A 70742-nucleotide genomic window follows, 5' to 3' on the forward strand; every position below is an offset into this window, starting at 1 on the left:
TGGTCTGATCCATCAGGGCTCTTCTGATGTTCTTATGAAGGCCTCAGCTTCTGTGCCCTGTTGTAGGCCCTCCAGAGGAACTGGTTGGCCAATGTATGAGACAGGATGATGGACTAGATGGACCCTCACTGGTCTGACCCAGCAGGGCTCTTCTGATGTTCTTATGAAGGCCTCAGCCTCTTTGCCCTGCTGATGCCCCTCCAGAGGGACTGGCTGGCCACTGAGTGAGACAGGATGCTGGACTAGATGAACCCTCACTGGTCTGATCCAGCAGGGCTCTTCTGATGTTCTTATGAAGGCCCTGTTGCTAGACCTCCAGAGGAACTGGTTGGCCACTGTGTGAGACGGGATGCTGGACTAAATGGACCCTCACTGGTCTGATCCAGCGGGGCTCTTCGGATGTTCTTATGAAGGCCCCTCTGCCCTGTTGCTGGCCCTCCAGAGGAAGTGGCTGACCACTGTATGAGACAGGATGGAGGACTAGATAGACCCTCACTGGTCTGATCCAGCAGGGCTCTTTTGATGCTCTTAGGAGAGCCTCAGCCTCTCTGCCCTGTTGTTTGCCCTCCCGAAAGAACTGGTTGACCACTGGGTGATACAAGATGCTGGACCAGATGAACCGCCGTTGGACTCTTGTTATGTTCCTGTGCGTGGGCAGTCCAACCTTTCCCAAGTCAGCAATAATATAAACAGTGATCCAACCTATCATCCCAACCAATGAGTTGAAGGACACAGCTTCAAAAGCCTGGTGTCTGGAAGGGGTTCTATAGCTAACCCTCTTATTCTTTTAGCTAATGCAGGCATTCCCTAAGCCAGGGGTGTCGAACTCATTTCTTATGGGGGCTGGATCTGACATAAATGAGACCTTGTTGGGCCGGACCATGTAGGGTCGGGCTGGGCCATGTAGGGTCAGGCTGGGCCATGTGTGTACCTATTTAAGATTAGGTAGCAGGGATATAAACTTTATAAAGGACACAGACAAACACATTTAAATATTTTTGTTAAAAAAACCCCCTTAAAACATGCTTTGAAAGTTAGCACTTGTTGATTTTAAAAGTGCTTTCTTTGTATTTCTTCCATGGGATCCAGGGAACTGGGCAAAGGAAGCTCTGGCTCTTTCCTTCCTTCCCCGGGGAGAGAGGCTTGGCTCAGTAGCTCTGCTGTGCGATTGAGAGAGCCTGGCAAAGCAAGCTATCACTCCCCCGCTTCCTCCCCAAGGGAGAAGCCTCGGCCAATGGAGAAAATAAGAGGTTTTGCTCTGTAGCTCCTGTGCGATTGAGCACGCCTTGCAAAGCGAGCTGTGATGCAGAAGAGAGGGAGAAGGAAGCAGATGACCGCCAGTTGCTCAGGGGCCTGATACGAGCTTTCCAGGGGCCCGATTTGGCCCCCGGGCTGCATGTTTGACACCCCTGCCTTAAGCCACCGTCCGTATTTCAGGGGAGTATCAGCTGGGAAGAGAGGGAGCAGCTTTCGATAGCGCCCCGCCTACCCTTCTTCAAGGGATATCCGCATGTGCCGGAGCGCTCAGAAAAGAGAGCTATGGACCAATTTGCTTGGAGAGCCAAAGGACTCCATGGGTTGCTCTTTCTGCCTGCCGGCTCCCGGCTTTCTAAGATGAGTCACCGGCGGATGAGTCACAGCCGAACAGGGTTGTTTTCCCGGCTGTGCTTTATTTCCAGCAGGCCTTCGAATAATGCCATGAAAGCTTCAGCGCAAATTGGTAGCATCTGCGAAGTCACTGCCGTGTCTTTCTTCCCTCCCCCCCACCCCTCCCCTCTTGGAGACTGTCAACAGGCAGTCGTCACATGACGACGTTTCGGAGAAGGAAGCTGTCTGTTGAGTTTGGGGGGAATTGGAGCAGGGATTTGTTGTGGCGCTGATGCTTTGGGACCCTTCCACCGGGACGTTGTGAAATCAGGGAAGCGTCCTGCCACGGCAGGAGCTGGGCGGAGGGGCAAGGGGGGGTGTTGGTTTGCTGAATTCCAAACTCCTGCTAGCCAGCAAGTTGTTTATGACACATTCAAGTAGGCAGCCGTGTCGGCCTGAAGCAGCAAAACCAGGCCTCGTTTTGGGTGGAGCTCTCGAACCTCTAAATCAGGGGTGTCAAACACGCGGCCTGGGGGCCGAATTAGGCCCCCGGAGGGCTCCTATCAGGCCCCCGAGCAACTGCCTGTCATCTGCTTCCTTCTCGCTTTCTCTTGCATCTCAACTTGCTTTCCAAGGCTTGCTGAATTGCACAGGAGTTACAGGGCAAAACCTCAATTTTCTCCATTGGTTGAGGCTCCTTCCCCTCCTGGTCGCCTGGGGAGGGAGGGAAAGAGCCAGAGCTTCCTTTGACCAGTTCCCAGGATCCCATGGGAGAGATACAAAGGAAGCACCTTTAAGACCAACGAGTGCGAAATGTTTTAAGCATGTTTTATTTTAAGTTTTTTTTAAAAAAAATTCTTAATTGTGTTTATCTGTGTCCTTTAAAAAGTTTATATCTCCGCTACCTAATCTTAAATAGGTACACACATGGCCTGGCCCAACAAGGTCTCATTTATGTCAGATCCAGCCCTCATAACAAATAAGTTTGACACCCCTGCTAAATTTTATTGTGTTCTTTCTTTCTCCCGCCCAAAAAAACTATTTGCTTCTGGGCTCCTTTGTTCAAACCCCCTGTGAGAATTTTGCTGAACTCTTAAGATTTGACAAACTTTCTAATATCTCCCCTCCCCCCCCCCAAAAAAAATGGGGAAGTGACCAAAACCTATCAAGCAGACAGGTGGAGAGCCAGTTTGGTGTAGTGGTTAAGTGTGCGGACTCTTATCTGGGAGAACTGGGTTTGATTCCCCACTTCTCCACTTGCACCTGCTGGAATGGCCTTGGGTCAGCCATAGCTCTGGCAGAAGTTGTCCTTGAAAGGGCAGCTGCTGTGAGAGCCCTCTCAGCCCCACCCACCTCACAGGGTGTCTGTTTTGGGGGAGGAAGATAAAGGAGATTGTGAGCCGCTCTGAGACTCTTCAGAGTGGAGGGCGGGATATAAATCCAATATCTTACTCTACCTCACAGGGTGTCTGTTGTGGGGGAGGGAGGGAAAGGAGATTGTGAGCCGCTCTGAGACTCTTCAGAGTGGAGGGCGGGATATAAATCCAATATCTTCTTCATCTTCTTCTTCATCATGCCCCTGGGGCCACGTAGGAGAAAGTAATTTTAAAAGTATGATGGGAGTCAGGTTTGATGATGACCATTCTAATTCAAGAAGCCTTTTAAGGTAGATGCTGAGCTGATATAGTTTAGTCCGCCTTCCTGTGATGTCGGAGGGGTGTGGCATATGCCAATGAGTTTTGCCAATGAGCTCCAGCACCTCTTTTTTTTCTATGAAATGACCCCTGAGCAGAACGAAGTCAGAGTCTGGGGGGGCAACTTGAAGGCCAACCAAGTTTTATTCTGGGTATAAGCTTTTGTGTGCGGCAAGATTTGCCTAGTGCTGGATGAAAACCTGTGGAGGCCCCTAGCCAGTCAAAATCTTGGGGGGGGGGGGGGGGGCTTGCAAATTATCTCTGAGCCAGAGCGCCTGTCCCACCGCCTGCAGCCCACCCACCCCCCCACCCCGCAACCTGCAGGCAGCTTCTCCAAAGCCCCTTTGACAAAACTGCGGGGGAGAGGCAGAGAGAGGCAAACTTGGCAATGATGCCAGCAGCAGCCGCACCAGGCAAGTCAGGCAAAGAGTGACTCAGTGGCCAGCTGTGTTTGCAGGCTGGGAGGGCTGCAAGCGGGGGGGGAGCTGCCCGGGGCCCCTAAAGGTGTGGTGGCCCATAGGCCGGTGCCTCCTTGGCCTAATTGTTAATCCAGCCCTGGATTTGCCTTATAAGAATTTAAGGATATAAGAGAAGCCATGTTGGATCAGGCCAATGGTCCATCCACTCCAACACTCTGAGTCACACAGTGGCCAAAAAACCCAAGTGCCATCAGGAGGTCCACCAGTGGGGCCAGGACACTAGAAGCCCTCCCACTGTGCCCCCCCCCCCAAGTACCAAGAATACAGAGCATCATTTGCCCCAGACAGAAGAACATAAGAGAAGCCATGTTGGATCAAGCCAGTGGCCCATCCAGTCCAACACACTGTGCCACACAGTGGCCAAAACCCAGGGGCCAGAGCTCCAGAAGCCCCCCCCCCACTGTTGTCCCCCCAAGCACCAAGAAGACAGAGCATTACTGCCCCAGACAGAAGAGCATAAGAGAAGCCATGCTGGATCAGGCCAATGGCCCATCCAGTCCAACACTCTGTCACACAGTGGCCAATATATGTGTGTATATATACAAATATACACACACACACACACACATACACATACTGTGGCTAATAGCCACTGATGGACCTCTGCTCCATATGTTTATCCAGTCCCCTCTTGAAGCTGGCTATGCTTGTAGCCACCGCCGCCTCCTGTGGCAGTGAATTCCACATGTTAATGCCGGGGTGGGGGAGGGGGCCAGTTTGCTCTTTCTGCAGCACTTTCAGGGCTGCGTTTGCCTCTCCGTCTGCGTCTCTCAGTGCGAAGTGGGTGTCGCCTGATGGCTTTGGCACATACAGCGATTTGCTAGAGCGGATTACTCATTTCTCTCTGCCGTGACGGGGGATCCTTTTTGGAGACGGGAGGTCGTGCTGTGCTGCTCCGGCTGCTGTTTTCCGTAGGTTCCAGGAAGGTGGGAACCGTGCCTTGACGATCACACGCAGCCGTGCTGCAGTAAGCGCCGTCTTCTGATATAAACGGCGTCGCTTAGCTACAAGGCTCGATTGGGTTTGGCGTCGAGCAGCGGGAGTCACGCTCAGCGTTCAGAGTTTTGCCATGGAAACGAGCGCAACGAACGCGTGCAGAGTGCGTCTGCCTTCCTGTGCCACTCACCTGCGCTTACCTGTGGGGTTCTGGGGAGCTTGTGGGTTGCTCGATGCCTTATTGGGAGGTATCTCTTCTTTCTTTCTTTTTTGTTTTTTTTTTTGTGTGTGTGCAAGCACCTGCACCTGGATAGGGTTGCCAAGTCCAATTCAAGAAATATCTGGGGACTTTGGGGGTGGAGCCAGGAGACATTGGGGTGGAGCCAGGAGCAAGGGTGTGACAAGCATCATTGAACTCCAAAGGGAGTTCTGGCTATCACATTTCAAGGAACCACACACCTTTTAAATGCAACATTCAATCAATCAATCAATCAATCAACATTTTGTTTATATCCCGCCCTCCCCGCCGAAGCAGGCTCAGGGAGGCTAACAACATCAAATACAATAGGTTATACAATAAATATGTAAAATCAATATTTGGCTTTAAAACAGTCTAATTTAAAATTTAAAATTAACATTCTGGTGCCATTTCAATAAACATGATGGCGAAAATCACTTAGGCGAGTCCCTCTGTCATTTAATCGGCGAAGGCCATCCCAAAAAGGATGGTCTTGCAGGCTCTGCGGAACTGTTTAAGGTTCCGCAGGGCCCTCACTTCTTCCGGGAGCTGGTTCCATAGGTGTGGAGCTACGATAGAGAAGGCCCGCATACGAGTTCTCTGCAGTTTTGCCTCCTTCGGCCCGGGGATGGTCAGTTGGTTTTTCCCTGCTGACCTCAGTGCTCTCTGGGGTTCATATGGGGAAAGACGGTCCCTCAGGTAGGCAGGTTCTTGACCTTCCCTCCATTGGAAATAATGAAGGATAGGGCCACTTTTTTGGGGGGGGGGGTTCATAGAATTGGACCCCCTGCCCTGGTCCAATATTTTTGAAACTTTTGGGGGGGGGGGGTTGAGGAGAGGCACTAGATGCTGTGCTGAAAATTTGGTGCCTCTAATTCAAAAAACAGCCCCCCCCCCCCGGACCCACGGATCAATTCTCCATTATACCCCAAATTACATAGTAGCTCTCTTCCTTCTATTGTCTGAGGCTCTTCCCCCTCCTGGTCCCCCTGGGGAAGGAAGGAAAGAGCCAGAGCTTCCTTTGCCCAGTTCCCTGGATTGCATGGGAGAAATACAAAGAAAGCACTTTTAAGACCAATGAGTGCTGATGTTTTAGGCATATTTTATTTAAAACAAAATCTTTAATTGTGCTTGTCTGTGTCCTTTCTATCTCTGCTATCTGGCATTATATTTTATGACACAAATGGCACGGCCCCAAAAGGTCCCATTTATGTCAGATTTGGCCCTCGTAACAAATGATGTGAATAAATAGACAGCGACTAAATAGACAGTGCTTCCATGCATGAAGAAAAAATGGCTGGAAGGCTGATCCAAGAGCTCCTGTGGATTCAGTTCCCTTTCTTTTGATTCGTTCCAGCGGTGGTGAAAATGACGGAGATGACTTTGGCCACAGCTGGACGGCTCCCGACCAAGACCTGATCTTGAAGCTGGTGGCCCAGATCGAGTATTACTTCTCGGATGAAAACCTCGAGAAAGACGCCTTCCTTCTAAAGCACGTCCGGAGGAACAAGATGGGCTACGTCAGCATAAAGCTCCTGACATCGTTCAAAAAGGTTAGCTTGGCTTTGAGTAGATCTTAGAGTCCATATTTGCACAGAGCTCCACATTGTTGCCTACTGATTTGTTTTTATTTAGGGCAGGGGTGTCAAACATACGGCCCAGGGGCTGTCATCTGCTTCCTTCTCCCTCTCGTGGTGTCATGCTTAGAGCATCAGACTAGGATCTTGGAGAACCAGTTTTGAATCCCCACTCAACATGGGAGAGAGCCAGTGGTTAAGAGCAGTAGACTCAAAAATCTAAAGAACCGGGCTAGATTCCCCAGTCCTCCTCCACTTGAAGAAGGAGAAAAAGAAGACTGTAGATTTATACCCCGCCCTTCTCTCTGAATCAGAGACTCAGAGCGGCTCACAATCTCCTATGTCTTCTCCCCCCACAACAGACACCCTGTGAGGTGGGTGGGGTTGAGAAAGCTCTCCCAGAAGCTGCCCTTTCAAGGACAACTCCTACGAGAGCTCTGGCTGACTCAAGGCCATTCCAGCAGCTGCAAGTGGAGGAGTGGGGAATCAAACCCGGTTCTCCCAGATAAGAGTCCGCACACTTCACCACTACACCAAACTTAGTAAGGTTAATAAAATTAAATTTCTGCTGTTCTGAAAATGTCGCTGTTCCTTCTAGGTAAAGCACCTGACACGTGACTGGAGGACGACAGCGTATGCCCTGAAATTTTCGGAGGTCCTCGAGCTGAACGAAGACAACAGGAAAGTTCGAAGGAACACTCCCGTTCCAGAGTTTCCCAGCGAGAATCTCCCGAGCAAGATGTTGCTCATCTATGACATCCACCTGGCATCTGATCTTCATCCAGAGGCTGAAAAGCAGGCAAACGGATGTGTGCAGGAGAAGATGATGGAGAATCTTCTTAAAGCTTTTGTCCGATTCGGGGTTATCTCCTCGGTTCGCATTCTCAAACCCGGTCGGGATCTTCCGCCCGATATCAAGAGGTTCAGCAGCCGATACAGCCAAGTTGGGACAAAGGAATGTGCCATCGTGGAGTTCGAAGAGGTAGACGCCGCCATAAAAGCGCACGAGTCGATGTGCATTGTGGACAATGAAACCAACATGAAGGTTGTCCTCATTGGGATGAAGCCACCCAAGAAGAAAGTCCTGAAAGACAAGACTCGTGAGGAAGACCCTGGCAAGTGTCTCACCAAAACACGATCAATGAACAAGCGAGTGGAAGAACTTCAGTACGTCGGTGATGAATCTTCAGCCAACAGCTCCTCCGAGCCGGAGAGCGATCCGACATCGCCCATGTCGGGCCGCCGAAACAGTGCCTCGAATAAGCTGAGCCCCTCCTCGTACCAGAACAATCACCTCAGCCCAAATGTCTCACCAAGGTCCAGTCCTTGGAACAGCCCTTCTTCGTTGCGCAAAGTTCCCAGGATGTCCCCGCTGGCTGAAGACAGCCGGTTGAGCCTCAGCACCAGTCCCGAAATGCCAAGGAGGTGCGCCGATTATTCGTCAGACAGCAGCATCACCCCATCTAGTAGTCCATGGGTCCAAAGGCGCCGGCAAGCTCAGACGCTGACCCAAGAGAAAAGTCCCGTTGGTAGCCCTGTGCTGAGTTCCAAAATACAGAACGCAGGCGGGTTACCAGTTGGGGTCTTGCGTTTACCGCGAGGCCCAGATGGTACAAAGGGGTTCCACAATGGGCACGAGAGGAGTAAGCCCACCAAGAACGAATAGGTCTCGTGCAACACTTTTTAAAGAATTGCCATTTGGTAGATTGTTCCATGGTTGAACGTATTCAATGACTTGACCAAGGCAGTATTTCATTTTTTAAAAGAACTTTTTGTATCCATTAGGCTTTCTAATGTTTGTATTTGCCCATAATCAACCTTCTTTTTGTATTTTGGGGGTTTTTTTTACATTTTCCTTTAACGCAAGATGCATTTTTCTTTTTTTCTTGTCTTTTTATGTCAGGTAGACCAAACCATTTTCGGGAAAGCTCCTGTAGCAAAACACAAATAATTTTGTTGATGTATTACTCAGACTTGTATCTGTTGACCAAGCTGTATGTTGGAGTCCCTTTTGTTCATTTGTTTTCGTTACGTATTGGAAGGAATTCTGGAGTTCTGGAAGTTTCCTAGTGTCTTGCCTCTTGTTCCAAAGACTCTTCCTAGCATACGGTACAGCCAAAAAATATGGGGATTTTTTTTTTGGGGGGGGGGGAGGGTACTATGTGAATAAATACCGCAAAGATTTAAAACAGTCTCTGGTCACTGGTGCTTCATATTGTCCTGATGAGAATTAGATGGTGGGATATCAGTTTTTTGAGTTCTGTAGACTGAGTTTTTAAATTCTGTACAATTTCCATACATTTAAGGAACTTCTTCTACAATTATCTCTACTGAGGGAACTGTAAACATTTGTCCCAGAATCCTTTAATATGGCAGTGGATTGTAGGTAGAGCAACCTGGTGCCCCCTGACCTTTTCCTGGTACCCACCAACTTTTTTTAGAAAGTCGAGCTCTTTCCCACTGGGCTTCTGATTGGCTGTGCAGATGAAAATAATATGGTTTCAGTCATCACAAGGTGTTGGTTTTATTCTGTCGAACCTCTTTCTCTGTATAATTTTAAAATCATCCCTTTGGTTAAGTGTGCGGACTCTTACCTGGGAGAATCGGGTTTGATTCCCCACTCCTCCACTTGCAGCTGCTGGAATGGCCTTGGGTCAGCCATAGCTCTCATAGAAGATGTCCTTGAAAGGGCAGTTTCTGTCAGAGCTCTCTCAGACCCACCCATCTCACAGGGTGTCTGTTGTGAGGGGGGAAGATAAAGGAGATCGTGAACCACTCTGAGCTTCGGAGTGGAGGGCGGGATATAAATTCAATATCTTCTTCTTAAATATGGATACTTGGGTGAAATTTGCATATCCTTCAGTATTTGTTCCCACTTAAGATACAAAGGAAGTATGAATACGTAATATTCAGTGAACAAAAGCTAGTGCCCATTATGACTAGAATAACTTATACTTTGTAGTGGGCCTAAAATTAACAGCCTCAACCTTACCCTTCTGGTTATTCAGCTCCAGTTTATCGTATCCTGTCTACAATTTTACATGGGACTAAACAATATCGTGTCTACAATTTTACATGGGACTAAACTTTGGTTGCTGAGAACTTATTTCTAGCTGTTGCGTAGACTTTCAACATAATCCCTTAAAAACTAGACTGGAGCCCAGAAGTGCTTAAAAGACTAACACGATTTGGGGAGTATCACCTTTAAAGAGTCAAAAGCTTCCTTCGTCAGAAGCAAGTCTTAGCTGACTCATATCGTATTTAATCATTCTGAACATACAAAGATGCTTTATCAAGGTCAATATTGAGTACTCAGACTGGCAGCTGCTTTCCAGGGGCTCAGGCTAAAGGCTTCCCCATCTCCTGTTGCCTGATCTTGGAGATGCCGGGGATCGAACTGGGGACCTTCTGCCTGCCAAGTCCATGCTCTACCACTGAGCTAGATTCCCCTCCTCCCTGGCACCAGGTCTGCACACCATCATTGTGTCTGGGCCTTTGGAACCCTGAAGGCATGCAGATAACTTCCAAGGTGCCCCTTCAAAAGCCAATCTGTCCCAGAATTCAGTGCACGATCGTTTCTCTAGAATGCTCCAACTAGGACTCAGCAGTAAAGCATTAACCCAAAGAGTGCTGCTTTTCTGCAACCTCAGCATGAGCTGTGCACAATTTGTTTTTGTTTCAAACAATTTTTATTAGTAACATATGGCAATATATTCCATTTCTTATATCATTAATAACTACTTTTTTTTAATCCCATATATTACTTTCTACATACCCCTCCCCCCTTTACTTGACTCCCGCCGGTGTAGTAAATTCAAAACATCATTTTAAAAGGTACCCCTAATTAATAAGAACCAAAGTTCATATCTTCCCCCCACTTATACTTAATCATTATCAAAGATTGTGCAATGTCCTTTTATTTTCCATTCTTTTTCTACGTATCTTCTGAACTTCTTCCACTCCATCTTAAATACGTCTAAATCATAGTCTCTTAAAGTTCTTGTTAACTTATCCATTTCACTCCATGTCATAACTTTAACAATCCAATCCCATTTCTCTGGTATTTTTTCTTGCTTCCACAACTGCACATACAATGTCCTAGCAGCTGAGAGCAAGTACCAGATTAAAGTTCTGTCTTCTTTTGGAAATTTTTCCATTTGTAATCCTAACAGAAAAGTCTCTGCAACTTTGTTAAATTCATAAAGTCTCTGCAACTTTGTTAAATTCATATGAGCCACTCGTGGGAAGGGCGGGATATAAATTCTAAATAAATAAATAAATAAAAATATCCCAAGATGTTAGAAATCTCTTGCTGAATCATCTGCTAAAACATTTTAGCTCTTTCACAAGTCCACCACATATGGTAGAAAGAACCTTCATGCTTTTTACATTTCCAACATCTGTCTGGCATCTTGTTATTCATCTATGCCAATTTTTTAGGAGTTATATAACATCTGTACATCATCATCTTTGATATTCTGGCATGTTGAGAGTTTCATAGAGTTCTTCCACAAATATTCCCAAGTTTCCATCTGTATTTCTTTATTTACATTAATTGCCCATTTAATCATTTGAGATTTTACTACTTCATCTTCTTTAGACCATTGTAAAAGTAATTTATATACTTTTGAAATTAATTTATCATTGTCTCCAAGTAGAACTTTTTCCATTTGTTTGCTCCTTCCTTATTCCTTCAGTTTTAATATCATTCTCCACCAAGCTCTTTATTTGTTGCATTTGAAACCAATCATATTTATTATTCAACTCTTCAGCAGTTTTCAGTTCTATTTTGCCACTTTGTATTTTTAACAGTTGACTATATGACAACCACTTTTCTTCCCCTATCTCAGCTGTTATTTTTATTACTTCTGCCGGTACTATCCATAACAGTCTTCTCTCATCTCCATACTTCTTATATTTCATCCATGTACTTAACAAATTATTTCTTATATAATGGTGAGAGAAAAAACCATCCATCTTTTTTCCATAATACAAATATGCGTGCCAGCCAAATTTATTTCCGTGACCTTCCAACACTAAAAGTTTTCTGTTTAACAGCGTTATCCATTCTTTTATCCACACTAAGCAAACTGCTTCCTGATATAATCTTAAATTCGGTAGTTGAAATCCATCTCTCTCTTTTGCATCTGTCAAAATTTTCATTTTAATCTTTGGTTTCTTCCCAGCCCACACAAATTCTGAAATTTTTCTTCGCCATTTATCAAATTGTTTACTATCCTTCACAATAGGAATAGTTTGAAACAAATACATTATTCTTGGTAGAATATTCATTTTAATTGCAGCTATTCTACCCAACAATGACAAATTAAGCTTGTTCCATTTTAACATGTCTTCATCCATTTTACGCCATAACTTCTCATAATTATTTTTGAACAGATCAATATTCTTCATTGTTATCTCCATCCCCAGATATTTTACCTTGGAGGTGACTTCGCAGCCCGTTAGTTTCTGCAATTCTTGTTGTTTATTTATCTGCATATTTTTACACAGAATTTTTTATTTTTCTCTATTAATATTCCCCATATTCTTGTATTTTAGCTAACAACAAAGGTGTGACTTGTATGGGGTTTTCATTTATAAACATATCATCAGCAAAAGCTCTGTATAAGTAAATCCTTTTATTCTTAATCCTTCTATATCTTTTTCTTCTTGAATCTGCATCAATATTTCAAGAGTCATTATAAACAACAATGGTGAAAGTGGACAACCTTGTCTAGTACCTTTGCTGATTTTCATATCTTCGGTAAGATCTGCATTTATACATAACCTTGCGCTTTGTTCAGAATATATTGCTTTTATCATTCTTATAAAGCTTTCTCCAAGCTCCATTTTTCCCATTACTGCAAACATAAAGTCCCAGTTTAAATTGTCAAATGCTTTCTCTGCATCTGCAAATAATAATGCTACTTCTTTTTCTGGATGTCTTTCATAATATTCTACAATATTTACAACAGTTCTAATATTGTCTCTTATTTGCCTTTTGGGAAGAAAACCTGCTTGATCTTCCTTTATAAAATTTATCAAATGCTGTTTAAGCTGTTCTGCCAGGATTCTTGTATAAATTTTATAGTCATTATTTAATAGCGAAATTGGTCTATAATTTTTTACATTCGTGACATCTCTATCTTCCTTGGGTATCAACGAAATAATAGCTTCCTTCCATGCGTTTGGTGTTTTCTCTTTCATTCTTATCGTATTCATCAACTTCTGCAACTTTGGTATTAATTCCTCTTTGAAGATTTTAAAACATTTAGTTGTATATCCATCTGGCCCAGGTGCTTTTCCATTTTCCATTGCATTGATTGCTGCTTCAGTTTCTATTTTTTCAATTGGATCATTCAAAACTTTTTGCATATTTTCAGTTAAGGGCTAGCTGTGCACAATTTGTTTTTAACAAGTTCTAGCTCACAATGCATCTGTACATCACAAGGCAGATGACTCCATGCCCTGAACCAGCCAATGGCCTTCAAACCTGGTTCATTGTGAGATTGTTGCTAGTACTGCTGGAGTTAAAAACTCTCACAACAGTCAAATCTGGGGCCGGCCAAGACCTGGGATGACCACAACATGGCTTACTGCTACCGGTAAGCGTAAGAGATGCAATCCGCGACATTCATCATCAACATTCAATTCTTAGATTATCAGAGCCAATGAATTTATACCATAGACCTCCCTTCTAGCAGAATAGACACTCAGAAGCCTGAATGTATTATATCCGCTGAAACAAATGTACTGTTTTGGAGGGATAGCTTCCTATGGCATTTTTCCATAGCTGATGCTTTTCTCCCTTTCTCAGAATACAAGAACTTGTAGGCACTCCATGAAACTACTGAGCAGTCAGGTTAGAACAGATAAAAGGAAGTCCTCCTTCACCCCAAGGGTGATTAACACATGGAATTCACTGCCACAGGAGGTGGTGGCGGCTGCAAGCATAGCCAGCTTCAAGAGAGGATTGGAGAAACACACGGAGCAGAGGTCCATCAATGGGGCAGTGATGCTCTCTATTCTTGGTGGAGGGGGAGGGGAACAGTGGGCGGGCTTCTAGTGTCGTCGCCTCACTGATGGACCTCCTGATGCCACCTGGGAGTTTTGGCCACTGTATGACACAGAGTATTAGACTGGATGGGCCACTGGCCTGATCCAACATGGCTTCTCTTATGTCTTGGGCAAGTGATGTTCTCTATTCTTGGTGTTTGGGCGGGGGGGGGGGACATTGGGAGGGCTTCTAGTGTCCTGGCCCCACTGATGGACCTCTTGATGGTGCCTGGTTTCACACACACACACACACACACACACACACACACTGTGTGACACAGTGTTGGACTGGATGGGCCATTGGCCTGTTCCAACATGGCTTCTCTGATGTTCTTATGTGACACAGAGTTGGACTGGATGGGCCATTGGCCTGATCCACCAGGGCTTCTCTTATGTTCTTATGTGACACAGTGTTGGACTGGATGGGCCATTGGCCTGATCCAACATGGCTTCTCTGATGTTCTTATGTGACACAGAGTGTTGGACTGGATGGGCCATTGGCTGATCCAACATGGCTTCTCTTATGTTCTTATGTGTGACACAGAGTGTTGGACTAGATGGGCCACTGGCCTGATCCAACATGGCTTCTCTTATGTTCATTGGAAATGAGGGAACAGATGGTTTAAAGATGGTGCCCTCATTCCACGAGACCACCAAGGGAGTCCAGGGTTGCTATGCAGAGGCGTCTCCTGCCTTGAACATCTCCTGCCTTGAAAATCCTACACGATCTCCTTAAGTCAATTGCGACTTGACAACACTTCCCAGCACCATATTTGGATGGGGAACCCCCAACGAAGTCCAGGGTTGCTGCAAAGGGGCAGACAATGGGAAACCACCTGTTCATCTCTTGCCTTGTCCTAGATGGCCCAGGCTAGCCTGATCTCATCAAATCTCAGAAGTTAAGCAGGATCAGCCCTAGCTGATACTTGTATGGGAGAGTCCAAGGTTGTTCCACAGAAGCAGGCAACGGCAAATCACCTCTACACGTCTCTTGCCTTGACCTAGATCAGCTAAGCGAGTCTGATCTCAGAACTTGGAAGCTAAGCAGACTCAGTCCTAGGTAATACTTGGGTGGGAGACAGTTAAGGGGGTCCAGGGTTGCTACGCAGAGGATGGAAATGGCAAACCACCTCTGCTCATCTCTTACCTTGACCTGGATATCCCAGGCTAGCCCGATCGCTTCAGATTTTAGAAGCTAGCTGATACTTGGGTGGGAGACCACCAAGGGAATCCAGGGTTGCTACACAGAGGCAGGCAATGGCAAACCACGTCTTCATTTCTTACCTTGACCTGGATATCCCAGGCTAGCCCAATCTCATTGGACCTCAGAACCTAAGCAGAGTCAGCCCTAGTGCAGGGGTGGCCAATGGTAGCTCTCCAGATGTTTTTTGCTTACAACTCCCATCAGCCCCAGCCAGCATGGCCAATGGCTGGGGCTGATGGGAGTTGTAGGCAAAAAAACATCTGGAGAGCTACCGTTGGCCACCCCTGCCCTAGTGGGTACTTGGATGGGAGACCACCACAAAAGATGAGGGTTGCTTCATAGAGGCAGGCCATGGCAAACCACCTCTGAATGTCTCTTGCTTTGAAAACCCTACGGGGTCACCATAAGAATGTGTAGCATGGCCAATGGCTGGGGCTGATGGGAGTTGTAGGCAAAAAAACATCTGGAGAGCTACCGTTGGCCACCCCTGCCCTAGTGGGTACTTGGATGGGAGACCACCACAAAAGATGAGGGTTGCTTCATAGAGGCAGGCCATGGCAAACCACCTCTGAATGTCTCTTGCTTTGAAAACCCTACGGGGTCACCATAAGAATGGGGAAAAATAAGTCTTGCCTAGTCATGACACACCCCTGATTTATCACCCAGGCCTGCTCTTCCATGAGAGCCGAAAAAGAGCCCAGCTACTTGGCCAACCCAAAGAAGCTGTGCCAGATGGTTCCAGAGATGAACCCTCAGGTCCCTGTTAACCTTGCACAGGGCGCTAAGGTTCAACGCTTCAATTGCCCTGGCCTCCCTAAAGTTCTTGACTTTCGCCCGCCGCAACCAGTGGCTTCAGAGGCCTTTGTTCATCTTGTGTTGTCCACAGACCTGTTGTGCCTCCGTATGCCGTCTCCCCAGATTACAGCTGTAATAAACGTGCCAACCTGTACATTCCTAGCCCGGTAAGTACTGTTTTCTCCTTCTGCGGTATTATCGTTATGTCCTGTGTGCTGCTTTGGGGCTAGTAAGGGTTGCCAGCTCGGGGATGTGAAATTCCTGGAGATTTGGGGGAAGTGGATTTGAGAAGAGTGGAACTTTGGAGAAGAGAAGGGGGCTCAGTGGATTATAATACTAGTTTGCTGTCCTGAGCAGCCATTTTCTCTGTGGTCTGGAGTTGAAATTCCAGGTCTCCAGGCCACACCTGGAGATTGTGCAACCCACACAGAGGATCACGGCAAAATAGGCAGACTCCAAAGCATAAAGCTTTCCGTGAAAACCAGCCTCCATACACCAAAGACAAAACAGATAATTAATACAAAAGCATATATTCATTCAGAATAGACCCTACAAATTGGTCCTCTATCCAGGGGTGGCCATCGGTAGCTCTCCAGATGTTTTTTGCCTACAACTCCCATCAGCCCCAGCCATTGGCCACGCTGACTGGGGCTGATTAGAGCTGTAGGCAAAAAACATCTGGAGGGCTACCGTTGGCCACCCCTGCAAGGAACGTGTTCACCGGGAATCAGTCCAGTATTTGCAGCAAATCAATATTGAGTTCATCCACGAGAATCCGGGTGAAGTAATAATGAAATGGATCGTCTCTTAATCTATGCAGCCAGCAATCCAGAAAAGAACAAGTGCCTTCCAGTGTTGTAATAGAATGGCGTTCTTACCCAGGGTTTGAAAATGATGGGAAAAGCTCGAAGAAGCTTGTGCGAAACGAGGGCTCCAGTACGACCTTTTTCTTTTCTGGATTGCTGGCTGCATATATTAAAGAGACATTGATCAATTTCATAATGACTTCACCTGGATTCTCATGGATGAATTCAACATTGATTTGCTGCAAAGATTGGACTGATACAGGAACATGTCCCTTATTTGGTACAGGACCAAGGTACAGGAACATGTCCCTTATTTGTAGAGGACCAATTGTAAGGTCTATTGTGAATTAATATATGCTTTTGTGTCAAGCATTGTCTATTCTTTATCGATTATAGTTGCCAGAATATAGAAATGTTACTAACCATAAATCTAGCTTGGGCACATCAAAGTAGAAACCCCCCCCCCCTCCTTTCGCTTTTACTAACAAATGCAGGAATGCACTCTTTGAAGATAAAACCTCCTGGGACTAATTCCCATGCCAGCAAGGCTGGAACCCAGGAAGCACCGACCGTAGGGAGATAAGGAAGTTACAGTGAGAAAGTTCACATGTGAATAGAGATTTGTTTAGAGAATGTAGGATTGTTTATGGAACCTTTGATGTGCCATCCTTAAGTATGCATTTTACTGTTACTCTGTATCAGTTCCAATACCTAGCTCCTCTGAGCTACATGGATTATCAATACACCAAACTTTGTTTCATAATTCAAGGACTGGTTACTTAGAAATCTAATGCTTGACACTTTTGTATTAATTGTTTATCTGTTTTGTCTTTGGTGTATGGAGGCTGGTTTTCACAGAAAGCTTTATGCTTTGGATTCCCACACCCGGAGATTGACAACCCCTCTGGCTAGAGCAGGGGTCCTCAACCTACGGCCCGCGGGCCAGATGCGGCCCGCTGAGGACGTTTATGCGGCCCGCCGGGTTATGGCAAAATCAGACCGGAAGTGACATTCGACCTAAACTTGCGTTAGAAACGCACACTTCCGGCACTGGGCTGAGGCGGCGGAGACAGAGTGTGAGGTGATACCGAGGTGAGGTGAGTTCCCAGGCCAGGGTGTGTGGTGTGGGGAAGGGAGAGAGATGCAGAAGATGGAGAACTGACGGCCCGCGGCCTTGTACAGTAACGGCAGTCCGGCCCTCCAACAGTCTGAGGGACAGTGAACTGGCCCCCTATTTAAAAAGGTTGAGGACCCCTGGGCTAGAGTATTCTATTGTGTTCAGAGTAGCGCTGCATGAAAGCTAGATCTGGTAAGCTTTTGTGCTTGGGGTGGACATAATGAAACCATGCCAACAAGGTGCAGGGACTGTCCAATTGGAAATTTTGCAATCCTTTCTGTACGGCTGGGAGGGGGAAATGGTACATTTCCTATCTTGGCAAATGGGTAGTGTGCTGCTTATTTTGTGATGAGCAAGTTTCCGGATGCACAACTTTGTAAGCGGTGGCGATCGCGCTGTCCAGCCAGCCCCGGTGAGTTGCAGAGAGATGCTCTCGAGGGCTGCATCCAGAGGAAAGATGTTCTTGATGGGCCATCAAAACTTTCAGAAAAGCTGCTAGACCTCAAGATCTTTCCAAGCGGCCTCGGCTTCGGTGGCTAGGTGAAACTAGGGGAGTTTCAGAGTAGGTTTTGAAATTAGTTTTATTGGGTTATTTTTTAAAAAAAAAACAACAACAAAACTTTAGCAATCGATATTGCCCAGCCTGAGATTTTGGGATGAAAGGACAAAGATGCTTGGGAAATTCAAGTCACATGAAGGGGAGGGACGGTGGCTCAGTGGTAGAGCATCTGCTTGGTAAGCAGAAGGTCCCAGGTTCAATCCCTGGCATCTCCAAAAAAGGTTCCAGGCAAATAGGTGTGAAAAACCAGCTTGAGGCCCTGGAGAGCCGCTGCCAGTGCTGACTTCGATGGACCAAGGGTCTGATTCAGTATAAGGCAGCTTCATATGTTCATATGAAGGCATGAAGTTGCCCAATACTGAATCAGGCCCTTGGTCCATCAAAGTCAGTATTTGTCTTCTCAGACTGGCAGCCGCTCTCCGGGGTCTCAGGCAGAGGTCTTTCCCTTCATCTACCGCCTGGCTCTTTGTAATTGGGGATGCCGGGGATTGAACCTGGGACCTTCTGCTTGCCAAACTGATGCTCTGCCACTGAGCCACAGCCTTTCCCCATCCATTTCCCTATTACGGACTGGCAGTGGCTCTCCAGGGTCTCAGACTGAGATCTTTCACATCACCTACTGCCTGCTTCTTCTAACTGGAGATGTTGGGGATTGAACCTGGGACCTTTTGCTTGCCAAGCTGATGCTCTTCCACTGAGTCATAGCCCCTCCCCATCAAGTTCCATATCGTAGACTGGCAGCAGCTCTCCATCGTCTTGGACTGAGAGCTTTCACATCACTGACTGCCTGGGGCCTTTTAACTGGAGATGCCGGGGATTGAACCTGGGACCTTCTGCACGCCAAGTAGAGGCTCTACCACTGAGCCACGGCCCCTTCCTCTTTCAACCCTCCTGTCTCTGAATCTCTGTTCTTGCCTCACCTTCTGCTCTCTGGTGGTGCTAATTTTATTTTTGCGTTCTTAAAAGGTTGTGGACAACCGTGGCTTTATGAGAGAAAGTATTAAGCACCGCGGAGGCATGATTATCGATATGACCCACGCCTCAGGTAAGAGAAGTTTTTGAACTGAGCTTTCAAGATGTCAGCACTGGTCGACTGTCCTTCTGAGGATAAGATTAAAAACAACACAGATTTCGTATCTATAAGCCAGGGTGACCAAACGTGCTTAGCACAAGAGCGACGCAGAATGAACGTCAGAGTTTTGAGAGCCACAAGACATGAACATCAGATGTTTGAGAGCTGCAAGATGGATGGATGGATGGATGGGAGAGGTGAAAATAAAGCAACTTTAAATGCATTCTCCAAGCTGCCAACTGCCTTGGAGAAGTGATTTAAAGGGACAAATGCCTTCTCCAAGCCAGGCGGTGGGGGCTTTGAGAGCCACACAGTATGCGTGAAAGAGCCACATGTGGCTCCCAAGCCGCGGTTTGGCCACCCCCCCCTTTAGCCATTGCAAGAATATTTAGATCACAAAAATGGAGAAAAGCTAAGCAGGATCAGCTCCACTTAGCTGACGAGGTCAGGGGGCTTAACTTGCCTTGTTGTTTTGCAGCCTCTGGTCCCCTGTGGGAGGAGAAGTGGATCAACTATGTCAACGTGGTCAACTCCATCAAACCCTGGAGAACGGCAGGCAAGCCCTTTGGTCAGTGGCTGGCATTTCTCACGGTCATGTCCTTCTACCTGGTGCCCCCCCCCCTCTTCCTATCCTGCCCTTTTTTACATAACAAGATGTCACGAGGCTGTCTTATTCCTTGGTGGCCTCCCATCCAAGTACCCACCAGGGCTAACCTTGCTTAGATTTTGAGATCAGATGAGATCAGGCTAGCTTGGGCCATCCAGGTCAAGGCAAGAGCTGAAGAGAGGTGCTTTGCCATTGCTTGGCTGTGTAGCAACCCTGGGCTTCGTTGGGGGTTCTCCCATCCAAGGACTAACCAGGGCAGACCCCACTTAGCTTCTGAGATCTGATGAGGTCCAGCTAGCCTGGTTGGGGGGAAATGATAATTTGGGCCCTCCAAAAGAGGATGATTTCAAGCCTCTCCCTTCTCTGTCTTCTGCAGTGTGTGACCGACTCTGGCTCTGGACCAGCTAAAAAGCAAGAAACCAGGAGGAAGAAACGCGGGCCAAGAACGAAGGCATTCTGTGCTCCAATAAACCACTTACGCTAAACCACTCGAGAGCCCTCCTCCGGCTTCAGTTTATTCTAATGTGTCACTTCGTATAAACAAGCAAAAAAAAAGAATCAGCCAAACTGCAAAGCGAAACAGTGAAACAAGCTCTGAAAGTGTGGTTGTTAACAAACAGGGGGCCTGGGAGGGGACTGGAGAGCCAGAGTGGCATAGTGTCAGTCTAGGATCTGCGAGACCCGAGTTCAAACCCTGATGGAAGCTCGCTGGGTGACCTTGGGACACACGTACACTCTCAGCCTCCGCTCCTTCACAGTGGGGTTGTGAGGATGAAATGGAGGAGAGGAGAACCACAGAAGTCGCCCTGAGGAGAAAGGCAGGAAGACCTGAGTTCAAATGCCGAGTCTACTCTGACGGAAGCTGGCTGGGTGACCTGGGGCTGCTCAGCCGCAGCTACCTTGCGTTGTTGTGAGGATAGAACCGAGTACAGGAGAACCATGGAAGCCAGTCTGGACAGAAAGGGAGACTACAAATAAAATAAATAAGGATCACTTCCTGGGTCCCAAAACCAAACGATCGATCGCCAGCTTGCATCTGCGACTGAAAAGTCCTTCTGGATATAGAATTTGGTTTTTAATTATATATATATATATATATAGAATTTGGTTTTTAATTATATATATATATATATATATATATATATATAAATATATATATATATATATATATATATATATATATAAGAACCCTGTGGCACAGAGTGGTAAAGCTACAGTACTGCAGTCGGAGTCCTCTGCTCACAACCTGAGTTCAATTCCAGTGGAAGCTGGTTCAGGTAGCCGGCTCAGGGTTGACTCAGCCTTCCATCCTTCTGAGGTCGGTCAAATGAGTCCCCAGCTTGCTGGGGGGAAAGTGCAGACGACTGGGGAAGGCAATGGCAAACCGCCCCGTAAAAAGTCTCCCAAGAAAATGTCCTAACGCGACGTCACCCCAGAGTCGGGAACGACTGGTGCTTGCACACATACTCTGCCTTTCTCCCCTAATAGGGGACCCAAAATGCCTAACATCATTTGCATATCCTCCATTTTATCCTTGCAACAACCCTATGAGGTAGGTCAGGCAGAGAGCATGCAATTGTCCCCGGGTCACCCGGTGAGCTTCCATGACAGACCAGGGCGTGACTAATTTAAGATCAGTTTATCTCAGGGGTGGCCAAACTTGTTTAGCTTAAGAGCCACGGAGAATAAACATCAGAGGTTTGAGAGCCGCAAGATGTGTCAGACGTTTGAGAGAAGGAAGATGGGAAGAGGTGGAAAGACAGCAACTTTAAATGCATTTTCCAAGCCACCGACAAATGCCGTCCCCAAGCCCGCCAATGGGGAAGTGGGGGGTTTGAGAGCCACACAATATTTAAGAAATAACTGGTTTATCTATTCAGCATTAAAACATCAATTTTTTATTGGACTGTCCCTATTTTAGACAGCACCTCAGAGGAGGGGGCTTGCAATTTTGTTCTTACTGCTCAGCTATATTTTTTAAATTCCCTGCAATAAAAGAAAGGAGAGGAGGAGACTGGATTTATACCCCACCCTTCACTTCAGTCTCAGAGTGGCTTCCAATCTCCCTCCCTTTCTCTCCCCACAACAGACACCCTGTGAGGTAGGTGGGGCTGAGAGAGCTCTTTCAAGAACTGCTCTTGAGCAGAATGGTTCTGAGAGAGTTATGACTGACCCAAGGTCATACCAGCAGGTGCAGGTGGAGGAGTGGGAAATCAAACCTGGTTTTCTCAGATTAGAGTCCATGCACTTAACCACGACACCAAAGTGGCTCTCCAGAGAAACCTAGCGTCTCAAGGAAAAAGGGCTCCACTTAGCCTTCTCCCTTACAGGCTAGCTTTCTGCATGAAGAGATTGTGTGGGAGGAGTAAAGAAAAAAGACTATCTTAACAACTGATCACTCCAATTCAGGCTGATACGGTACAGCATGAAGCAGCCCATCTTCACAGCTTAATTCCACAGACTGTACAAACCTCAACAAGTGCTGTGTACATATGAACATATAAACATATGAAGCTGCCTTATACTGAATCAGACCCTCGGTCCATCAAAGTCAGTTTTATCTACTCAGACTGGCAGCAGCTCTCCAGGGTCTCAAGCTGAGGTTTTTCACGCCAACTTGCCTGGACCCTTTTTAGTTGGAGATGCCGGGGATTGAACCTGGGGCCTTCTGCTTACCAAGCAGGTGCTCTACCACTGAGCCACCGTCCCTCCCCAAAGTCAGTATTGTCTACTCAGACTGGCAGCAGCTCTCCAGGGTCTCAAGCTGAGGTTTTACTCACCTATTTGCCTGGACCCTTTTTAGTTGGAGATGCCGGGGATTGAACCTGGGGCCTTCTGCTTACCAAGCAGGTGCTCTACCACTGAGCCACTGTCCCTCCTCTAACACAAAACAAGTCCTGGGTTCACCAGTCCCTGACTTTCTGACTGAGCTACTTCAGCAGGGAGGGTTTCAGTTTGTCCCACTTTTCCTTTAGCTCGGCTTTGGTGCGGGCGCCGGCAAAAATGTAGTCGATGGCGTCGTAAGACAGGTCCCACATCTGCGCTTTGGACAGCTGAAAGGTATCCGCGATGAGCTGATACTCCTGAGAGAGGTCCGTCGCAAAAACACCTTTATCGTCGGTCTGTTTGGAAAAGGGAGGGGGAGAGAAAGAAGTGGCATCAAAAACTGCTTTCCAGAAGATGGACCTTCAGCAGCTTAGAGCTCTCTTGGGAGTTTGTCGAAGGGTGAGTTCAGCATAAATCTGTAGGCCAAACAGTACCTCAACCATGTATTCCAAGGAGCCTTTTCATGACACAGAGGATTCTGGGGCACATTGTACCTTGCTGCTTTGTTTGGATGGGATTGATCACACATGAACACATATAAAGCTGCCTTATACTGAGGGACGGTGGCTCAGTGGTAAGAGCATCTGCTTGGGAAGCAGAAGGTCCCAGGTTCAATCCCTGGCATCTCCAAAAAAGGGTCCAGGCAAATAGGTGTGAAAAACCTCAGCTTGAGACCCTGGAGAGCCGCTGCCAGTCTGAGAAGACAAGACTGACTTTGATGGACCCAGGGTCTGATTCAGTAGAAGGCAGCTTCATATGTTCATTCCCCTCACCCTGAGACCCTGGAGAGCCACTGCCAGTCTGAGAAGACAATACTGACTTTGATGGACCAAGGGTCTGATTCAGTAGAAGGCAGCTTCATATGTTCATATGTTTGGGGAGGGACGGTGGCTCAGTGGTAGAGCATCTGCTTGGGAAGCAAAAGGTCCCAGGTTCAATCCCTGGCATCTCCAAAAAAGGGTCCAGGCAAATAGGTGTGAAAAACCTCAGCCTGAGACCCTGGAGAGCTGCTGCCAGTCTGAGAAGACGATACTGACTTTGATGGACCAGGGGTCTGATTCAGTATAAGGCAGCTTCATATGTTCATTCCCCTCCTTCATATGTTCATTCCCCTCAGCCTGAGACCCTGGAGAGCCGCTGCCAGTCTGAGTAGAGAAGACTGACTTTGATGGACCGAGGGTCTGATTCAGTATAAGGCAGCTTCATATGTCCATGACCCTTGGCCCATCTAGGTCAGTATTGTCTGCTCAAACTGGCAGCAGCTCTCCAGGGTTTTAGGCAGAGAGGTCATTCACATTACCTACTGCCTGGTCTTGTCTTTTTTTTTTGGTAATTAATATTTTTTGGAGTTTTCCAATGCCAGAAAAAACCCAAGACTGCAAAGGAATAAGGACGTAAATAACACTGTTAATAACATTGCAGTGCAGGAAATAATATTGATTATAGCTAAGCAAAAAATATGTGTAAACAAGCTGTAAACCGTATTGGACAAGAACGTAACAGCCACATTATGTATAAAAAAGAAAATAAAAGATAGGAAACATAGCAAGTAGATTAACATCAAGTAACGTAAGATGCCACACTCAATTATGGAATTTAAAGAATATCAGTGTAGAGTAATGTATGCTATTACTATTATAAAGTGTACCTTTTGCAAAAGTAGTATGCATGCGCCTTGTGCAAGATGTAGACCACAACTAGCACATACAGAAGAGGAAAGAAGATATTTCAAAGGGAGAAAAAATTAGAGATAGAGTAAGTTGAGATATCTGGTCCTTTTAACTGGAGATGCCGGGGATTGAACCTGGGACCTTCTGCATGCCAAGCAGAGGTTCTGCCACTGAGCCAGAGTTTCAGGATGAGATTTTTTCTAACTACTACCACCAAGGGTGGGGGGGGGGGAGAGAAACTAATTCCTCAAACAGCTAACCTTCCTTGATTACTCTTTTACCTTCTCCTCCCTCAACCGTTGCCCATTTCTGACATGTTTCATCCTGACTCAAAGCCTTGATACGGAAGGAATCTGAGACAGAGGGCTGGCTCTCTGCGCTTTGGAGACTGCAGGCAACTTACGCAAAGCGCAACCGGATGCCCCGTGTGGTACCAGAATCCAAAATGGTGGCGGTCGCTTGAGGGCACAGTCTGTCCTTTGAGGTTGGAGGTCAGGCAGAGTTCTGAAGGGAAAAAAGCAAAACCTGTGTTAATACACGACAAGCCCGCAAGGAGTTTCTACCTCTCACACTTTAAGAGCAGTGAGATTTGAGTCCAAGAGCACTGGTAAGAGAGCAAGATTTTCAGAGTCTAAGCTTTTGAGATTCAAGGGCCCAGATATCTGACAAAGCGAGCTCTCACTCTTGGATTTCATACCCCAGAAATCCTGTTGGTTTCTAAGGCGCTGCTGGACTCGAATCCGGCTCTTCTACTGTAAACCGCCCTGAGCCTGCTTCGGCGGGGAGGGTGGGATATAAATAAAATTGATGATGATGATGATAAACCAACATGGCTGCCCTCAGAAACTATCTTTCATTTAAGAACAGGTAAAAGCTTGATGTAAGTGGGGAAAAGAGGCTAAGCAAATCACAGAGGGATAAAGCTAGGAAATTTACCCAGGAGAGGGAGACACCAAGGGCCAAAGGGGAAAGAGTAGACTGCCTAGCCCAGCTGTGAGGATTCTGCTCCGGGGGACGTAAAAAGATCTCTGCTATTTCTGAAGGACTGGTCTTTCTTTTGAGATAGCTCCATCTGGTGGAACACTGCAGATGTTTCTTCCCCTTCATTTTGTAACATCCGGCCTGATAAAGAATCCTAGAGATAGAAGGGACCTCCAGGATCATTTAGTCCAACCCCCTGAACAATGAAGGAAATTCACACTTCCCCCATCACCACTTAACACACACTCAGAGACCCCTGTTCCATGCCCAGATGATGGCAAAAACCTTATGGGATTCTTGGCCAAACTGGCCTGGAGAAAAAAGCTTCAATCCTGACCCCAAAGTGGCAATCAGCATTTCCCTGGGTGTGTAAGAAAGGGCCACGAGAACTAAGCACTGATGTAACCCTTCCTGCCCTCCTTCTCATGATTTGCTTAAGTTTACAGAATCTGCATTGCTGTCATATGGCCATCTAGCCTCTGTTTAAAATCCCCCAAAGAGGGAGAGCCCACCACCTCCCGAGGAAGCCTGTTCCACTGAGGAACCCCTCTAAAGATCAGGAAGTTCTTCAGGAAGAGAGCCAGTTTGGTGTAGTGGTTAAGTGAGTGGACTCTTATCCAGGAGAACCGGGTTTGATTCCCCACTCCTCCACTTGCAGCTGCTGGAATGGCCTTGGGTTAGCCAGAGCTCTTGCAGAATTGTCCTTGAAAGGGCAGCTTCTAGGAGAGCTCTCTCAGCCCCACCTACCTCACAGGGTGTCTGTTGTGGGGGGAGAAGATATAGGAGATCGTAAGCCGCTCTGAGCCTCTGAGTCAGAGAGAAGGGCGGGGTATAAATCTGCAATTCTTCTTCTTCTAATGTTTAGCTGAAAACACTTTTGATTTAATTTCAACCTGCTGATTCTGGTCCAACCTTCTGGAGGAACAGAAAACAGGCTTCCGCGCTGTTGTGACACTGTTCTTGGTTTTTAAAAGCAGAAAGCCCACACATCCCTAGACCTAAATCACATATTGCTCTGTAACCCTTGAATCACAGAAGTGCCTAGTCCTCAAACAAGGGCCATAGTATCCTGACGATCGGTCATGCAGGACGACACCCCCATCTCTGAAAGACGAGTCCTGTGCCACTTGGTAGAACCACAGAGTTCTAGCAGATTCCTAGAGTGTCCCACCACGATGAGGTCACTTCCAGGTTCCACCAGAAGTGACATCGTGACACGGCAGTGATGCCTATTTGCGTGTCCCCACCTGAAGTTCTCACCAGGTGCCAGTGCTAGAATGACAACCATTCTCTCTGGACTGGCAAGCATTCTCTCTGATCGGCCACAGGAAGTGGATAAGTATACTGAGTAGAGGTCCATTAGCCACAAAGTATAGATGCAGAGAGATGAGAAAGAGAGCTGTGTTTCTTGAAAGCTTATGCTACAATAAATTTGTCAGTCTTAAAGGTGCTACTGGGCTCTTTACTATTTTAACGTATAGATGGAACACTCTGTCTGGGGCAGGGGTGCTCCATCTTCTTGGTGCTTGGGGGGGAAAAGAGAGAGGGCTTCTGGAGTTCTGGCCCCACTGGTGGACCTCTTGATGGCCCCTAGGAGTGTTGGACTGGGTGGGTCATTGGCCTGATCCAACATGGCTTCTCTTATGTTCTTATGTGACACAGAGTGTTGGACTGGATGGGCCACTGGCCTGATGCAACATGGCTTCTCTTATGTTCTTATGTGACACAGAGTGTTGGACTGGATGGGCCATTGGCCTGATCCAACATGGCTTCTCTTAAGTTCTTATGTGACACAGAGTGTTGGACTGGATGGGCCATTGGCCTGATCCAACATGGCTTCTCTTATGTTCTTATGTGACACAGAGTGTTGGACTGGAGGGGCCACTGGCCTGATCCAACGTGGCTTCACTTATGTTCTTATGTGACACAGAGTGTTGGACTGGATGGGCCATTGGCCTGATCCAACAGGGCTTCTCTTATGTTAAGTGACAGAGAGTGTTGGACTGGAGGGGCCATTGGCCTGATCCAACAGGGGTTCTCTTATGTTCTTCTGTGACACAGAGTGTTGGGCTGGATGGGCCATTGGCCTGACCCAACATGGCTTCTCTTATGTTCTTATGTGACACAGAGTGTTGGACTGAATGGTCCACTGGCCTGATCCAACAGGGCTTCTCTTATGTTCTTATGTGACACAGAGTGTTGGACTGGGTGGGTCACTGGCCTGATCCAACATGGCTTCTCTTATGCTCTTAACTGACAAAGCATTTGATGTGGGAGCGTCACCTAAAAGTGCTTTCAGAATTGGTGCTTTGCGCCACCAGTGTTGTGACTGCACATACTCGTGAGGAAGGGAGATGGAGAAGGATGAACATAAACCCAGCAGAGACCACCTGCTTCTCTTCCCACCATGGTACCAAGAGCAGGCCTTCTCCTGGGCTGAGGCCTAGAAGCAGCAGTGCTGTTGCCATGGCAGCAAAGGCCGACAGTTCTGCTACCAGAGGTGGCTGCAAAGAAGAGCTCAAATCCTCACATCCTCAGGCCTTCTTTTCCTTGCCCTTTCTTACCGAGAGGGACCCGTTTGCTTCTGATAAGCTGCACGATATCCTCAGATGCTGCCGATGAAGAACGGAGAAAAGTGCCATGTCCAATTCGGTCAGGAGGAAGGCGAAGGAGGAGCTGGGTCTCTTCATCCTGGCCAGGGATCTGAAAGCAGAGTTGCCAACCTCCAGGTGAGGGCGGGAGGTCTCCGGAATTACAACTGCTCTCCAGGCTACAAAGATCCGTTCCCCCAGAGAAAAAGTCAGCAATTGAGGGCAGACTCTATGGCAGGGGTGGCCAAACTTGCTTAACTTAAGAGCCACACAGAATAAACATCAGATGTTTAAGAACTGCAAGACATCAACATCAGCTGATTGAGAGTGGGAGGGAGGGGTGGAAAGAAAGCTACTTTAAATGCATTTTCTAAGCCACTGACAAATGCCTTCCCCAAGCCAGCCAATGGGGAAGTGGGGGCTTTGAGAGCCACACAATATGTGTGAAAGACCCACATGTGGCTGCCAAGCCACAGTTTGGCCACCCCTGCTCTATGGCATACCATAAAGTATATTCTGTGGTACCGTGTACAATGTATTTAGACCATGGAGTCCATGAGAAGAAGAAGAAGATAAGATATTGGATTTATATCCCAACCTCCACTTCGAATCTCAGAGCGGCTCACAATCTCCTTTCCCTTCCTCCCCCACAACAGACACCCTGTGAGGGGTGAGGCTGAGAGAGCTCTCACAGCAGCTGCCATTTCAAGGACAGTCACAGAGCGGCCTACAATCTCCTTTCCCTTCCTCCCACACAACAGACACCCTGTGAGGTGGGTGGGGCTGGAGAGGGCTCTCACAGCAGCTGCCCTTTCAAGGACAACCTCTGCCAGAGCTATGGCTGACCCAAGGCCATTCCAGCAGCTGCGAGTGGAGGAGTGGGGAATCAAACCCGGTTCTCCCAGATAAGAGTCCGTGCACTTCACCACTACACCAAACTGGCTCTCAGAACCAATGCCTGCAAATCTCCAGGAATTTAGGATTCCAGAGCTGGCAGCTCATCTCACAACAACAACAACATCAACTCAACCCACACCCAAATCAGAACGTACGGGGCCTGCCCCATGGAGTTTGGGGAGGGGGAGTTTTAAAAGAATAGCCCACCCGCCCCTGGGGTTTCACTGACACCTAGCCCCGTTACTTCTATTACTACAAGCCCCTGGAAAGAAGTGTGTATCAGGGACTGAACCAAGTTCCAGGTGTTACCTCCGACAGGTGCACAGCTAACTTCAAGCCTGCATTTTTCGCAGCCAGGAGGGGTTCCAAGAAATCCTTGCCGTGTCCTGCCTGGAAGAGAAGAGGCAAGAGCACAACAAAAACGGCGTTCGAGTCGGGAAATAAGAAGAAGATGAAGAAGATATTGGATTTATATCCCGCCCTCTGCTCCGAAGAGGCTCAGAGTGGCTCACAATCTCCTTTCCCTTCCTCCCTCACAACAGACACTCTGTTAGGTAGATGAAGATATTGGATTTATATCCCGCCTTCCACTCCAAAGAGTCTCAGAGCGGCTCACAATCTCCTTTACCTTCCTCCCCCACAACAGACACCCTGTGAGGTAGATGAAGATATTGGATTTATATCCCGCCCTCCATTCCGAAGAGTCTGAGCGGCTCACAATCTCCTTCCCTTCCTCCCCCAGAACAGACACCCTGTGAGGTAGATGAAGATATTGGATTTATATCCCACCCTCCACTCCAGAGTCTCAGAGCGGCTCACAATCTCCTTTCCCTTCCTCCCCCACAACAGACACCCTGTGAGGTGGGTGGGGCTGGAGAGGGCTCTCCCAGCAGCTGCCCTTTCAAGGACAACCTCTGCCAGAGCTATGGCTGACCCAAGGCCATTCCAGCAGCTGCAAGTGGAGGAGTGGGGAATCAAACCCGGTTCTCCCAGATAAGAGTCCGCACATTTAACCACTACGCCAGACTTGCTCTCTGAATCTTAATCGAGGATACTTCCAGGCCGCCTCTTCAGAGCCTTGCTTGACTCCATGGGTTGCCAACTCCAGGCTGGGGGATTCCTGGAGATTTGGGGGAAGGGCAGAGTTCTGGGAGGGAGCTCAGCAGGGGTTTAATGAACAGAGTCCACTCTCTGAAGCTGCCGTCTTCTCCAAGGGAGTGACCTGTGCAGTCTGGAGAGGGAATTCCAGGAGACCACCAGGCTACGCCTAGAAGTTGCCAACTCTATGCCTGAGGAAACCAGGGACGGATCTAGAGGGGGCAGAGGGGGGGTGCTTGCCCTGGGCGCCGACAGAGGGGGCCCCCAAATTGGGTATGGAGTCCATTGTATTCTATGGGATCATAAGATAGAATGGCTCAGAAGGGGGCATCATTTTTTAATTTTGCCCCCCCTCAAAAAACATGTACATTCGGTTCTGGAGGAAACTTACCATTAAAATAATGCAACGACAAGACAGTATACCCAAACACTATAAAAAAAAACCCACACATGACAAGGAGCAGAGCAATTTTAAAAGCATGCAAGATAAAAATGCCAATTAAAAGAACAAATATGAAGAAAGGTTAAAACGCTTGGGGCTCTTTAGCTTGGAGAAACATCGACTGCGGGGTGACAAGATGATGCACGGGATGGAGAAGGTAGAGAAAGAAGTCCTTTTCTCCCTTTCTCACAATACAAGAACTCGATGAAATGGCTGAGCAGTCGGGTTAGAACGGATAAAAGGAAGTCCTTCTTCACCCAAAGGGTGATTAAGATGTGGAATTCACTGCCACAGGAGGTGGCAGCAGCTACAAGAGGGGGTTAGATAAAAATATGGAGCAGAGGTCCATCAGTGGCTATTAGCCACAGTGTGTGTGCATGCACACACACTTATATTGGCCACTGTGTGACACAGAGTGTTGGACTGGATGGGCCATTGGCCTGACCCAACATGGCTTCTCTTATGTTCTTATGCTGGACTCTCAACAGCAGTAGAAAAGAGTCAAAGTCCAGGAGCACCTTAAAGACAAACCACATTTGGGGCAGGGCAGGAGCTTACGGGAGTCACCGCTCACTTCTTCAGAATAAGGAATGACTATAACATTAGCATGCAACAGGGCTATTTTTTTTGTAGCAGGGACTCCTTTGCCTGTTAGGCCACACGCCCCTGCTGTAGCCAATCCTCCAAGAGCTTACAGTAGGCCCTGTACGAAGAGCCCTGTAAGCTCTTGGAGGATTGGCTACATCAGGGGGTGTGGCCTAATCAGGGATGGAATTCTAGCAGGAGCTCCTTTGCCTCTTTGGCCACACACCCCTGATGTAGCCAAACCTCTGAGAGCTTCCAGTAGGCCCTGTAAGAACAGCCCTCTAAGCTCTTGGAGGATTGGCTACATCACGGGGGTGTGGCTTAATATGCAAAGGAGCTCCTGCTACAAAAAAAAGCCTCGGCATGCAAAGATGTCCAGACCATGTGTCTCTAGCTCCGTGTTTTTGGCTCCATTCCCAGAAGTCTCTCAAAGGTCTCAGGAGAACGGCCTTCCCCCCTGCTTTCAACCTACGCTCTTTTTACTGAAGGTGTCTCAAATGGCATTCAGGGCTTTTTGAGAGCAACATGGGTTCTCCGCTACCAAGCTGCAGCCCCTCTCCAAACACCAGGAAGACGCATGATCATTTCAAACAAAGAAACTCACCGTTGGATTTCCGCTGAAGTCGAGCCCTACGACGAGGCCATCTGCGGAAAGCAGAAACTCCTCGGCCAGCTTCACGGTCTCTTTTGCAACTGCCGGTCCCCCTCTTCGATCCACTGAGATCAGAAACCTGGAGGCCAACATTCCCTAAGTTACTAGCAGCCAGGAATCTAGCAGCAGACAATGGGGGGGGGGGGGGCGGAAACCAGCGACGGGTCTGACCCAAAGCAAGCCAGTAATACATGCTGAGTTTGGGACTATTTCACCAATGAGTAAAGCACAAGATGACTACAACTCTGACCTTACCTGACATCTATATCCGGTTCTTCTTCTTTACATTGCCGTATACCTTCCAGTACAGTTTCTACATAGGCTCTTTTAGTCATTCCTAGGAAAAACATGACAAGGTAAGATCTGCATTCCTGTAAAGCATCGCTAAACATAAGTACACACCTGAGGATATTCCAGCATTTCATTTTTCAGTACAAGCTGCCTGCAGCTGTTCCCCAAATTTAGACACTGCTAAACAGGTGTGGAATTCTAGCAGGAGCTACTTTGCATATTAGGCCACCCCTCCCCGATGTAGCCAATCCTTCAAGAGCTTACAAAAAAGAGCCTTGTAAGAAGATGATGAAGAAGATATTGGATTTATATCCTGCCCTCCACTCCGAAGAGTCTCAAAACGGCTCACAACCTCCTTTACCTTCCTCCCCCACAACAAACACCCTGTGAGGTGGGTGGGGCTGGAGAGGGCTCTCACAGCAGCTGCCCTTTCAAGGACAACCTCTGCCAGAGCTATGGCTGACCCAAGGCCATGCTAGCAGGTGCAAGTGAAGGAGTGGGGAATCAAACCTGGTTCTCCCAGATAAGAGTCCACACACTTAACCACTACACCAAACTTGCTCTTGGAGGATTGGCTACTTCGGGAGGGGGGGTGGTCTAATATGCAAAGGAGCTCCTGCTAGAATTCCACCCCTGCTGCTAAAGATGATCAGATGCATGACTGCTCATTAGGATGAGCAGACGGCTGCAAAAAACCCAAAAGCAGGCGTCACCTGTGGTTTGCTCCTCTCTGGGCGTGCTCCTTAACTCCAGGTATTTGACGCCATCGGCGGCAAATTCACGAATAACATCCTTGGTTACCTGAAAAGAGAATATTTTTGCAATCAAAGGAGGGGTCCGGTTCAAAGGCCTGCTAAAAAAAAACCCTATAATCAGGTACCCGATACCAACGTGAAGATCTTTTCATCCTCTCCGCACCCATTCCCAAAGCAACATTTTTAGAAATCTGCTTAGCTACCCAATCAGACCTCCAACGGCCAATCTGAAGGCCTCCTGGGCAAAACCCCCATCCGGCTTTCTAAAAACACTTTGCGGGCTCCAGGAAAGGTTTCAGGGGGAGCCGTGGTGCCCATGCGCACTATGTTGGAGACCCTGTGTTAGAATCTCAGCTTACTAAAGAAACCCGGTCGTTGGCCGGGTTTCCTTAGTAAGGAAACAGATCATTGGCCAGTCACTTGGTTTTACAGCTTCTTAAAAAGAAACCTGAATGGTCTTACCATCAATATATCTTCAGTCCTATTGGTAACTTGATGGATGATCTGGAACATCTGAAAGCACCTAAAAGAATTAAAAGGTACAAAGAGATAAAACACCCTGAAAGCTATACTCACTGAGTATAGTTACACATCCACAGTATTCCAATGTATTTCTCTGTTAGAATGGTGTTATCACAATAATTTTTGGAACTGACATACTCAAAATAGGGATATCGGCTGTTTATCTCATTACATATACTTAACCCATTTTCACTATATTTTATTGTATTCTTTTTTTTTCTAATGGCAAACTAGAATGATTACATGTTAAATAGTAAATTTAGTGGACAAGAACATCACTCTCCAATGTATTTCTCTTTTAGCTGTATTGACATACTCAAACAGGGATATTGGCTGGTTATCTCATTACGCATACTAAACCCATCTTCCACTAGATTGTAATGTATTTTTCTTCTAATGGCAAACTTATGCGTATTACACGTTAAAAGGTAAATTAGTTAAGACGGGAAAAACTTCTGAGAAAGTAATGCCCTCTTTTTGACCCAGGCTTATATAATAGGAGTGATTGATAGACATTCTCACATTTTGACATATTACTGTTTTATTTCTTTTGCATGCTCATGCTACCCATGCTCATGCTACGGAGAGCCAGTTTGGTGTAGTGGTTAAGTGTGCGGACTCTTATCTGGGAGAACCAGGTTTGATTCCCCACTCCTCCACTTGCAGCTGCTGGCATGGCCTTGGGTCAGCCATAGCTCTGGCAGAGGTTGTCCTGGAAAGGGCAGCTGCTGTGAGAGCCCTCTCAGCCCCACCCACCTCACAGGGTGTCTGTTGTGGGGGAGGAAGGGAAAGGAGATTGTGAGCCGCTCTGAGATTCTTCAGAGTGGAGGGCGGGATATAAATCCAATATATTCTTCTTGTTCTTCTACCCAGATAAAAGGTTTGCTCAATTAGTTAATTTTACTATTCTATCATTGGATCTTAAAATTCTGCATTCTAAACCACTGCCTATCAGCTATATATATCCCTGCTCACTGCATCTGATTCCTCGTCTGATGAAGTGTGCTTGGAGCACACGAAAGCTTACATTCTGAATAAAACTTTGTTGGTCTTAAAGGTGCACTGGACTCCTACTTTGTTACTCTGAAAATACATTTGTGAGCATGAACCACGCATTGTTGACAACCAGCTTTTGGAACTCTCCCCCACTGGGTTTATCTTCACTGCAGAACAATACATGCTCGAAGCCTGAACCCTTCTCAAATAAAGGTTTACAGATACAGAAAGGCGCATGTAACGGGGCCTTCTCGGTGGCTGCCCCCTGTTCTGGAGACGCCCTTTTCTCTCGCTTGCCCTGCCCCGAACGAGGGCAGCTTCTGCAATAAGAGAAGCCACAGTACAGCAACGATTTGCTACACAAGGGACCAGGGCCAGTGTCAGACCTTTTCACTTCGATGGCATTGTTTCCTGCCAACATCCCTCCCCTCCCCAGATCCACCCCAAATCTCCAGGAATTTCCCGACCCAGAGTTGTCAACCCGACAAAAAGCCCATGGCTCACTCTTCCAGGCTCCTTTTCTTCCCCTTGTCAATCACGGTCACCCCATTCGGCACCTGAAGATTCGGCTTCTGCGCCATCAGTTTCTTCATCGTCTCCGAGCTGATAGAGCCGTTCAAGTGAGCGTGGAGTTCCTAAATCAGAAGCAAATCAGCGTTTGCGAGAAGAAGAGCTGGTTTCATGCTCCACTCTTCACTACCCAAAAGGAGTCTTGGAGCGGCTTGCAACCGCCTTGCCTTCCTCTCCCCACAACAGACACCCTGTGAGGTAGGCGGGGCTGAGAAAGCTCTGAGAGAACTGGGATTGACCCAAGGTCACCCAGCTGGCTGCCAACGGAGGAGAAGTGGGGAATCGAACTTGGTTCTCCATATTAGCGTCCACTGCTCTTAATCACTACACCCAACTGCATACCAACATCCATACAGAATGCACCTGGATTCGAACCCACAGCTGATCCTGATCACCTTTGTGCCCTCACCAAAATCTAGGAAAAGGAAAGGTCCCCTGTGCAAGCACCAGTCGTTTCCGACTCTGGGGTGACGTTGCTTTCACAACGTTTTCACGGCAGACTTTTGACGGGGTGGTTTGCCATTGCCTTCCCCAGTCCTCTCCGCTTTCCCCCCAGCAAGCTGGGGACTCATTTGACCGACCTCGGAAGGATGGAAGGCTGAGTCGACCTCGAACCGGCTACCTGAAAACCCAGCTTCCGCCGGGGATCAAACTCAGGTCGTGAGCAGAGCTTAAGACTGCAGTACTGCAGCTTTAGCACTCTGCGCCACGGGGCTCTAACCAAAGGTTCATGGGGGGGGGGGGGGCTTCAGGGGGAAGCCAGACTGAGAAACCAGCATGTTGCACAAGTTTGAGATTTAACAGCCCGGGGAAAAAGCAGGAAATCCTAAAGGGCTTGAACCTACAGGCGTCCACAGCTGCAGAATATTTCAAGGATGTCCTGCCCACCCCCAAAGTAAGGGGGAAAGGAATATAGGCAAACTGAAGTCTTTTAACATACCTGAAGTGTGCATGCCCACTTTGTGCTTTTACCTTGAATACAACTTTGTTGGTCTGAAAGGTGCCACTGGACTCAAGCTTTGTTCTAGTTTTCACAGAGAGAAAGCCTCCACCCTTCTCTGGGGGTCCCGTGCAATGTCCCCTCCAAGCTGCAGTATGATGAGCAAAAATTCTACTTTGTGAACTACTGGCAATAAAGTTGGGAGCTACTGGCATTAAAGTTGGGAGCTACTGCAAGAGCCCCGTGGCGCAGAGTGGTCAAGCTGCAGTACTGCAGTCAGAGCTCTCTGCTCATGACCTGAGTTTGATCCCGGCGGAAGCTGGTTCAGGTAGCCGGCTCCAGGTTGACTCAGCCTTCCATCCTTCCGAGGTTGGTCAAATGAGTTGTTGGGGGAAAAGTGTAGATGACTGGGGAAGGCAATGGCAAACCACCCCGTCAAAAGTCTGCCATGAAAACGTTGTGAAAGCAACGTCACCCCAGAGTGGGAAACGACTGGTGCTTGCACAGGGGACCTTTCCTATCTACACTGAAGGAGCCCCGTGACGCAATGTGGTAAAGCTGCAGTACTGCAGTCGGAGCTCTCTGCTCACGACCTGAGTTCGATCCCAGCGGAAGCTGGTTCAGGTAGCCGGCTCCAGGTTGACTCCGCCTTCCATCCTTCCGAGGTCAGTAAAATGAGCACCCAGCTTGCTGGGGGGAAAGTGTAGATGACTGGGGAAGGCAATGGCAAAAATACTCAGATCAAAAGTTTGCTCAATTTGTTAATTTTACTGCATACTGTTTTGTTGCTTTCGCATGCTCATGCTACTCAGATCAAAGGTTTGCTCAATTTGTTAAATTTTACTATTCTGTCCTTGTACCCTTTTACATTCTAAACCGCTGCCTACCAGATAATTTTACTTCACTGCCATTGGTTCTTAAATCTGTACCATGTTGCATCCCGGGCCGCTGCCTACCAGCTATTTATGGCTCTGCTCAGCTACGTATGGCTTTGCTCACTGTGCCGGATTCCTCATCTGAGGAAGTGTGCTTAAGAGCGCACGAAAGCTTCCGTTCTAAACAAAAACGGGTTGGTCTTAAAAGCGCTACTTGACTCCTGCTTCGTTCACCCCGTCAAAAGGTCTGCCGTGAAAACGTTGTGAAAGCAACGTCACCTCAGCGTTGGAAACGACTGGTGCTTGCACAGGGGACTACCTTGACCTTTTTACTGCACAAATCAGTGTGCTCTGCGGGGGTCATCCTTCCTGAGCTAAGACAAAACTGCGTGAGCTGGAGGCTAAAAATCTGTGAGCTAGCTCACGCTAACTCAGCTTAGAGGAGGAACGGTGGCTCAGTGGTAGAGCATCTGCTTGGGAAGCAGAAGGTCCCAGGTTCAACCCCTGGCATCTCCAAAAAAAGGGTCCAGGCAAATTGGTGTGAAAATCCTCAGCTTGAGACCCTGGAGAGCTGCTGCCAGTCTGAGAAGACAATACTGACTTTGATGGACCAGGGGTCTAATTCAGTATAAGGCAGCTTCATATGTTCATATATGTTCATAGAGGGAACATTGGTCCTGTGTGAAAACGACCTGCCAGGGGCTGCGAAGGATCCCCTGCCCACTGGTGGAGGATAGAGGAGAGGGTAGACGGAACCTGGGGAGGACAGGAAGCTAAGTGAGATACAGTTCCACGGAGTCTACCCTCCAAAGCATTCCTTTTCCTGGGGGAACTGATCTCTGCAATCTAGAGATAAGCTGGAATCCCAGGGGTGTCTCCTGGTACCCCCTGGAGGCTGGCTTTCCTGGCGGACTCAGCCTAAGGAAGTTAAGGTTTGGGGAGGACAGGTACCTCGGAGGAGCGCGATGCCCCGGAGTCCACCCTCCAAAGCCCCCACTTCCCCCAGGGGAACTGATCTCCTCTGTCTAGAGAGGAGCTGGAATTAAGAACATAAGAGAAGCCATGTTGGATCAGGCCAATGGCTCATCCAGTCCAACACTCTGAATCACATAAGAACATAAGAGAAGCCATGTTGGATCAGGCCAGTGGCCCATCCAGTCCAACACTCTGTGTCATATAAGAACATAAGAGAAGCCATGTTGGATCAGGCTAATGGCCCATCCAGTCCAACACTCTGAATCACATAAGAACATAAGAGAAGCCATGCTGGATCAGGCCAATGGCCCATCCAGGCCAACACTCTGTGTCACATAAGAACATAAGAGAAGCCATGTTGGATCAGACCAATGGCCCATCCAGGCCAACACTCTGTGTCACATAAGAACATAAGAGAAGCCATGTTGGATCAGGCCAATGGCCCATCCAATCCAACACTCTGTGTCATATAAGAACATAAGAGAAGCCATGTTGGATCAGGCTAATGGCCCATCCAGTCCAACACTCTGAATCACATAAGAACATAAGAGAAACCATGTTGGATCAAGCCAATGGCCCATCCAGGCCAACACTCTGTGTCACATAAGGACATAAGAGAAGCCATGCTGGATCAGGCCAATGACCCATCCAGGCCAACACTCTGTGTCACATAAGAACATAAGAGAAGCCATGCTGGATCAGGCCAATGGCCCATCCAGGCCAACACTCTGTGTCACATAAGAACATAAGAGAAGCCATGTTGGATCAGGCCAATGGCCCATCCAATCCAACACTCTGTGTCACATAAGAACATAAGAGAAGCCATGTTGGATCAGGCCAATGGCCCATCCAATCCAACACTCTGTGTCATATAAGAACATAAGAGAAGCCATGCTGGATCAGGCCAATGGCCCATCCAGGCCAACACTCTGTGTCACATAAGAACATAAGAGAAGCCATGTTGGATCAGGCCAATGGCCCATCCAATCCAACACTCTGTGTCACATAAGAACATAAGAGAAGCCATGTTGGATCAGGCCAATGGCCCATCCAGGCCAACACTCTGTGTCACATAAGAACATAAGAGAAGCCATGTTGGATCAGGCCAATGGCCCATCCAGTCCAACACTCTGTGTCACATAAGAACATAAGAGAAGCCATGTTGGATCAGGCCAATGGCCCATCCAGGCCAACACTCTGTGTCATATAAGAACATAAGAGAAGCCATGTTGGATCAGGCCAATGGCCCATCCAGGCCAACACTCTGTGTCACATAAGAACATAAGAGAAGCCATGTTGGATCAGGCCAATGGCCCATCCAGGCCAACACTCTGTGTCACATAAGAACATAAGAGAAGCCATGCTGGATCAGGCCAATGGCCCATCCAGGCCAACACTCTGTGTCACATAAGAACATAAGAGAAGCCATGTTGGATCAGGCCAATGGCCCATCCAATCCAACACTCTGTGTCATATAAGAACATAAGAGAAGCCATGCTGGATCAGGCCAATGGCCCATCCAGGCCAACACTCTGTGTCACATAAGAACATAAGAGAAGCCATGTTGGATCAGGCCAATGGCCCATCCAATCCAACACTCTGTGTCACATAAGAACATAAGAGAAGCCATGTTGGATCAGGCCAATGGCCCATCCAGGCCAACACTCTGTGTCACATAAGAACATAAGAGAAGCCATGTTGGATCAGGCCAATGGCCCATCCAGTCCAACACTCTGTGTCACATAAGAACATAAGAGAAGCCATGTTGGATCAGGCCAATGGCCCATCCAGGCCAACACTCTGTGTCACATAAGAACATAAGAGAAGCCATGTTGGATCAGGCCAATGGCCCATCCAGGCCAACACTCTGTGTCACATAAGAACATAAGAGAAGCCATGTTGGATCAGGCCAATGGCCCATCCAGGCCAACACTCTGTGTCACATAAGAACATAAGAGAAGCCATGCTGGATCAGGCCAATGGCCCATCCAGGCCAACACTCTGTGTCACATAAGAACATAAGAGAAGCCATGTTGGATCAGGCCAATGGCCCATCCAATCCAACACTCTGTGTCATATAAGAACATAAGAGAAGCCATGCTGGATCAGGCCAATGGCCCATCCAGGCCAACACTCTGTGTCACATAAGAACATAAGAGAAGCCATGTTGGATCAGGCCAATGGCCCATCTAGTCCAACACTCTGTGTCACATAAGAACATAAGAGAAGCCATGTTGGATCAGACCAATGGCCCATCCAGTCCAACATTCTGTCACATAAGAACATAAGAGAAGCCCTGTTGGATCAGGCCAATGGCCCATCCAGTCCAACACTCTGTGTCACATCTCGGCTTGGCTTCGCGAACGAAGATTTAAGAAGGGTGCAATAGTCCACGTTTGCTGCAGGCTCGCTGGTGGCTGACAAGACCAATGCGGGACAGGCAGGTCCGGCCACAGTAGCTGCAGGGAAAAGTCTGATTTGGGGTTGGTGCTGTAGCAGTGTCACATAAGAACATAAGAGAAGCCCTGTTGGATCAGGCCAGTGGCCCCTCCAGTCCAACACTCTGTGTCACACAGTGGCCAGAAAAGCCCCAAATGCCATCAGGAGGTTCACAAGTGAGGATAGAAGCCCTTCCACTTTGCCCCCCTCCCAAGCACCAAGAATACAGGCATCACTGCCGCAGACAGACAGTTCCATCAATATGCTGTGGCTAATAGCCACTGATGGACCTCTGCTCCATATGTTTATCCGATCCCCTCTTGAAGCTGGCTATGCTTGTAGCCTCAGCCGCCTCCTGTGGCAATTCCAAGGGGTCTCCCGGTCCCATCGGGAGTCTGGCCTCCCCAGGGGAGGAGAAGCGCTCTTTGCCTCTGCAGAAGCAGGCTCCTCTTGTTCCCCCGAAAGCTTCCGCCGGCGCGGGGATTAAAAAGGCGCGATCCGGAGGAAAGCTTCCTGCTGAATTCTTTGCCCGAGAGCGCCTTCCCCTGCAAGAGCGTCCGGCGAGGAAGGGGTTAATCCCCGGGCCCGTGGCTCTCACCGCTTTGGGCAAGGCCCGGAAAAAGCGACGCCGCGCCTTCTCCTCCTCGTCTTCTGCCATGGCGCCGGCTTCTCCTCCTCCAGCTGCCGCCTCCCTCCTTCCAGCCCCGCCCAGGAGGTGGAGGAAAGGCCCCTGCAGGCCCTCCTCCTTCGCGGGCGTGGAGACTCGCCCAGCCCCCTTGCACCGAGGGCGCCCGTCGGCCTGTTCCCCCTTCACCCACCTTTGCAAAGGGAGGAAGGTAGCAGCAGCCCTTTGCATGCATGCTGGGAGCCAGCCTCCCAGGCAGGGTTGCCATAGGGTGGCCCCAGCCTGGTTCCCTCTAAGCTGAGTTAGTGTGAGCTAGCTCACAGTGTTTTACCCTCCAGCTCACTGGGGTTGCCAAATCCAATCCGAGAAATATCTGGGGGCTTTGGGAGGTGCAGCCAGGAGATATGGGGAGCGGGGGGGTGGAGCCAAATGCAAGATTGTGACAAGCATAACTGAACTCCGAAGGGAGTCCTGGCCATCACATTTCAAGGGACCGCACGCCTTTTAAATGCTTTCCCTCCATTGGAAATAATGAAGGATAGAGGCACCTTCTTTGGGGGCTCATAGAATAGGACTCCCTGGTCCAATCTTTTTGAAACTTGGAGGGTGATTTGAGGAGAGGCACTGGATGCTATGCTGAAAATTCGGTGCCTCTACCTCAAAAAACAGCCTCCCCAGAGCCCCAGATACCCACAGATCAATTCACCATTATACCCAATGGGAATTGGTCTCCATAGGGAATAATGGCATTTTCCTCCCCCTCCGCTTTCTGATCACCCTGAAGTGGGGGGAGGGCCTCCAAACCGGGGGATCCCCCGCCCCCACCTGGGGATTTTGTAACAAAAGGGGGAAACTGTATAAAAGTAACAATTGTTGATACATGTCTTGGCTTGCTGCTCTATATCTTGAAACAAACGATCTATTATCAATATTATTGACAGAAAAACACTACGCACTAGATGCCAGATTTTAACAACATTGGCAAAATTACAACAGAGGATTAATGTTGCAGCAACAGCAGCAGCCATTTCATTCTCTGCTGAATGAAACTAGGTAACTACCCATTTCATTCTCCTGCTTGTTTGGTGTTTCTTATCTGGGAGAACTGGGTTTGAGTCCCCACTCCTCCACTTGCACCTGCTGGAATGGCCTTGGGTCAGCCATAGCTCTGGCAGAGGTTGTCCTTGAAAGGGCAGCTGCTGTGAGAGCCCTCTCCAGCCCCACCCACCTCACAGGGTGTCTGTTGTGGGGGAGGAAGGGAAAGGAGATTGTGAGCTGCTCTGAGACTCTTCGGAGTGGAGGGCGGGATATAAATCCAATATCTTCATCTACCTCACAGGGTGTCTGCTGTGGGGGAGGAAGGGAAAGGAGATTGTGAGCTGCTCTGAGACTCTTCGGAGTGGAGGGCGGGATATAAATCCAATATCTTCATCTACCTCACAGGGTGTCTGTTGTGGGGGAGGAAGGGAAAGGAGATTGTGAGCTGCTCTGAGACTCTTCGGAGTGGAGGGCGGGATATAAATCCAATATCTTCATCTACCTCACAGGGTGTCTGTTGTGGAGGAGGAAGGGAAAGGAGATTGTGAGCCGCTCTGAGACTCTTCGGAGTGGAGGGCGGGATATAAATCCAATATCATCTTCTTCTTCTTATATGCAATAAGACGAACAGCCAATATCCCCCATTTGAGTATGTCAATGCAAAAAAACAGTTGCAGTTGGAGCCTCAGAGATTAGGGGTTACCCTTTGTCACATTCAAAATGTCTCTGTGCTAAGATTAGTTAAGCTTAATGGAAGACTGCTGATCTCCGAGGCTCCAGCTGCAACTGTCTATACAACAACTGTAAAAACAGGAGAGTGTCTAAATATAAATTTACAGTTTTTTCCTTTTGTTACAATATCACTTTTCTGTATAGCCACCTCTTTCCGTATAACCCACCTGGGAACTGGCAACCCTAGCATGGACATGCGGTGGCCTTTGCAGATCCCAAGATCCTGTCAACGTCCGTCACTGGGTCAACATGATCCTGTCAAGAGGAGACATCGTAGGGGTGTCCTTCTGGAAGGAAGGAAGGAAGGAAGGAAGGAAGGAAGGAAGGAAGGAAGGAAGGAAGGAAGGAAGGAAGGACAGGTGTGTGTCCCAGGGCACTCCTTTTCTGGCAGAGAGCCCCCTCCCCTGGCTTGTGTGTCAAGGTCACCTATGCTTCACCCCATTTCACCAAACCCAGACTGGCCCTGGAGCCACTGCGTGAGACAGGATGCTGGACTAGATGGACCCTCACTGGTCTGACCCAGCAGAGCTCTTCTGATGTTCTTATGAAGGCCTCGGCCTCTCTGCCCTGTTGTTGGCCCTCCAGAGGAACTGGTTGGCCATTGTGTGAGACAGGATGCTGGACTAGATGGACCCTCACTGTTCTGACCCAGCAAGGCTCTTCTGATGTTCTTATGAAGGCCTCGGCCTCTGTGCCCTATTGTTGGTTGGCCATTGTGTGAGACAGGATGCTGGACAAGATGGACCTTCACTGGTCTGACCCAGCAGGGCTTTTCTGATGTTCCTATGTAGGCCTCGGCCTCTGTGTCCTGTTGTTGGTTGTCCAGAGAAACTGGTTGGCTACTGTGTGAGACAGGAGGCTGGACTAGATGGACCCTCCCTGGTCTGACCCAGCAGGGCTCTTCTGATGTTCTTCTCAGAGGAAGGCCTTGGCCTCTATGCCCTGTTGCTGGCCCTCCAGAGGAACTGGTTGGCCACTGTGTGAGACAGGATGCTGGACTAGATGGACCCTCACTGTTCTGATCCAGAAGAGCTCTTCTGATGTCTGTCCAGGTCAAAGCAAGAGAGAAAAAGTTGATTTGCCATCGCCTGCCTCTGTGCAGCGCCCCTGGTCTTCCTTGGTGGTCTCCCATCCAAGTGTGGACCAGAACTGACCCTTCTTAGCTTCAGGGCCATAACCAGGATTTCATGTTTGGTGGGGCTCACAGCAGGATTTGTTATTGGGGGGGTCACCTGGTTTGACGGCCCAGGGCTCTCGGCACTGTAAGCTGCCTTGAATTCCACAAACTAACCCCCCCCCCTTCGCCTGGGCAGTCACAGCAGCTTCGCTCCCCCACCCCTTTCTTATGTGCCCTTCACTCAGAGAGACAGAGACCTCTCAAACCGAAGTTGGGTGCTCAGAAGGCCGGGTGCTCAGAAGGCCAGCTGCAAGAAGCAAAAACACCAGCAGCAACGCTGTTACTAGTTCAGAGTGGCGGTGACCAAAGGAGACAGATTGGGGCCCTCCAATGGAGGAGCCATACAGTTTGAAGGGGGTGTGTGAAAAGATGGGCCTGGGGCCCCCCGTAGCTACAGGCCTGCTTAGCTTCCAGGATTCAGGAGAGAGCCAGTTTGGTGTAGTGGTTAAGTGTGCGGACTCTTATCTGGGAGAATCAGGTTGGATTCCCCACTCCTCCACTTGCACCTGCTGGAATGGCCGTGGGTTAGCCATAGCTCTGGCAGAGGTTGTCCTTGAAAGGGCAGCTGCTCTAAGAGCTCTCTCAGCCCCACCCACCTCACAGGGTGTCTGTTGTGGGGAAGGAAAAGAAATGAGATTGTAAGCTACTCTGAGTCTCTGATTCCGAGAGAAGGGTGGGGTATAAATCTGCAGTCTTCTTCTTCTTGTTGAAGCTGGGCTAGTCTGGGCCATCCAGCTTTCATTAAGGTGTCCCAGACTAGGAGTGTAATAATGAAGGGAGTTCTTTTGTGCCTGTATAGAAGAGTATCCTGAAGTCTGCGGCTAACAACGTTTCTAGAGGGGCTTAGTAAATGGGAGACTGCAGTGTTAAACTAGGCGATCAGAACACTCGGCCTTGAAGGAAATTGGCAAATAACAATAGCCAGAATTGTATGAATTCCCCTTCACTGCAAATCTCAGCTTTCAGTTCTGAGAGCTGGGCAGTACCTGGCGAAACGGACAGAAGTTGGTGGTTTGGGTGTGTGTGAGAGAATTGTCCGTGTCAGAGGTGGCCAAACTTGCTTAACATAAGAGCCACATGGAACAAATGTCAGATGTTTGAGAGTCAGAAGGAAGGAAGATGATAGATAGATAGATAGATAGATAGATAGATAGATAGATAGATAGATAGATAGATAGATAGATAGATAGATAGATAGATAGATAGATAGATAGATAGATGGATGGATGGATGGATGGATGGATGGATGGATGGATGGATGGATGGATGGATTAGATAGATAGATAGATAGATAGATAGATAGATAGATAGATAGATAGATAGATAGATAGATAGATAGATAGATAGATAGATAGATAGATAGATGATAGATAGATGATAGATAGATAGATAGATAGATAGATAGATAGATAGATAGATAGATAGATAGATAGATAGATAGATAGATAGATAGATAGTGTCAAGCATGCGGGTTCAATGACGAGTCGAAGTTGATACAAAGACTACATTTATTGATAGACCGATATTTTAGGCAAAGCCATTTCTTGAGAGTAATGAAACTGATACATTGATACAATACTTTTAAGGCTTACTTCAAAAGGATTCCAAGGGAGGGGGTTGCGGGGTAGCATTCACACATAAACTACCAAAACTGTCTACGTTCCCAGGGCGTTATCAGGACTTTGTCCTTGCCTCTTCCAGATGTCTCGTCCTCCCATAGGAGGATATATGGGAAGGTGCTGATTACTTGGTTCCCTTCTCACTATTCTTAATTAACAGCCATAAAGCAGGACAGGGGAAAAGGAAAGAATAACAAACTAACAAAATTGGATCCTCCATGACAATTCCCAGAACGGGTTTAGGCAGGACCCTAAAACAAACAATTATCAATAGTATTCAACCATGCTTGACAGATAGATAGATAGATAGATAGATAGATAGATAGATAGATAGATAGATAGATAGATAGATAGATAGATAGATGATGGATGGATGGATGGATGGATGGGTAGATGGGTAGATAGATGGGTAGATAGATGGGTAGATGGGTAGGTAGGTGGGTAGATGGGTAGGTAGGTGGGTAGGTAGGTGGGTGGATGGATGGATGGATGGATGGATAGAGAGATGGATAGATGGATGGATAGATGGATGGATAGATAGGTAGGTAGGTAGGTAGGTAGATAGATAGATAGATAGATAGATAGATAGATAGATAGATAGATAGATAGATAGATAGATAGATAGATAGATAGGTGGGTGGGTGGGTGGGTGGGTGGGTGGGTAGGTGGGTAGGTGGGTAGGTGGGTAGGTGGGTAGGTGGGTAGATGGATGGATGGATGGATGGATGGATGGATAGATGGATAGATGGATAGATAGATAGATAGATAGATAGATAGATAGATAGATAGATAGATAGATAGATAGATAGATAGATAGATAGATAGATAGATAGATAGAAGTGGGAGGGAGGGAGAGGTGGAAAGAAAGCAACTTTAAATGCATTCTCCAAGCCAGCCAACAAGGCGGTGGTGGGGGCTCCATGAGCCACACAATATATGTGAAAGGGCCACATGTGGCTCCCGAGCCACAGTTTGCCCCCCATCCCCCGGTCCATGTTTTGTAGGTTGGGGTGGGAGAGATCACAGGGCATTGAGATGTGAAGTTTTCTGTCCCAGCCATATGGCCGTCTAAAGTCCCTGGGACTCTGGAAGCTTCTCTCTCTGAACTCATGACGTTGCCATCCCCTCTAGGTGATTTTCCATTTCGCTGTGGCCCTCTTCAAGTTCAAAGAGGAGGAGCTCTTAAAGCTGCCGGACTCCACGTCCTTTTTCAAGTGCCTCAGATACTTCACACACCCAGTCCTCGACTCCAGGTAAGGGCCTTCGCTGAGTGGGAAAGCCACTGATGGGGCACAGTCAGCAACTTTTAAACCGGAGGCTCTAATCCTCTCCCTCTTTGTCCTGCAAGTTCAAAAAGTCACATGCTAATTTTGATGGGTAGCAGGAAGAAGAAGGTTTTAGAAGTTTATTCTATCATTCACCTTTCCCCAACATCCAGATTATAAGCAGGGTAGGAGGGGGCCGAAGGAATGGAGCTCTGGGAATTATTAGGAAGGGAATTGAAAACAAATCAGCCAGTATCATAATGCCCCTGTATAAACCGATGGTGTGGTCTCATTTGGAATACTGTGTACAGTTCTGGTCACCGCACCTCAAAAAGGATATTATAGCATTGGAAAAAGTGCAGAAAAAGGCAACTAGAATGATTAAAGGGTTGGAACACTTTCCCTATGAAGAAAGGTTAAAAGGCTTGGGGCTCTTTAGCTTGGACAAACGTCGACTGCGGGGTGACATGATAGAGGTTTACAAGATTATGCATGGGATGGAGAAAGTAGAGAAAGAAGTCCTTTTCTTCCTTCCTCGCAATACAAGAACCCGTGAGCATTCGATGAAATTGCTGAGCAGTTGGGTTAAAACGGATAAAAGGAAGTCCTTCTTCACCCAAAGGGTGATTAACATGTGGAATTCACTGCCACAGAAGGTGGTGGCGGCTACAAGCATAGCCAGCTTCAAGAGGGGATTGGATAAAAATATGGTGCAGAGGTCCATCAGTGACTATTAGCCACAGTATATATATGTGTGTGTGTGCCACTGTGTGACACAGAGTGTTGGACTGGATGGGCCATTGGCCTCATCCAACATGGCTTCTCTTATGTTCTTATGTGACACAGAGTGTTGGACTGGAGGGGCCATTGGCCTGATCCAACATGGCTTCTCTTATGTTCTTATGTTCCCTTGGGGTGGGGGCAGAGGGCTGAATGACCCATCTCTCCTTTGCTAGCTTGGGCAGCTGTCAGAGGGGCTAGAAAGTGAGGTAGGTGGGGCTGAGAGAGCTCTCTGTCTGTCTTCACAAATTAGGTGGCCAAGAACATCACTAAGAACATCACGTGTCCTTTTGTCTTACCTAGCCTTGTAGCAAAAGCAATCACCGCTGTAACTAACATGACTTTCAGCGGTCTTCGGAGGATGGTGGAAGACAGGAGGGCCTGGCACGACTTAGTCCATGGGGTCGCAAAGAGTCAGCCTCATGACTGAACGACAAAGACAAAAGTATCATCCTCCCACCCTAAAACTCCACTGCATTCTGACTGATCGCTGCTGGCTGCCTTCCTCCCTCCTTCCACCACAACGAGTGGAGGAGTTGGAGAAGTTCCTCGTTCACCTTCGTCATCCTCCCGCTAAGTAAAAAAGCAAACAAACCCCCAGTCGGCTCCTTTCCTCGGCCCCTTGAAGGGTTGGCATTTCGGCCCTGTTTGTTTTCCAAGCTGCACAAACACTGGCAGGGAGTTGGGATCGGCACGTGGACTTAAAAGCTGGGGGGAAGTGGCAAGGAGGCCGGGCCCCGCTGGGTGCTTTTCTTTTCTTTTCTTTTCTTTTCTTTTCGTCAAGGGTCAAACCGCTCTGAGTATTCCATGTGTCTGTGCCGGGCGGCTCCTTCTCTAAGAGGAGCCAGAGGTGGCTAAAGTCCTCCAGGACAGACTGCAGACGGAGGCTGCTAGCAGAGAGGTAAGGCTGTGTTCCTGTCTCCCGAGACGTGAAAGGCCAAGGGAAGTTCTGCTGTGCTCTGCGGATGAGGAAGACAAGGGCATCTCTCGGGCACAGCTGGGGCACACCAGGTCCCTGGCTGCCTGACTACAGCACCGCAAAGCAAAGCAGCGGGTTGTTTCAGGGCACAGCTGGGCTGACCGGGAGAGGGGGCTCTTCTCTGCCTGCTCCACTGGCCTTCTGGGCAGCTTCTGGTGCAAGGGAACATAACATCACCTGCAGAAGTACGACAAGTGGGCCTCAGATTCAGCAGGAGCTCACAGGAGTGCAGCTCCTGAACCTTTCTGAGGGTTCCCCCTCCTCCTCCCCACCTACCTTATCCATTGAATAGGAGGTGCAGCTGCATAACAATTCCCGGATTAGGAGAGCGGGCAGCCAGCCAGCCACCAGGGGCTTTGCCACGCCCCCAGCATTAACGCCTGGAGAAGCCCGCACCACCCTTTCTCCACTTCTTATGTGATTTGGGGTGGCAGGTGGCTTGCTGGCCTTTTGACTGGGGGGGTGCAGCTCAGGAGAACCCCAGGTGAGCGAGGCCTGCTTGGGCTGGCTGGATCTCTCACAAACCCAAGCAGGCCTCGCTCGCCCGGGGCTCTCCTTTCTTGCATCGGGTTGCTTTTGGCTGGAGGGTGTGTGTGACATATGCTAATGAGTGATGCTGATGAGCTCCACCACCTATTTTTCTACAAAATGACCCCTGTTGACAATTTGGCTCAGTTCCGTGCTGTCAGAAGGCACCTCCAAGAACGCCCCCACCCCGCTGATGCGTCTGTGTCTGCTTGTTTTCTGCCCGAGGGAAAACACGTTTTGTAAAATAAGAAAAGGAGAACTAAGAATGTTGGTTTGCTCGGCTGGCTTAAGAGTCCAAGATTGAATTTGCGAAGACGCTGGCATTCCTTTCCTTTCTGTGCTTGTAAAAGCGTTCCATTGCCAAGGTCCCATGTGAAAAAGGTGAAAAACTAGAGGTGCATCCCTCCGTCTTATTACTGAGATCTTGGTGGAAGAAGAAGAAGATACTAGATTTATATCCTGCCCTATACTCTGAATCTCAGAGTCTCAGAGCGGCTCACAATCTCCTTTACCTTCCTCCCCCCACTCCCACAACAGACACCCTGTGAGGTGGGTGGGGCTGAGAGGGCTCTCACAGCAGCTGCCCCTTCAAGGACAGAGTCTCAGAGCAGCCTACAATCTCCTTTCCCTTCCTCCCCCACAACAGACACCCTGTGAGGCAGGTGGGGCTGAGAGGGCTCTCCCAGAAGCTGCCCTTTCAAGGACAATATCCTTGAAAGCTGCCCTTTCAAGGACAATATCCTTTTCCTCCCCCCCCCCCGCCCCATAAGAGAGGCGAGTGGGGCTGAGAGAGCTCTGACAGAAGCTGCCCTTTCAAGGACAACTCCAAGAGAGCTATGGCTGCAAGTGGAGGAGTGGGTGAATCAAACCTGGTTCTCCCAGATAAGAGTCTGCGCACTTCACCACTACACCAAACTGGCTCTCTAAGCCTGCATTGCCTTGGCTGAAGCTAGAGAAACTCTCATCTGTTGGTTTGTTGCTTAGGGGGTGAGCGTTCTGTGCTGACTGGGATTGGCTCTGTCTCCCCTCCCTTCTGGGGGTGCAAGTCTGAGAGCAGATCTGAAGAATTCTTTTATTGTAGTCTCTTTCCCCCCAGCCATTTCACCACCAGCCCCCAATCACCACCATGCCCCAATCAGGGGATGCTGTCGAAGAGCCATTTCCTTCTGCCTCAGAACATCGCAAAGCTTGAAAGGCAGCTCACAGCATGGCCGGGAAGGAGCCTTTCTGCTGGGCAGGGCCGTTGTCTTCCTCGGGCGTGCTGCTGGTTGGAGTTTGGCTGGTTGTGCCAGCAGTGCCGGGAATTGCAGACAGGTTCGGCTGCGCTCCAGTCGGGAATGCCCTTATCCATGTCTGTGTTCCCATGTGCCACATCAGCCTTTCCCCCAATCAAATGAAATTGCTGAGCAGTCGGGTTAGAACGGATCAAAGGATGTCCTTCTTCACCCAAAGGGCGATTCACACGCGGAATTCACTGCCCCAGGAGATGGCGGCAGCTACAAGCATAGCCAGCTGGAGAGCCAGTTTGGTGTAGTGGTTAAGTGTGCAGACTCTTATCTGGGAGAACCGGGTTTGATTTCCCACTCCTCCACTTGCACCTGCTAGCATGGCCTTGGGTCAGCCATAGCTCTGGCAGATGTTGTCCTTGAAAGGGCAGCTGCTATGAGAGCCCTCTCAGCCCCACCCACCTCACAGGATATCTGTTGTGGGGGAGGAAGGGAAAGGAGATTGTGAGCCGCTCTGAGACTCTTCGGAGTGGAGCGGGATATAAACCCAATATCTTCATCTACCTCACAGGGTGTCTGTTGTGGGGGAGGAAGGGAAAGGAGATTGTGAGCCGCTCTGAGACTCTTCGGAGTGGAGGGCGGGATATAAATCCAATATCTTCATCTACCTCACAGGGTGTCTGTTGTGGGGGAGGAAGGTAAAGGAGAATGTGAGCCACTCTGAGACTCTTCAGAGTGGAGGGTGGGATATAAATTCAATATCTTCATCTACCTCACAGGGTGTCTGTTGTGGGGGAGGAAGGGAAAGGAGATTGTGAGCTGCTCTGAGACTCTTCGGAGTGGAGGGCGGGATATAAATCCAATATCTTCTTCTTCTTCTTCAAGAGGGGATCGGATAAGCATATGGAGCAGAAGTCCATCAGTGGCTCTTAGCCACAGCGTATTGAAGGAACTCTCTGTCTGGGGCAATGCTGCTCTGTATTCTTGGTGCCTGGAGGGGGCACAGTGGGAAGGCTTCTAGTGTCCTGGCCCCACTTGTGAACCTCCTGATGGCACTTGGGGGGGGGGGGGGTTGACCACTGTATGACACAGAGTGTTGGACTGGATGGGCCATTGGCCTGATCCAACATGGCTTCTCTTATGTTCTTTTGTCTGGAGCAGTGATACTCTGAATTCTTGGTGCTTGGGGGGGCAACAGTGGGAGGGCTTCTAGTGTCCTGACCCCACTGATGGACCTTCTGATGGCACCTGTTTGTGTGTTGTTTTTGCCACGGTGTGACAAGAGTGTTGAACATGAACATATATGAACATATGAAGCTGCCTTATACTGAATCAGACCCTTGGTCCATCAAAGTCAGTATTGCCTTCTCAGACTGGCAGCGGCTCTCCAGGGTCTCAAGCTGAGGTTTTTCACACCTATTTGCCTGGACCCTTTTTTGGAGATGCCGGGGATTGAACCTGGGACCTTCTGCTTCCCAAGCAGATGCTCTACCACTGAGCCACCGTCCCTTCTCTGACTGGATGGGCCATCGGCGTGATCCAACATAGCTTCTCTGATGTTCTTATATATGCAAAAATAGCTTATGCGTGGCTCCTGTCTAAGAATTGCATATCCACATCACTAGGTTGCTTGTGGAAAGGATCAAAGCCGGACAGGTCGATCTGTTTTGTTATTATTTTTGGTTACACTAGAAACCGAGATTGTCTAGCACGGGGGTGGCCAAACTTGCTTAACGTAAGAGTCACTAGACTTGAACGTCAGGTGTTGGAAGGAAAGAAGAAAGATAGGAAAAATTGAAAGAAAGGAAAGAAAGCAAATAGATGGGGGAGGGAAGAGGAGGGAGAGGTGGAAAGAAAGCAACTTTAACTTTAAATGCATTCTCCAAACCGCTGACTGGCTTGGCTTGGAGAGCCACACAATATGTGCGAAAGAACCACGTGTGACTCCCGAGCTGCAGTTTGACCACCCCTGGTGTAGCGCTGCACACTTTGTTCTGGCTCAAATGGCACGAATAGCTGTTCAGTCTGTGGATGTAAGGGTGGGTTCCGGAACTGCCCTCCTGGAGCGAACCAGAGGAGTGCCAACGCCAACCTTTTTGTGGGGCTGCCCAGCAGGGAGTTCCCTCGACGTTTGCTGAAATCAGAAAGAGGTTCCTCTATTTGCCTTTCACCCTGCATTGTGAGTAAGAACAATTAGCAGTTTGTAATGGGCAGCGGGGAAGGCCTGAATGAACATGAGTTTCTTCTTCGATGGAGAAATCCCCCCCCTTTTATTAGCTTCTTCTTCCCTCGGGAAGTGAAAACAACGTCACCTCAGAGTCAGAAACGACTGGTGCTTGCACAGGGGACCTTTCCTTTCCATCCCCTCATCCCCCCAGTGACCAGGTAGACTGTTTCTGCTGGAGATTCTTGTAAAACTGAGCAAAAACTTTATCATTACTTTTTTGGGTTTTGTCTTCATTGTTTCTTTTCCCTCTTCAAGAGAGTTTAAATGGCTGTGATGGAAACTTGGGGTGCTCTTACAATCCCCCCCCCCGGCTCTGAAATAGGAGCTGGAGAGCCCTGGGCTGCCCCCTGAAGGAGGGGGAGTACCCCCAACAAATCTCTGGTCTGCTGCTGGTGGAAAGGGGCAAGAGAACTCCCATCCCTCCGTTGCCTCCTGTCGGTCAGCTGGCTTCCGCCTGCCTCGGTCGCTGAAAGGAGCGGTTCTCGCTCGAGGCAATGGCCAGGGGACCAGGACACAGCTGTTGTCCTTGCGCTGTTGTTACCCTTCAACCCTTCCACCCACAGCCGGTTTGGTTTGGCACGCAGGAGAGCAGCGAGCAGGTGTAGGGAATGAGCCACCGGTGAAGAAGTAGGCAAGCGGACGAAAGGAGGCTCTGGCCCCTGCTGGCGGAGGTTTCCCCACGCTCTGCTCTGCAGCATTCTTTCCAGACAGGACATTGCAGGGTGAGCGCGGGGAGCAATTGGACAATAACGGGGACGTCCTCTCCTTCAGCAAATTCTTGACTCTACATTTGTGAGTTAGCAACAGCCCTGTGGCAAAGAGCGGTGAGCTGCAGTACTGCAGTCCAAGCTCTGCTCACGACCTGAGTTCGATCCCGGTGGAAGCTGGGTTCAGGTAGCCAGCTCGAGGTTGACTCAGCCATCCAAGGTCAGTAAAACGAATACCCAGTTTGCTGGGGAAAGCAATAGCAAACCACCCCGTTAAAAAAAAAGTCTGCCGTGAAAACATCCCCCCACCAGTCAGTAACGACTCGGTGCCTGACGGGGGACTACCTTTACCTTTTTTCTGTCAGTAGAGGGCAGTGTTTGAAGCGAAACGAGAAAGGTTCTAAGCCATTTTTAGATTCCACTAAAGGGAGGAGCATGACCCGTCTCGGCCAACCTCAGATGGCAGCGGCTCTTGGGCTGTTTCCCATGCTGTTAATGGAGACCGGGGAGAAGGGGTCTTCTGCTCTCTGAATTGCAGCCCTTTCCCTGAGCATGCGGCTTCCCAATTTCAACAACAGTTATGATTTGTAATGGAGGATTTATAATATGTATGCTTGATTTATAATATGTATTGTTTTAATTGCTGAAGTTTTTCTGTCGTGAGCCGCCCTGAGCCTGCTTCAGCTGGGAGGGCGAGATATAAATTTATTATTATTATTATTAAACAATTCCTAGTTCTTGAATAGGGTTGCCAATCCCCAGGTGGGGGCAGGGGACCCTCAAGTTTGGAGCCTCCCTCCCGCTTCAGGGTCATCAGAAAGGGGGGGGGGGATGTCTGCTGGGCACTCCATCACTATGGAGTCCGATTCCCATAAGGTATAATGGAAAATTGAACTGTGGGTATCTGGGGCTCTGGGGGGCTGTTTTTCGAGATAGAGGCACCAATTTTTTCAGTATAGCATCCGGTGCATCTCCTCAAAAGACTCCCCAAGTTTCAAAAAGATTGGGCCAGGGGGTCCAATTCTATGAGCCCCCAATGAAGGTGCCCCTATCCTTCATTATTTCCTATGGAAGGAAAGCATTTTGAAAGGTGTGCGGTCCCTTGAAATGTGGTGGCCAGAACTCCCTTTGGAGTTCAATGATGCTTGTCACACCCTTGCTCCTGGCTCCACCCCCAAAGCCCCAGAATATTTCTTGAATTGGACTTGGCAACCCTGTGCTTGAGTGTGCTTTAGAAGCAGAGCACGGAGAGGCTGGGGGTGTGAGAGAGTAGGCCATTTGCTCGTTTTAGAAAATACACGACTGGCGAGGAGGCTGATGGGAGGCAGAGCAGAGGACAAAGAGGCTCCGGCCTCCAGGCACAGCCTGGAGGTGGGGGGCAGCTGGCATCCTGCCTGTCTGGTCCATAGCAGCAGTTCCCTCCAAGGCTGGAAGAAGTGGGGTGGGGTACACTCAGCCCTGTAGGGTGACCCAGGGAAGGTTGCGCAGTGAACCTCCCTGCCCAAATCAGACTTGGCTCGGGAGTGAAAGCCAGTGTCCTCTTTTCCCTCTCCACCTTGCAAGAGTCAGGAATGTGTGTGGCTTTTGCTGTGTTTGTGGAGAGACCCTAAAGGCAGCCAGCTGACTGGAATGCAGACTCGTCCCTCGGTTTCACCCCACTGCAAGCTTTGGGACTGTTTATTCGAGAAATCGATGCGCAGTTGACTAAATATTGAACTTACCAAAACGCAGCCGGATGAAACTTCTGCTGTAGCTGCAAAACAAAGCACATAATGGATCAGGGGTGGCCAAACTTGCTTAACGTAAGAGCCACGTAGAATAAATGTGAGATGTTTGAGAGAAGGAAGGAAGGAAGGAAGGAAGGAAGGAAGGAAGGAAGGAAGGAAGGAAGGAAGGAAGGAAGGAAGGAAGGAAGGAAAAGACTGCAGATTTATACCCCACCCTTCTCTCTGAATCAGAGACTCAGATTCACACAATCTCCTCTATCTTCTCCCCCCACAACAGACACCCGGTGAGGTGGGTGGGGCTGAGAGAGCTCTGAAGAAGTAGACTGCAGATTTATACCCTGCCCTTCTCTCTGAATCAGAGACTCAGAGCAGCTCACAATCTCCTGTATCTTCTAAGAACATATGAGAAGCCATGTTAGATCAGGCCAATGGCCCATCCAGTCCAACACTCTGTGTCACATAAGAACATCAGAGAAGCCATGTTGGATCAGGCCAGTGGCCCATCCAGTCCAACACTCTGTGTCACACAGTGGCAAAAAAATTTATATAAATAGACTGCAGATTTATACCCCGCCCTTCTCTCTGAGGGGCTCACAATCTCCTATATCTTCTCCCCCACAACAGGCACCCTGTTAGGTGGGTGGGGCTGAGAGAGCTCTTAGAGCAGCTGCCCTTTCAAGGACAACTCCTGAGAGAGCTAGGGCTGACCCAAGACCATTCCAGTAGCTGCATGAGGAGGAGTGGGGAATCAAACCCGGTTCTCCCAAATAAGAGTCCAGGCACTTAACCACTACACCAAACTGGAAGGAAGGAAATAGATGGTGGAGGGAGGGAGAAAGAGCAGTAGAAAGAAAGCAACTTTAACTTTCAATGCATCCCCCCCAAGCTGTCAGTTGGCTTAGCTTGGGGAAGTGAATTTAAAGAACGAAATGCCTTCTCCAAGTCAGCTGAGGGGGCAGCGGGGGCTTGGAGAGCCACACAATCTGTGCGAAAGAGCCACAGGTGTCTCCTGAGCCACCGTTTGGCCTCGCCTGCACTGGAGGCCCCGAACCGAAGGGAAGCTACCGGGGCCATGCGGCAGGGGGCGCCCCAGAGCCGGACTCCCGCAGCAACCCAGCCGGCTGGCTCCTCCTCCCTCCGGCTCCACCTCCTCCGCGGGGCTGATCTGCTCTGCTCTGCTGCGCTGCCCTGGAGCGCCGGGCGGAGAGCTTCGCCGGTGCCCTTCTCGTCCGCCTGCCGCGGAGCAGCTCCGGATCCGCTCCAAGGAGGAGGCCGGCTGGAGGGAGAGCGGCGGGGTGCCCGGGCCTCCTCCCTTCCCTTCCCCAACGCCTCCGAGGGCCCGATCCCGAGAGCGGAGGCTGCCGCTGCCCGGCGTGGCTCACGGCACTGCTGCAGGTAACCTCGCTTGCAAGTTGCAAGCGGCCGGGAGGGCAGGAGTTGCGCGGCGTTTGCTCAACCCCGAGACAGGATCCAGCCGGGGCTGCCAAAGGAGCGCCTTTAGTGTGTGTGTGCGTGTGCGTGTGCGAGGTAGCGGTGCCAAGTCCAACTCAAGAAATATCTGGGGACTTTGGGGGGTGGAGTCCGGAGACTTTGGGGGTGGAACCAGGAGACTTTGAGGGGTGGAGCCAGGAAACTTTGGGGATAGAGCCAGGAGACTTTGGGGGTGGAGCCAGGAGACTTTGAGGGTGGAGCCAGGAGACTTTGGGGGGTGCTGGAGCCAGGAGACTTTGAGGGTGGAGCCAGGAGACTTTGGGGGGTGCTGGAGCCAGGAGACTTTGAGGGTGGAGCCAGGAGACTTTGGGGGGTGCTGGAGCCAGGAGACTTTAGGGGTGGAGCCAGGAGCAACGGTGTGACAAGCATCGTTAAACTCCAAAGGGAGTTCTGGCTACCACATTGAAAGGGACCACAGGCCTTTGAAATGCCTTCCCTCCATTGGAAATAATGAAGGGTAGGGGCACCTTCTTTGGGGGACTCATAGAATTGGACCCGCCGGCCCAATCCTTTTGAAACTTGGGTCGTCTTTTGGGGAGAGGCGCCGGATGCTATGCTGAAAATTTGGTGCCTCTACCTCAAAAAACAGGCCCCTCCCGCGAGCCCAGATACCCGTAAATCAATTCTCCATTATACCCTATGGGGATCGATCTCCCTAGGGAATAATGGAGTGCCCCTTGCTTTCTGATGACCCTGAAGCGGGGGAAGGCCTCCAAAGCGGGGGATCCCCTGCCCCCACCTGGGGATTGGCAACCCTAGGGTTTCTCTCCCCCCTCTTCGCCCAGCCGATGCCCGGTGCGTCCGGAAGGGAAGGGAAGGCATGCCTTCAGCCAGGTGCGTGTCCCAGCAGGGAGTGCCTTCTCCGGCTTGACGCCTTGTGCCGTGTGTCAAGCTCGTCTGCGCTTCGCCCCCTGATCATCTCTGGAGCAAAACAGGGCTCTGCTGGGGATGGCCCCCTCCAGCTGCTGCTGCTGGGGTTCCCCGTGGCACCGTCTCCGGGCTTCCTTTGCTGCCTGGGCGAAGAAACCCTGGTGTGAAAATCGGTGCAGGTGGGTAGCCGCTTCGGTCTGCAGAAGGAAAGCTCGATTCGAACCCAGGACGGGGCAGCTTAGGGGCCACACAAGAGTGTCAGGAGGGCGTGAGCTTTCCGGGATCAAAACTCCCTTCTTGCCTTCCCGCTTTCAGAGTCGAAGAAGGGAGCTTCCATTCTCAGAAGCACCTGGTACCTTCTCCCCACCCCCCAAAAAACCCCCACCTCTGGTATGAAAAGGCGATCTGGAGCAACTTCAATGTGGTGGGCTCATGGACACCCCCCTCCCCCCCCCGAATCTGTCTTTTGGTAACCTGGCTGAATGTGTGATCAGATAGCACAGGGGTGGCCAGACTGGCTCGGGGGCCACTTGTGGCTCTTTCACACGTATTGTGTGGCTCTCAAAGCCCCCACTGCCCCATTGGCCAGCTTGGAGAAGGCATTTCTCTCTTCAAATCACTTTGCCAAGCCAGTCAGCAGCTTAGAGAATGCATTTAAAGTTAAAGTTGTTTTCTTTCCACTTCTCTTTCCCCTTCCCCATCTACCTGCCTCCCTCCCTCCTCTCTCCCTCCTCCCTCCCTCATTCCTTCCTTCCTTCCTTCCTTCCTTCCTTCCTTCCTTCCTTCCTTCCTTCCTTCCTTCCTTCCTTCCTTCCTTCCTTCCTTCCTTCCTCTCTCCCTCCTTCCTTCCTTCCTCCCTCCCACATCCAACATTCATGTCTCGTGGCTCTCAAACATCTTACACTTACTCTTTGTGGCTCTAATGTTAAACAAATTTGGCCACTTCTGTCTGGAGAGTCCCTTGTTGGGATGGGAAGGCAGAAGAGGTTGAATAGGGAGTAGGGGAAACCCCCAAGGGCATCAAGGATGCCACACAAGGCCCTTTGGGTACCAGCCAGTGCCCACTGGGATGTCTGCCCACACCTGAAGATTCCAGGCTGGGTTCTGGCTCTTCCAAAAGACCCCCTCCTGTCATACCATCTCCCACCCTGGCGCTCTTCATGACCTTTACACCGTTTTTCAGGCACCTTCACGCACTAGCCCAGGGGTGTCAAACATGCAGCCCTGGGGCCAAATCAGGCCCCCGAGCAACTGCCTGTCCTCTGCTTCCTTCTCCCTCTCTCTTGTTTCCTTCCGCAGCACAGCTTGCATTGCAAGGCTTGCTCAATCACACAGGAGCTACAGAGCAAAGCCTCGATATTTCTCAATTGCCTGAGGCTCCTCCCTTGGGGAGGAAGGGGAAAGACAGAGCTTGTTCTTCCAGGCTCTCTCAATCACACAGCAGAGCTACTGAGCCAAACCTCTCTTCCTTCTGTTGGCTGAAGCTCCTCCCCCCTCCTGGCCCCCTGGGGAAGAAAGGAAAGAGCCAGAGCTTCCTTCGCCCAGTTCCCTGGATCCTGTGGGAGAAATACAAAGAAAGCACCTTAAGACCGACACCCCTGCACTAGCCAGCCCTGCAGTGTGTGTGTCTCTGGGGTTTGCCCTGCCTCATAAAAAGCATTGATGGGTCCACTGTGGCCCAGGATAACATGCGTCCCTCTTGGGACTTGGGCGATGAAAGAGAGGGAAGGCTGTTCACAGCACATCCAGTATTCAGAAGATGGGCCGCCTCTTGATCTCTTGCCGCAGCGTTCAGAGGAACTGCCTGCCAGAACTTTTTGATGAATGCGAAATGAGGAACAGACAGCAGGGTGGGGGCATCTGATCGGGGCCATTCCTGCAATACACAGATACAAGGGCCTGGGAAGCACCCACCCGCCCTCCCCTCCCGAAATTAGATGGAAAGTTAAGTTACTTTCAGGGATTTTTTTTTAGCAGAAATGCACAGGAATGCAGTTCTGGCTGGCTGGCTTGGCATCAGGGGGTGTGGCCTAATATGCAAATAAGTTCCTGCTGGGTTTTTCCCACAAAAAGGCCCTGTGTGAAACAATGATGATGTCAGGGGGTGTGGCCTGATATGCAAATGAGTTCCTGCTGTTTTCCCCCCACAAAAAGGCCCTGTGTGAAACAATGGTGATGTCAGGGGTGTGTGGCCTAATATGCAAATGAGTTCCTGCTGGGCCTTTTCCTACAAAAAGGCCCTGTGTGAAACAATGGTGATGTCAGGGGTATGTGGCCTAATATGCAAATGAGTTCTTGCTGGGCTTTCTCCTACAAAAAGGCCCTGTGTGCAACAATGGTGGTGTCAGGGGTGTGTGGCCTAATAGGCAAATGAGTTCTTGCTGGGCTTTTTCCTACAAAAAGGCCCTGCGTGAAACAATGGTGATGTCAGGGGGTGTGTCCTAATATGCAAATGAGTTCTTGCTGGGCTTTTTCCTACAAAAAGGCCCTGCGCGAAACAATGGTGATGCCAGGGGGTGTGGCCTAATATGCAAATGAATTCCTGCTGGGGGGTTTTCACAAAAAGGCCCTGTGTGAAACAATGGTGGTGTCAGGAGGTGTGGCCTGATATGCAAATGAGTTCCTGCTGGGTTCTTCCCGCAAAAAGGCCCTGTGTGAAACAATGGTGATGTCCGGGGTGTGTGGCCTAATATGCAAATAAGTTCCTGCTGTTTTTTTCTAAAAAAAAGAAAAAAGCCCTGGTTACTTTGATGGACTGAGGGTCTCGTTCAGTATAAGGCAGCTTCGTGCATTCATGTATTATAGGGCTGGGATGTGGCTCACAGGTAAAATACCTGCTCAGCACACAAAAGCTCCCAGGTCCAGTCCCCAGCACCTCCAATTAAAAGGACCAGGCAGGAGGTGATGGGAAAGCCCTCTGCCTGAGACCCTGGGGAGCAGCTGCCAGTCTGAGCAGACAATACCTGACCTTGATGGCCCAAGGAGGTCTGATTCCCTGTAAGGCAGTTGTATTTGTGTGTGATTACTGTGCGGCGTGACTCACAAGAGGTCAGCTGTCGGTCTTCTCCTTCAGCATCAGGCCACTAGCGGCCAAGCCAAGCTGGGGGACGTGTCTGCTCTCAGCTGCATGATAGCCCCTCCATGGGTCTTCCCCTCCTGAATCTGCCTCTGCCAACTCCCCTTTGGACCTTTGCTTCTGTTTACGCAGCTTCCTCTTTCTCTCTTTTCTGGCTGTCTCAGACTTTGCCCTGAGCCTGACACCAGCCTCCACAGGATCCCACCCCAGGCCTGATCTTTCCGCAGCATTTCTGCTCAGCCCAGCTAGTCCCTGCCGGCACCGGGAAGGGCGGGGAGGGAGAGGGCGCGGGGTGGAAGGATTAAAAGCGTCTGGCAATGGGCTCCAGCCACGACCCAGGTAACCGAAGAAGCAGGAAGAAGGCCGGGTGGTTCCCTAGGTGGGCCCCGAGTTAATTAAGGAGTGCCTCGCCCCGAGAAATGGCTCCGGTTTCTGGATTAAGCCCTTCGAGAAGAGCACGGCAAGTACTGACGGGTGTAGAAGGTGCAAACTCAGCAGGGTAAGGGACGATTTGTTTCCCTGCAGGGTGTAGGGTGCCAGCCTCCAGGCAGGATCTGGGGATCTCCTGAAATTAACTTTTGATATCGAAACTACAGATATCAGTTCCCTTGGAGAACATGAATGCTTTGGAGGGTGGAACCTTTGGCATTGTACCCCACTGAGTTCCCCTGCCATCCACCCATCCATCCACCCACCCACCCACTTACAGCGTAGCATCCAGTGCCTCCCCCCAAAATACCCTCCAATTTTCAAAAGGATTGGACCAGGGGGTCCAATTCTGTGAGACCCCAAAGAAGGTGCCCCTATCCTTCATTATTTCCAGTGGAGGGAAGGCATTGAAAAGGTGTGCGGTCCCTTTCAATGTGATGGCCGGAACTCCCTTTGGAGTTCAATCGTGCTTGTCACAACCTTGCTCCTGGCTCCACCCCCAATGTCTCCCGGCTCCACCCCCAAAGTCCACAGATATTTCTTAAATTGAACTTGGCATCCCTACTCAGCTGTCCCCTCCCTCTGTCTTTCCCTGCCCTGTTTCATCCTTGAGCTCCAATCTCCTGGTTTGTGGAGACGCGGGGGGGAGGCATGGCCCCCTTCCCAAACTCTCCTCCGCTCCTTCTTTCCTCTGCTCTTTAGCCCCATGGCCTCCGGATGCCTGAGGCTGGGTTCCTGCCACCATCCCTCCGGCAATTAGCTGCTCTCCAGCCCATCCTTAGTTTCAGCCTCTCTTTTTGCCAGCAGCTGGCTTCTGGGCTGACGCTGCTGGGGTGTGCTGCCCACATCTAACCCTGGGGGCATTCCCTGCCAAAGCCACAAGAATCTTTGGCACAGCGCGCTTGGTGGTTGTCCAGCGCACTCAGAAATCTGTCTGGTGAGCGGTAGCAGATTCTGGGCTGGACGTGATCCTTGGCCTCCCAGCATTCCTCCATAATGAACGCTTCCTTTTCTTCTTCAAAGGACGCCCACCCTCTGTGTCTGAACAGATCTTTTCTGCCCTGGCCACGTTCTTCTTCTTTGTCCCAGACGTTCTGGAACAGTTCTGAAAACCTCCTGAGTCCCAGCATCTTGGTCAGCAAAACTCTCTAATAGCCATTGTGGACTGGGTGGGCCATTGGCCTGATCCAACATGGCTTCTCTTACGTTCTTACCAGGGTTCTTTTTCTAGCAGGAGCTCCTCTGCATATTAGGCCACGCCTCCCTGAGGTAGCCAATCCTCCAAGAGCTTAGGGGGCTCTTAGTACAGGGCTTACTGTAAGCTCCAGGAAGATTGGCTACATCAGGGAGGCGTGGCCTAATATGCAGAGGAGCTCCTGCTAGAAAAAGAGCCCTGGTTCTTACATTCTCTGGCCTGCAGGCCCTTTTCTGCCCTGCCCGCCTGGGTTTTTCTTAACTAGGGTTGCCAAGTTTGTGTTGGGAAAGATCTGGAGATGATGGCGGTGGATCCAAGAGAGGGTGGGGCTTGGGGAAGGCCCTCAGCATAATACAATGCCACAGAGTCCACCCTTCCAAGCAGCCCTTTTCTCCAGGGGAGTTGAATGGCTAGCCGGAGATCTGTTGTAAAAGCGGGAGATCTCCAGCCCCCACCTGGAGGCTGGCAACCCTAAGAAATCCCTGGCAGCTTGAGGGGTGGAGCCTAGGGAGGTGGGGTTTGGGGAGGGGAGGGGCCTCAGCGTGGTGTATTGCCCTAGAGTCCACTCTTCCAAGCAGCCATTTTCTCCAGGGAATAATGGAAGAACCACCGGAAGCAGTGGCATTTCCACGGAAATGTGTATAAATATGTTTTAGCGCAAGCTTAAATGAAACTGAAACAAAACAAAACTAAGGAACGCTGAGCTTTCAACATATGGATTTCCCTACACAGTCTTTCAGCAGCCCTGTCAATCGGCTTCGAGTAGACTCAGTTGTGGGTGAGCGCTTTTTTCCTCAGTGCCTGACTCCTAACGATGTGGAGAGAGTAAAGAAGGAACTGCTTATAAAAGGACTCCTCACGGTTTCGGTCACTTCGTCAGCCTCCTTCCCACCCCCACCCCTTGGTACACGGAGCCTCAGCTCTATTTTTTCAACATGGGTCTACGCATGCTTTCATCGGTTGCTGCCGGCTGTGCGGGAAAATCCATATATTGAAAGCTCAGTGTTCTTTCGTATTGTTTAAGTTTCATTTAAGCTTGCACTAAAATGTATTGATGCGCGTTTCCGTGTAAATTTCATTTCTTCCTGTGGTTTTTCTGTTATTTCCATTGATTACACCGGTTCCAGTTGTTTTGATCATTTTCTCCAGGGGAGCTGATCTCTGCCAGCTGAGTGGGAGATCTCCAGGCCTCACCTGGAGGCTGGCAACCCTATCTCTGGAGGGGCTCTTCTTCCACTCTTGAGTAGTTCACCACCATGAACTGACTGTTGTACAGAATTGCCCACTGGGAGGGTCAGGATTCCCAGCTTTCCCTTCCAGGTCCTGAGGCCTGGCCTCTGTGTCTCTCAAGGCCCAGTATGTACCTGGTTGCCATGGGGACAGTTTACTGCCTTGCAGGTCCCAGGAGGGATGACCTCTTGCCAACTGCCTGTCTTGCCCCCAGCGCTCCTTTTAAAATAGCGTCTCCAAGACGCTGGAAGGGAACCTCAGGCAGCTTCCAAAGTTATCAAGTATTTATTAAAAAGAAAATGTTTACAAGCCTCTTTTTAGCACAGCACCAGACTGAGCAAGGGATTCCAAAAGAAATGGGGAAAACACAAATGCATTGTCTCTTTCTCTAGACATGCCATATCAGATGTTAAAAAATAGGACTGGCTCCTTTTGCTTAGGATGTTCCAGACCCCCTCTGGGGTGGCCAAACTGAGGCTCAGGAGCTGAGGCTCTTTCACCCACATTGCATGGCTCTTGAAGCCTCAACCCTGTTGGCCAGCAGCTTGGAGAATTGCTTTCTTTCCACCTCCCTCCCCTCCCCTCCCCTCCCCTCCCCTCCCCTCCTCTCCCCTCCCCTCTCCTTCCTTCCTTCCTTCCTTCCTTCCTTCCTTCCTTCCTTCCTTCCTTCCTTCCTTCCTTCCTTCCTTCCTTCCTACATCTGACGTTCATGCCCTCAAAAATCTGATGTTTATTCTATGTGGCTCTTACGTTAAGGAAGTTTGGCCACCCCTGCCCCATAGACTTCGTACTCTAGCTTGCTTCAGCTCTTGAGACAGGCACATAGTCAGTATCTGCCTTCCCTGTGAAGAGGTCTGTGAGCACAATGCAGTTACCCAAGGAAAAGAGATCTCCTTCCTGCAGCAAGGAGTTATCATCATCTGTGTTTTTTCCCTCCCACTGACCGGGTCACTCCAGGTCAAAAAGCTTTTCCTGAAAATTCTAAATATTTCCTTCCTGCTGTCCCTCCGGCATTTCATTCCTTCAAAAAATCTCTTTTCCATGCTTGAGAGATGGTTTGGTGTAGTGGTTAAGTGTGCAAACTCTTATCTGGGAGAACCGGGTTTGATTCCCCACTCCTCCACTTGCAGCTGCTGGAAGGGCCTTGGGTCAGCCAAATCTCTCGCAGGAGTTGTCCTTGAAAGGGCAGCTGCTGTGAGAGCCCTCTCAGCCCCACCCACCTCACAGGGTGTCTGTTGTGGGCGGAGAAGATATAGGAGATTGTGAGCCGCTCTGAGTCTCTGATTCAGAGAAAAGGGCGGGGTATAAATCTGCAGTCTTCTTCTTCAGAGCTCTCTCAGCCCCACCCACCTCACAGGATGTCTGTTGTGGGGGGAGAAGATAAAGGAGATTGTGAGCTGCTCTGAGTCTCTGAGTCAGAGAGAAGGGCAGGGTATAAATCTACAGTCTTCTTCTTCAGAGCTATCTCAGCCCCACCCACCTCACAGGGTGCCTGTTGTGGGCGGAGAAGATATAGGAGATTGTGAGCCGCTCTGAGTCTCCGATTCAGAGAGAAGGGCGGGGTATAAATCTGCAGTCTTCTTCTTCAGAGCTCTCTCAGCCCCACCCACCTCACAGATTGTCTGTTGTGGGAGGAGAAGATATAGGAGATTGTGAGCCGCTCTGAGTCTCTGAATCAGAGAGAAGGGCGGGGTATAAATCTGCAGTCTTCTTCTTCAGAGCTCTCTCAGCCCCACCCACCTCACAGGGTGTCTGTTGTGGGAGGAGAAGATATAGGAGATTGTGAGCCGCTCTGAGTCTCTGATTCAGAGAGAAGGACGGGGTATAAATCTGCAGTCTTCTTCTTCTTCCCATTGAGATTAGTATTCTCAGGCTGGCAGCAGCTCTCCAAGGTCTCGGGCTGAGGTCTTTCACATCACTTGCTATCTGGTCCTTTTTTAACTGGAGATGCTGGGGATTGAACGTGGGACCTTTTGCATGCCAAGCAGATGCCCCACCACTAAGCCACGGCCCCTCCCAAATGTTGACAAAAGATGTAATAGCTATGGCTGAACCGGAACCTTTGCTTTCTTGTCTCAGCTGCTGCCTGGGTCCTCTCCAGGGGTGAAGAAAACAGGTGGGCTGCTGTTCCATGTAGCCAGTAGCACTCTCTCCTCTGCCCATACAGCAGGCATGTGAAAACTGTGCTCTTTTTTGCGGCTCCTGAGCACCAGGGTCCGAGAAAGAGAGAGGAGGGCCACCGTTGCTTCTCTGTCGGCTGTCTGTTTTTCACATGCTGGCTGTCACAGTGGTAGAGTCATGATTCCAGGGAGGAATTGTGGGCTTTTTAGAAAAGAGGGATCTTCATTATTTGGGGAAGGGAGTTAGCTTTGGTGGCAGCATTGCCTCTTTTGGCACTCTTGTGACAAAGACTCTGCAGTTGTACCTTTCTCTCTGGAATCTGTGCTGGTGCAAAGTGTTTTGGCTGAAGGCCACTGGGAGTGTTGGACTACCGAAGCAGTGATTACAGCTGCTAGAAGGTGGCGATTGTCTAGATTACAGCCTGCTCTAAACATACACCTGGTGTTTATTCTAGTTAACACCTTCTAACTAAACACAGAGGGAAAGGAACAAAGTTTGAATCCAGTGGCACCTTTAGAGATCCAGTTTGGTGTCGTGGTGAAGTGCCCAGACTCTTATCTGGGGGAACCGGGTTGGATCCCCCACTCCTCCACTTGCACCTGCTGGAATGGCCTTGGGTCAGCCAGAGCTCTAAGTGTGCAGACTCTTATCTGGGAGAACCGGGTTGGATTCCCCACTCCTCCACTTGCACCTGCTGGAATGGCCTTGGGTCAGCCAGAGCTCTAAGTGTGCAGACTCTTATCTGGGAGAACCGGGTTGGATTCCCCACTCCTCCACTTGCACCTGCTGGAATGGCCTTGGGTCAGCCAGAGCTCTAAGTGTGCAGACTCTTATCTGGGAGAACCGGGTTGGATTCCCCACTCCTCCACTTGCACCTGCTGGAATGGCCTTGGGTCAGCCAGAGCTCTAAGTGTGCAGACTCTTATCTGGGAGAACCGGGTTGGATTCCCCACTCCTCCACTTGCACCTGCTGGAATGGCCTTGGGTCAGCCAGAGCTCTAAGTGTGCAGACTCTTATCTGGGAGAACCGGGTTGGATTCCCCACTCCTCCACTTGCACCTGCTGGAATGGCCTTGGGTCAGCCAGAGCTCTAAGTGTGCAGACTCTTATCTGGGGGAACCGGGTTGGATCCCCCACTCCTCCACTTGCACCTGCTGGAATGGCCTTGGGTCAGCCAGAGCTCTAAGTGTACAGACTCTTATCTGGGAGAACCGGGTTGGATTCCCCACTCCTCCACTTGCACCTGCTGGAATGGCCTTGGGTCAGCCAGAGCTCTAAGTGTGCAGACTCTTATCTGGGAGAACCAGCTTTGATTCCCCTCTCCTCCACTTGCAATTGCTGGAATGGCCTTGGGTCAGCCATAGCTCTCTTATCTGGGAGAACCAGGTTTGATTCCCCACTCCTCCACTTGCACCTGCTGGAATGGCCTTGGGTCAGCCATAGCTCTAAGTGTGCAGACTCTTATCTGGGAGAACCGGGTTGGATTCCCCCCTCCTCCACTTGCAGCTGCAGGAATGGCGTTGGGTCAGCCAGAGCTCTAAGTGTGCAGACTCTTATCTGGGAGAATGGATTTGATTCCCCACTCCTCCACTTGCACCTGCTGGAATGGCCTTGGGTCAGCGATAGCTCTTGCAGAGTTGTCCTTGAAAGGGCAGCTTCTAGGAGAGCTCTCTCAGCCCTACCCACCTCACAGGGTGTCCTTTGTGGGGGAGGAAGATAAAAGATATTGTAAGCCGCTCTGAGACTCCGATTCAGAAAGAAGGGTGGGGTATAAATCTGCAATTCTTCTTCTTAAGACCAGCAAAGCTTTATTCAAGGTACTAGCTTTTGTGTGCATGCAGACTTCCTCAGATACAACGAAAAGGAAATAACCAGTCCATATACATAGATAAGTAGTAAATTAGCATACAGCATAATGAACAGGTGCAATGCCAAACAGGAAGCACAAGCTTAGTTTATGTGGTTACCATTTGTTTGGGTTAAATTCTGGGGGGAGACATAGTGAAGGCAATAAATATATCAAAGAAACCGGGAGAGGAGGAAGGGACGGACACACCCGCCCTTCTATAGAAAAAGGTGTCAGAAATTGCGGAGTAAGAAAGGGCTAGAGTCTAGGAGCAGCTTAAAGGCTAACAAAATTTATGGTAGGGTAGGCGCTTACGTGAATCACTGCTCACTTCAGATAACAGCTAGAATGTGAGCCCACCTGATCTATATATTGGAAGGCAGGGCCTTTTTTTGTAGCAGGAACTCCTTTGCATATTAGGCCACACCTCCTGATGTAGCAAATCCTCCAAGAGCTTCCAGTAGGCCCTGGAAGAAGAGCCCTGTAAGCTCTTGGAGGATTGGCTACATCAAGGATCTCGAGCGCGGTTCCAGGAGTCCCAAAAGCCTGGTAAAGCAGGCCCATTTTGCAGATGGGAGAACTGAGTCTGAAAGTAGTAGCCGCCAGTTAACCCCGTCCTGTGCAAGTCCTCTGTATGACTGACAAGTCCGTGAAATTATGAGGCTGAACCACTGGAGGGGATCGCCTCTTCCCCGGCATCTCAGATATTTTTGAACGTACAGCTGTAAGCTCTGTGGTTTCCTTTTCCTCCTTCGAAGCATTGTCTGCAGATGGCTCTTTGCCATGAACCCGACATACCTTTCCAAAGGAGGCAGACTGTGAAATCCGGTGCATGGTTCCTCCAGTCTAAACTCATTGAGTTAATTAGGTTTAAACTGAAATAACACTGTACTGGATTGCACTCTTAAATGACCTCAGGAGAGCCATTTTGATGTGGAGAGTCAGTTTGGTGTAGTGGTTAAGTGTGCAGACTCTTATCTGGGAGAGCCGGGTTTGATTCCCCACTCCTCCACTTGCAGCTGCTGGAATAGCCTTGGGTCAGCCAGAGCTCTAAGTGTGCAGACTCTTATCTGGAAGAACCGGGTTGGATTCCCCACTCCTCCACCTGCAACTGCTGGAATGGCTTTGGGTCAGCCATAGCTCTAAGTGTACAGACTCTTATCTGGGAGAACCGGGTTTGATTCCCCATTCCTCCACTTGCAGCTGCTGGAATGGCCTTGGGTCAGCCAGAGCTCTAAGTGTGCAGACTCTTATCTGGGAGAATCGGGTTTGATTCCCCACTCCTCCACTTGCAGCTGCTGGAATGGCCTTGGGTCAGCCAGAGCTCTAAGTGTGCAGACTCTTATCTGGGAGAACCGGGTTTGATTCCCCACTCCTCCACCTGCACCTGCTGGAATGGCCTTGGGACAGCCATAGCTATCTCAGGAGATGTCCTTGAAAGGGCAACTTCTGTGAGAGCCCTCTTAGCCCCACCCACTGGGTGTCTGTTGTGGGGGGGAGAAGATATAGGAGATTGTGAGCTGTTCTGAAACTCTAAGAGTCATTGTATAGGGCAGATATAAATCTAATACCTTCTTAGGTGCAAGGACTCTTATCTGGGAGAACCGGGTTTGATTCCCCACTCCTCCACTTGCAGCTGCTGGAATGGCCTTGGATCAGCCATAGCTCTGGCAGAGGTTGTCCTTGAAAAGGCAGCTTCTAGGAGAGCTCTCTCAGCCCCACCCACCTCACAGGGTGTCTGTTGTGGGGGGAGAAGTTATAGGAGGTTGTAAGCCACTCTGAGACTCTGATTCAGAGAGAAGGGCAGGGTATAAATCTACAGTCTTCTTCATCTTCTTTACTCCTGTTTTATTATTCGACCTGTTTGCAGTGCTTCTGACGGTGTCTGAGAACAAATGAAACATTGATTGATTGGGTTTTTTTTTTAAATGCTTATTTCACATTTTTGAGTCTGTTTCATGTTGTTTGCGATGTTTTCATGGCTGTGGCTTGAATTCTGTCATGAGCCGGCTTGGAAAGGCCTTTTAGGTTGGGGCAAAGTATAAATTGTTTGGACAAATAAGAGATTTGAGCTAATATATCCCAAATTTTATGGGTTCCGGGAAGGAAGCCATACCGCTTGCTTGCCGTTTCATAGAATAGCCAAGGGAAATGCAGCTTTATCAAGGGTCAGAAAGGAGACTGCAAAGTCCTTGGGAAAGGAAATGGATTGGGCCCGGCCCACTGTGGTGTTGAGTTCATGGAACTGAGTCTTGATTTCTCCCCTGATTGTGTGTCCGTGGAGACCTCATTGGTTTGGCTGTGTATTCAGGGAATTGTGCTGTGTAGGGTTGCCAAGTCCAATTCAAGAAATATCTGGGGACTTTGGGGGTTGAGCCAGGAGACATTAGGGGTGGAGCCAAGATCAAGGCTGTGACAAGCATAACTGAACTCCAAAGGGAATTCTGGCCATCATATTTAAAGGGACGGCACACCTTTTCAATTTCTTCCTTCCATAGGAAATAATGGATAGGGGCACCTTATTTTGGGGCTCATAGAATTGGACCCCCTGGTCCAATCTTTTTGAAACTTGGAGGGTATTTTGGGGAGAGGCACTAGATGCTATACTGAAAATTTGGTGCCTCTACCCCAAAAAACAGCCCCCTCAGAGCTTCAGATACCCGCGGATCAATTCTCCATGATTTTCTATGGGAATAAATCTCCATAGGGAATAACAGAGTTCCCAGCAGACATTTCCCTCCCCTCCCCCCGCTTTCTGACGACCCTGAAGCGGGGGGAGGGCCTCCAAACCGGGGGATCCCCTGCCCCCACCTGGGAATTGGCAACCCTAGTGCTGTGGCTCACCCGTCGGGAGTGCTACATCTCAGGATGCCAACGGGACCACCCTTCCTTGGTTCCTTCTGCTCTTAATGCAAACATGAGAATCTTGGTTTGCGTTCATTTGCAGAGAAGATGCTAGTCCTCAGGACTTCAGGTCTGTCTGTCTATCCATCTGTCTATCTATGATCTATCATCTAGCTATAATATATCTATCACTCTCTCTCTCATTTATATTCCACTGTTTTCACAGACCAGTCATCTTATGTGTGTGCGCACGCACACAAATACTTGCAGATTCACTCATCTCAGTCGGGCCTGTTAAAATTTCACAACCACAGACAAATCGCGCTCTGGCCACCCCAAACCAGCCTGAACAGAAAACTTGTAGAACAAAGCAGGAGTCCAGTAGCACCTTGAAGACCGACAAAGTTTTATTCAGAATGGAAGCTTTCGTATTCATTCAGACTTCATCAGACAATGAAACGGGGTACAGCGAGCAGAGCTACTGATAGCTGGTGGGCGGTGGTTTAAGCATGCAAAGTGCTGCAAAGTTAGAATCCAGTGGGCAAAATAGTGAAATTAACAAATCGAAAGAACATTTGGTCTGGATAGCATCGGCATGGGAAACCAATAAAACAGTAACACGTCAGAATGGGAGGGTGATGGTGAGAGTGTCTTAAGGCAATAAACGGAGTCTGTTAATTGCTCCATTTCGCCTGAAAGTCTGGGTTAAACGGAGAACACTTTGCCTTCTTAACCACTGCTCCGCCAGACTCCTGCTTTGTTCCGTTGCTTCAGAGCAACACGGCTGCCCACCTGGATATAGAATCTGTAGCTCTTTCAAGAGAAGAGAGTTCCCTCAGGGACAGGTACTGGCAAAAGAACTGAGTCTCTGCCTGTCTTGTGGCCGCCCTCAGATTAGAGGGGTGAGAATCCCGCTCCCGAGGTGTGAAATGAACATTCCTTGCTTTTGCTTTTTTGGGTGTGGTTCTTGGCAGACACCCAAAGAGGGATCTTTCTGCCTCCTCCAGGGAGCTCCCTTTAGAAGGGAACTTCTCCAGTTACTGGCCTCATTCGCCAGGAGAAATGGTGGCTGTTTCCTTGGGGGGGTTACTAGGGTTGCCAATCCCCAGGTGGGGGCAGGGGACCCCCTGGTTTGGAGGCCCTCCCCCCGCTTCAGGGTCATCAGAAAGCGGGGGGAG

At 49.3% G+C, this 70742-nt stretch overlaps 2 protein-coding genes across 2 annotated transcripts in view; one reads left to right on the forward strand and one right to left on the reverse strand.

The window, feature by feature from the left end:
• Positions 1 to 8700, forward strand: part of LARP6 (La ribonucleoprotein 6, translational regulator) — a 19173-nt gene extending 10473 nt beyond the window's left edge. The window contains exons 2-3 of the mRNA XM_060260228.1: positions 6292 to 6487; positions 7110 to 8700. Coding sequence (XP_060116211.1) covers positions 6292 to 6487; positions 7110 to 8177 — 1264 coding nt within the window. The 3' untranslated portion in view covers positions 8178 to 8700. The remainder of the gene's footprint in view (positions 1 to 6291; positions 6488 to 7109) is intronic.
• A 13306-nt stretch (positions 8701 to 22006) lies between these two features.
• Positions 22007 to 34664, reverse strand: ADAL (adenosine deaminase like). The gene is made up of 9 exons (XM_060260073.1): positions 34538 to 34664; positions 32978 to 33038; positions 32474 to 32561; positions 31725 to 31806; positions 31422 to 31548; positions 29002 to 29082; positions 27769 to 27907; positions 24627 to 24727; positions 22007 to 22849 (listed from the first exon to the last, which is right to left on the reverse strand). The coding sequence occupies exons 1-9, from the start codon at positions 34624 to 34626 to the stop codon at positions 22658 to 22660; spliced, it is 960 nt and encodes a 319-aa protein (XP_060116056.1). The 5' UTR covers positions 34627 to 34664; the 3' UTR covers positions 22007 to 22657.
• Positions 34665 to 70742: the final 36078 nt, after the last annotated feature.

Source organism: Heteronotia binoei, chromosome 19 (genome assembly GCF_032191835.1).
Source record: "Heteronotia binoei isolate CCM8104 ecotype False Entrance Well chromosome 19, APGP_CSIRO_Hbin_v1, whole genome shotgun sequence".
Classification (NCBI taxonomy): Eukaryota; Metazoa; Chordata; class Lepidosauria; order Squamata; family Gekkonidae; genus Heteronotia; species Heteronotia binoei.

Bases quoted from the DNA above. Each gene is read 5' to 3' on its own strand.
- ADAL (XM_060260073.1), bottom strand. From the start codon at position 34,626: ATGAAGAAACTGATGGCGCAGAAGCCGAATCTTCAGGTGCCGAATGGG. The intron at 32,562-32,977 runs GTAAGACCATTC...TTCTCTTTTCAG, and splicing joins GGACTGAAGATATATTGATG to GTAACCAAGGATGTTATTCG. The intron at 29,083-31,421 runs GTGAGTTTCTTT...CTTCTCTTCCAG, and splicing joins ACTTCAGCGGAAATCCAACG to GCAGGACACGGCAAGGATTT.